Raw genomic sequence first — 71,208 nt, forward strand, 5'->3', positions numbered from 1 at the left:
CTTTTTATCAAAAACCCAGTGCTGTGATAACCAACCCATTCCTGCCATAATAGGCTTGTCTATTCATGAAGCTAATCACCTCCATAAAGTCCCACCTCATTATGACAATTAAATTTCTTTTTTTAAAAATTTATTTATTTATTTGAAAGTCAGAGTTACACAGAGAGAGGAGAGGCAGAGAGAGAGAGAGAGAGAGAGAGAGGAGGTCTTCCATCTGCTGGTTCACTCCCCAACTGGCCGCAACGGCCGGGACTGCGCTGATCCGAAGCCAGGAGCCAGGAGCTTTTTCCGGGTCTTCCACATGGGTGCAGGGGCCCAAGGACTTGGGCCATCTTGTACTGCTTTCCCAAGGCCATAGCAGAGAGCTGGATCGGAAGTGGGGCAGCCGGGTCTTGAACCAGCGCCCATATGGGATGCCGGCGCTTTAGGCCAGGGCGTTAATCCACTGCACCACAGCGCTGGCCCCATGACAATTAAATTTCAACATGAGTTTTGAGAAGGACATTCAGACCACAGCATCCACCATACTTTTTATTTAAACTGATAATATGTTTGCTTTGAAATACAGTCATACATGGCTTAACAACAGGAATATGGAGACATTTTGTGAGAAGTGTTTCATCAGATGATTTCATTGCAGCGTGGCCTATTACACACCTAGGCTATCTGGCATACATGTATTCATATATGTGGTATAGCCTATCTCGCTTAGAGCCATGATGAGCAAAAGAACACAAGATCAAGTCAAGAGAAAGTGGTGCAATCAAAGACATGTTAAACAGGAGACTTTTGAAGCTGTTGCCAGTGTAACACAGCATCCTGTTTTGCAGTAAATCCTTTCTATAAGTAGAAGCAATATGCTCTAAAGTGATGACAATAGTAGCTAAATCAGCCAGTAACACAACCATTCAGTATCCAAGTCAAGTATTGTGTTCTGTGCATCATTTTATATGCTAAGTTTCTATACTGTCAGTGCAGGTTTGTTTACAGTATCATCAAAACTGCATGTATAATGCCTTGTGAATAGCTAAGTGTGGAGAGCTATGGCATCACCAGGCAATGGAAAATTTTCAGCTCCATTATAATCTTATGAGACCACTACCACACAAGTGGACCATCACTGATCAAAACATTGTTATGGGGTTCATGACTACATATATTGCTCTTGAAATTTCTAACATTTTGTAATGGGAAGCAGTGCCGAATAGTCTCAGGAGGTGATCTCTTTCTGAATAGACTTGAAAACTATTTCAAGTTTTGCTCCCCAAAAGTATAGGAAACAGTGCTGCATTTATTTATCACAAGGAGTTATCTTTGTATTCTATCAGGATTTTATTTCAGCTCCTTGAAAGCACATTGCATTAGAGAGATGCTCTTGTTAAAAGAGGAATCTTTGAAAGATGCCAAGGGTTATCTTGGCAAGAAGCCACAGTAAACAGAGCTCTGGCTCTAAGAGAGCCAAATATGTGGCTTCCTGGATAGATGACCTGTAAGAGGAAGCACAATTCTACATCTGGCAGCACTGTGTGTGTGTGTGTGTGTGTGTTTGAATGCTTTTAATAGAAAAGTTTTATTTGTAAATTCATGTTAAATAAGGAACTAGAAAGTTAAGTGTAATGAGAACTTATATTCTTCCCATGAGGAAGATTTACCTAGGGGAAAAATAACTATAACATCTGCCTTTTCCTACAGAAAATGGTAAATTTAGCATTAAGGTTCTGTTCTATGGTGTATAAAGTTTAAGTTAAAAAAAAAAACACTAAACATTTCCTATATTTCTTGTGCAACAGTGCATGCTCCTCTTGAACTCACTTCCATTCCCATCATTCATTTTTATTTTCATTGGATTAGCTAGTGTTTGCTTTACAATGAGCCACCCCAACTATCAAGGATTTGGAAAAATAACCATTTATTTAGTTCAAGAGTTGGCTGGGCAGTCCTTCTGTCTGGAGTGGGGTTGGCTGTGCTCAGCTTGGCTCACTCATGTATCTGCAGTTAGTTGGTGATTTGGCTGAAGGTTGTCTGGGCTATTGGCTGAAGTGACAAGTGCAACTGGGCCAATTGGTCCATGTGTTTATCACTATCCAGCAAGCTATCCTGTGCTCCTTCATGTGGGGACTGAATTCCAACAACAGCAAGAGGGCAAACTTCAAAGCACAAATACAACTCAAAGAATGAACACATGAACAGTCACAAGGTGAGGAATATATTCAAGACAGAAATGAGAGAAGGAAAGAATTTGTAGCCATTTTGTAACATACCAAGTCATATTTTAGATAATTCTATTAATGTGATTTATCCATATATATTAGATAAGATTTCAGCACAAGATTGATGATATTAAGAAAATATCTTTGGTAAATTATAAAGATTATGTAATTAATTTCTTAACCTGAAATAATGTAAGATTGGGTAGGAAAAGTGAGTTCTGGACATAGTGCACAATTGTGCAGCACTGCGATTATGGACAAGAGTTTAGAATGGTGGTTAGATTTTTTTTAAATAGAGGGGTTAGATTGGATTATCTCTGATGCCCCTCTTTTTTTTTTTTTCTTTTTTTTTTTTTTTTTTTTTTTTTTTTGACAGGCAGAGGGGACAGTGAGAGAGAGAGACAGAGTGAAAGTCTTCCTTTTGCCGTTGGTGCACCCCACAATGGCCGCTGTGGCCGGCACTCCGTGCTGATCCGAAGCCAGGAGCCAGGTGCTTCTCCTGGTCTCCCATGTGGGTGCAGGGCCCAAGGACTTGGGCCATCCTCCACTGCACTCCCGGGCTATAGCAGAGAGCTGGACTGGAAGAGGAGCAACCAGGACAGAATCCGGCACCCCGACCGGGACTAGAACCTGGGGTGCTGGTGCCACAGGCGGAGGATTAGCTTATTGAGCCACAGGGCACCGTCCTCTGATGCCCCTCTTATCACTAGATTATTTGTAGAAAGAAATTTGACATAACATAGATAAAAGCAGACAGCTCTGTCTGGAAGAATTTGTCAGAAATATTCTTTGAACCCAGCAAAAGTACAGGAATTTCTATTCCAAGAATATGAGCTTTAAGTATTTTCAGGTTTTGCCTTTGGATATGTAATCTTCACAGAAGTTTTATCTTTTCTCAAGCTTTCTTCTTACTTGTCCATTCATTCTTTGGCCTGATGACCAACTTTACTACGGAGAGGTAAAACCAATGGATTTGGGCTTTACCTCCTTGCTTTGCCATCTTGTTCTCTCCTTTAGACTAACTTGATCTTGCTAATGCAGACTGTCTTACACTTTCTCTTTGTTCTTAGTAGTTAGTACAATGTGATATTTCAGTGGTCAGTACGCATTAGTAGAAAGAACTAAATAAAAGTGAGCTGATTTTTTTCAAGCTGAATAGCACAGGAATATGTTATTTTGAGGGCCAGCCCAGCCTAATGTTTTGGAAACAGGAAAACCGGGGAAGCAGAAATTATAGCTAGGGTTAGAAGTTTTCTACTTTCAGTGAGAAAGGAGAGAGCGTGAGAGCTCTGTAAGGTGGGGGAATGTCCACCAGAAAGCCCATTCTCTTTGAAACAGAGGAAGACAGAAAGGAAATGAAAGTTCAGCTACTGCCTGGGCATCAAAGGTCTGGAGAGCTCAAGGTATTTGAACCACAGCTGTCTAAACTCGAGTTAAGAACAGGCACCAGCTCTCCCAGCAGCTGTCAGGCAAGTCCACTGGTGCAGCCCTATTGGTTTACAGGTGCAGACCATATCCCTCTCTCTCTAGCATGTGAGCACCGGGAGACTGGGAGGAAAACAGCTCCATCAAAGTCAGTGTTTGAACAATCAGCAGGTCATCTGAGTTTTTGTCTGAATTTATCTCTAAAGATAAAATATGGAGAGAAGCCAATCCACATTGAACTATGGAGTTTCCTACCTTTAACCTAACAACTACAAAACATATGAAATAGCAAAGAAAAATGTCCTGATTATTTTCATTGATTTATGAACTACTAAATTTAATGCAAGCAATTTTATTGATTAACCCAGTGAATTAGATATTAGAAATTGGTCTTTCAGGGGAAAAAGATCTGATTTAGGAAAAGTTCCATTTAAGAGATTCAAGTTCATTTTAAACCTCAAAGTGTGACTAGTCATGAAAAACTGAGACCCTAGACTTCTGATTAAAATTGATTTAGAGTGGCTTTATCTAAAGCCAAGGAAATGCAGAAGAACTATTCATTATCACTCTCACATGGTTGTTCTGCAATTAATTAATTAACCCTTAATTGTTCCACATAATAGTCCTGTGGTAAAAGAACCTGGCGAAGCTATTGCTTCTTAATGAGAGCAGCTGAAGGCAATGGGACATGAAATGATCTCTCAAGTCACAGAGGAAGTCTTCGTTGGAACTCAGGACACCTTCCCTTTTGTGCAGAGGGGGGCTTCTCACAAATGGCCTGATGGCTACTCTTTGTGCGCCATCAAAATCGGCCTTTACATCCTTTTCCTTGACACACAGTAATTGTACATATTTGTGGGGTCCATTGTGACATTTCAATACATGTATACACTGTCCAGTTATCAAATCAAACATCCATCACCTCAAACACTTATCATTTCTTTGTATTGATAATATTCATTATTTTGAAATATAAAATTAGTAGTCAGCCATAGAATATAAGCTGTTAACCATCCTCAAAGTTACCCCGTTTCCCACAGATTTCTGAAGCACTGGTAACTACTATTCTATATTTCTGAGATTGGATAATGCAGTATTTGTCTTTCTGTGCCCGAAGTTAGCCTTTTTAACTTAAATCAGGAGAAAATTAGATTTTTGCATCAAATTACCTTAGGGTTTTCAAGACAAGCAACTCTAATTCCATGTTAGTATGACGGTACTTCAAAGACTTCATGGAGGGGTGGGTGTTTGGCCTATCAGTCTGTGGAAGAGTAGTGTTTGACCCATACCCCATATCAGAGTATCTGGGTTCACGTCCCAACTCCACTCCCAAATGTGACTCCTGCTAATGGGCACCCTGGGAGGCAGCAGTGGTGGCTCAAGTATTTGGGTCCCTTCCACTCATGTGGGAGACCTGGTTTGAGTTACTGGCTCCCAGGTTTCGTTGTGAACATTTGGGAGAGAACCAGCAGATTGGAGTTCTAGTTCTCTCTGTCTCTCAGAGTAATAAATAAACAAAGCTCAGAGGTCAATTAAAATATTTTTTAAAGTTCACAGCAAAATGGAATTTAAATATGCTTATTTTGGTGAAAAAATTGAAATCCATGCATTTTCACAACACACATTTCCATTAACTTTCTGAAAACTCCTAATACCTGGTTTTCCAAATATTGACTATTTTCCAAGGGTTTCAAAAGAATAAAACATGGCTATTTATAAACATACTATGGCTTTATCTTCTTAGGACTGGCCACAACCAAACTGTTTATTTCCCTGCTTAAAGGATCTAGAAACGTAAAGTTGGGAACACATTTTTGAAGCATGGTGCAGGCAATGTATTGTGATTGCTCAGCCACATTCATAAATATTCTTTGTGAACATTTTCAAAATGATTCTTCCAAGCCGTCTTGAGGGATTGAACTAAATGAATGTTTCGGTGGATATAATACTCTGCTGGGTCCTAAAGCTCTTTATTTCAAGATTAAGAAGACTAAGAGAAAATACAATCAGAATAAATTCTGAAAACTGGAAGGAGTAGGTGCTCTTAATAAGTTGGTAGATAGACCGTGAAATCCCATCCAAAGAGCAGGAAGAACACGGCTCTGCAGCGTTATCCTCATTCAAATTCATGGGAGAATAAATCAACAGTGTTTGAAGTGCCTCGGAGCCAGGATGAGCGTGACAAGCGCACAAGGAATCACGGAAGACATGAATTCAGCTTTGTGTGGCAGGGTTGCTGGAATCCAGTTTATTTACTTTTGAACCATTCAGAGGAGGAGAAAAGGAAAGAAAAATATAAGCAGCTATTTCCTTTTCAGTGTTTTTAACAAACACTGGACAATTGGACACAGTTGCTTCCATGGGCTCACACAAGCCAGCATTGTAGAGTTGGTGAGCTGTTAAATAACAAACGACATGGGCAGAATGCTTTGGTGTACTTCATGGTACTGCACGAGTATACAGAGTTCAGACCTTGACAGCTTCCCATTCTGTGAATACCAATGTCACTGGGGAAAAGAAATATTGCGGCCCTCAGTTAGAGGAACAAAATTAAAGTCCTACAATATTGAGAAAGGAATCAAACTGTCTTCCAAGCTGTTATGGACTGGATGATATCCCCCCAAGTCCATGAGTTGAGGCCCTAATCCCCCAGTATTTTGGAATGTGGCTATTTTTGGCTATAGGGTCTTTATGGAGGTAATTCTATTTTTAATATTTTTATTTATAAATGCAGAGTTACAGAAAGAGGAGAGAGAGAGAGAGAGAATCCTTCATCTGCTGGTTTACTCCCCAGATGGCTGTAACCACCAGGGCTAAGCCAGGCTGAACCAACCATGACATTCCCATATGGGATGCTGGCATTACAGGCAGAGGCTTAACCCACTGCACCACCACGCCAGCCCCAGGAAGTAATTAACTTATAGTGTGGGCTCTCAAGTGATTAGGACACACAGAGAGAAACCAGGGGTGAAGACACACAAAAGGAAAAGGCCAGATGAGAACACAGAGAGAAGGTGGCCTTCTTCAAGCCAAGGAGGGAGGCCTCAGAGGAAACAACAGCTGCCAATGCCTAGACCTTGGACGTTCAGCCTCCGGAAAGGCAAGAAATACATTTCTGTGGCTCAGTGCCTGTTTTGCAATATTTTGTTATGTCAGCCACAGCAAACCTGTGCAAGAACTTTTGATCCTGCCTGTTGCTCAGCATTCACCTGGAGTCGAGCAGGCCTCCAATGGCCAGGCATGCAAGAGGAGCTCAAGGATGTGTGTTGAATAAACAACTGGATATTGCTTTCCACCACAGTTTCCTTAATTTCTAAAATAGGCCTCATTATAGGACCACCATCATAGGGGTGTAGTTGGAAGGACAGCCAGTCCTTCATATCAGTGGATTCTGCATCTGTGGATTCAACCAACTGGAGATCAAAAATATTTGGAGGGACCACTGGTCTGACACAGTGGGTTAAGTGATGTGACATCACATATTGGAGCTCCAATTGAGTTCTTGTTGATCACCTCTCTGTGAACACACTTGGGAAGGCAGCAGTTGTTGGCCCATGTACTTGGGTCCCTGCCACCCATATGAGACCATGATAGAATTCCAGGCTTCATGGCCGGTACCGCGTCTCAATAGGCTAATCCTCCGCCTGCAGCACCGGCACCCTGGGTTCTAGTCCTGGTTGGGGCTCCGGATTCTGTCCCAGTTGGGGTGCCGGATTCTGTCCCGGTTGCTCCTCTTCCAGTCCAGCTCTCTGCTGTGGCCCAGGAGTGCAGTGGAGGATGGCCCAAGTCCTTGGGCCCTGCACCCACATGGGAGACCAGGAGAAGTACCTGGCTCCTGGCTTCAGATCAGTGCAGTGCGCCAGCCACAGCGGCCAATGGGGGGGAGGGGTGTGAACCAACGGCAAAGGAAGACCTTTCTCTCTGTCTCTCTCTCTCTCACTCTCCACTCTGCCTGTCAAAAAAAAAAAAAAAAAAAAAAAAAGAATTCTAGGCTTCTGGCTTTGACCTTGCCCAGCCTTGGCTGTTTCAGCCAATGGGACAGTGAACCAGTACATGGACGATCTTTCTCTTTCTCTCTCTTCTCTCTCTCTCTGCTTTTCAAATAAATCTTTAAAAAATGGAAAAAATTACATCTGTACTGAACATGTGCAGATTTTTTCCTTGCCATTATTCCTGAAATAATGATGATTCAAGTTCTGTTGGGTAATGTAAGTAACCTAAAGATGACTTAAAGTATACAGAAAGATGTGTGGGGGTTATACCCCAATATTATCCTATTTTATATATGTGAGCATTCCCAGATTCTGGCCTCTGGGTTGCAGAAGTTGGGGTTCCTGGAACCAATCCAAGGGATGAGGACTGTACCTATAAAGTACTTAGAGCACCAACTGGCATGTCGTAAGTACCATGAACATGTTTGCTCTCATGGTTTTTACAATTATGCTTTATATTAAGTTTCATGTTTCTGTGGTTTTACAGACAATAGTCTTTAAACTAGGCAGTGAGCAATGTTGTGAAGCACCCAGAGAATTTTACCTCATGCAGTTCTAATAGGGCCTGGATGAGCTGGTTGATCAATCTAGTTGATTCATTGAACCCAAAACAATAGAAATGAGAAGTGAATGAGATGTGTCTGATCATATTGGGTTCATCCTTTTAACAGTTTGATTAGCCTGTTTTATGACTGTTTGGTCTTTTATACCATATGTGAGATGAACTGGTAGTCTTCATTGTCCTCAATTCCCCACTTCTGGAGTCTTAGCTAAAAGAATTGTCTCTCTCTCTCTCACTGTCCACTCTGCCTGTCAAAAAAAAAAAAAAAAAAAAAAAAAGAATTCTAGAATTGGATTCAAAGTAGGCAGGGATTGGGACTGGATTGTGCTTTGGGTTGAAGTGGGGATAGAAGGTAAAAGGGAGATCGGCCAGATTCCTGCAACAGTGTTTTGAGTATAATGAGTGACAGAACTTCCATGACTTTTGTCTTATCTCTTCTACTACGGACTAGATTTTTATTCTCCATGCTCAACAATTTCCTTAGCTTCATTCAGTTACCCTTAGTTATCACCTGTCCCTGATAAATCATCTTCCAACATACAAGCCTCCAAGGAAAGAGCATAAAGCCAAGTTTGTGCTCTCTGTATTTCATGATTACGGAGCCAGCCTGCTGTATGCTCCATTAATCTCTCAAACCAGCCTCAGAATTTGGGCTGCACTGAAAGAGTTTCCAATTTTAACCTGTCTGCCTTGCGTGAGGCTTTGTTTATGAATCTCATGGTGTACCAGAGGGCCCCATGGTCTGCTGGAGTCATTTCCATTCCTTCATTGCATTACTATTAGTTTAAGGTTTCTCAGTGTTGATTACAAATCCGTTTGCTCACATCCTGCATCGCTTTGGATCCGGAGCTTCTGGGGTGCTCACCTGGTGAAACCTGTGAGCGATGTGTCCTGAAACCTGCACCAATGCAAGAGCAAAGAGTGCTTCCCAACAAAGTGATAGGACAGCAGTAACTGGTCACACAGCCACATCCATATCTGCATTTCTCTCTTTTCTGTATCTTCTCTCCTTGGGTATTCTTTCCTGAGCTGTGTAGTATAGCATGTCAAAATTGACAAGCATGCTGTTGAGAAGGGAAGCAGAGAGGGAGAATGTTCTCATTTGTAATTTCAAAATGTTGTGCACCACTGGAAACAGCCAGCAGGTCAGGTTTAGCCATTAGCAGGGTGGAGAACACACCACACAAACGATGCATGAGCTCACAGCAGCAGTCCTGGTAAGGAGAGCTAAGACAGATGCCAGTGAGGGAAGAGAAATCTGGGCACTTTTCCCAGCCAAATGTCAATCCTGAAACAAAGGATGCAGCAAAGAAAGCTCAGACAAGGGAAGGGAGAAAGGAGATGATGGAAGCAAAGCTGAGGCAGAAATCTAGAAAATGTGGCTTCATCACCAGTCTTTGTGTCTCCCACTCTGCAGGAAAGGATGCTCCACCATGGCACATGCTGGCAGCCCCTAGGACTAGAACATACAGGGGATTGTCACCTCCAGCATGGAGGGCTGGCTTGCCCCAGCTTGGAATTCCCTACAGTAGCCTCAAGTCAGAGAATTTTTCTTTTAATCTTTTTTCAATGGATTTTTAATGTTTGTTTAGAAAAAGGAGTGCTTCCTTCTGCTGGTTCACTCTCCAGATGCTCACAATGGTCAGGGCTGGGCCAGGACCAAAGTTGAGAGCTGGAAACTCAATGCAGGTCTCTCATGTGAGTAGCAGGAACCCAATTACTTGTGGCATCACCACTGCCTCACAGAGTCTTCTGTAGTTGGAAGCTGGAGCCAGGAGCCAGAGCTTGGACTTGAAAGCAGAAACTCAAATGTGAAACATGGCATCTTAACTGCTAGGACAATTGCTCACCCCTTAATGAGTTTTCAGTAGAATCTGAGGACCACAGGATATTACGACTACATGTGGGGCAGCCATTTAGTGTAGCAGTTACATGCTATTTGGGATGTCTGCATCCCATATCAGAGTGCTTGGGTTTGGGTCCAGGTACCACTTCCACTTCCAGCTTCCTGATAATGTGCACCCTGGGAGGCAGCCTTTGATGACTCAAGTACTTGAGTTTCCTGTCACCCACTGGAGAGACTCAAACTGAGTTCTGGTCTCCTAATTTCAGCCTAGCCTAGCCTAGCCTTGTCTATTGCAAGCATTTGGGGAGTCAACCAGCAGATGGACAATCTCTGTCTCTGTCTCTCTCTCCCCCTTTCAAATAAAAAAATTTTAAAATAAATATATAAAATAAAATAAAAAATAAATACATAAAAAGTAGCACTACATGCAAGTTAGGAGATTTTCTAGTGAATCTAACTCACTCATTTTACTTTATCCAAGAGCACTCAGGGCCATGAGCATGGGTAGATCACCCAATAGATAACAGGCATAGCTGACCATTTTTGTGTTCGTGAAGTATAATACACTTGGACAAAAACTCACCAATTATAAGTGTACAGTTCAGTTTGTGTTTCACAAAGCAAATAACCAATACCCGCTGACCAGCTTTCAGATGAAGAAATAGAACAATTCCAGCACTTCAGAGGCCCTGATTACACCTTTTTCCTCTCTCCAATGACAGTAGCTTCTACTCTGATTTCTGATAGGATCATGTGGTTTCACCTGTTTCTGAAATTTACCTACATGAAACCAGACAGCCAGGTCTAGATTATGTTTGTCTTCTTTCACTCATCATTATTTTTGTTCTAAGATTGATTGATTTTTATTTGAAAGGCAGTGTTATAGAGAGGGAGAGGAAGAGGAAGAGCAGAAGAAGGAGAGTGAAAGGGAGAGGAAGAAGAAGGGGGAGGAGGAGGATGAAAAGAAAGAGTAGGAGGAAGAAGAGGATGAGAAGAAGAAGAGGAAGAAGGAAGAGGAGGAGGAGGAGAAGAAAAAGAAGGGGGGGGGGGGAGGTAGAGAGAAAGAGATCTTCCATCCAAATGGCTGAAAGAGCTATAGCTGGGCCAGCCAGAATCCAGAGGCCTGGAACTCTGAGTCTCTGGTTGGCAGGGCCCAAGCACTAGGGCCATGATCTGCTGTCTTCCCAGGCATATCAGAAAGGAGCTGGATCAGAGGTAGAGCAGCTGGGACTGGAACTGGCACCCATAAGAGATGCTGGGCACAATGCTGGCCCATCAACATTACTTTTATGATATTCATCCACACCAATGCATGTAGAAACAGTTTGTTCATTTTTTTATCACAATATATTCTATCATTTAAATATATCACATTTTATTTAATCTTTTTATCCTTCATACTACTGTTGGGCACGTGAGTAGTTTTAGGGCTACCATGAATATTGCTCTGAATATTCTAGTGCATGCTTATTGTGGTGTTCATTTTTTTCATGCACATATGCATTGCTATTAAGTATGTAACTTGAAGTAGAATTTATGGTTCAAAGAATGTGCCTGGGTTCAGCTTTAGTAGATAAGTACAAACAGTTTTGCAAAGTGGTTGAACAAAGTTAAATAATCGGGGGCCAGCGCCGTGGTGCAGCAGGTTAAAGCCCTGGCCTGAAGCGCCGGCATTCCATATGGGCACTGGTTTGAGTCCTAGCTGCTCCACTTCTGATCCAGCTCTCTGCTATGGCATGGCAAAGCAGCAGAAGATGGTCCAAGTCCTTAGGCCCCTGCACCCACGTGGGTGACCCGGAAGAAGCTCCTGGCTCCTGGCTTCAGATCTGCGCAGTTCCGGCCATTGCAGCCATCTGGGGAGTGAACCAGCAGATGGAAGACCTCTCTCTGTCTCTACCTCTCTCTGCAACTCTGTCTTTAAAAAAAAGGTTAAATAATTGTTTTTCATTTTAACCATTCTGGAAAGTATGTTACAGTTTGAGAATAAAGAGGTGAGTAAACATTTTGTTTTTCTCTTGTTTCTGATGTGGAGTGCCAGAGCAGCCTACTGAACTCTATCAATCTGGAAATATTTAAAGGATACTCAGAGTATGAAGGATCTGACCTCAAAGAGCCCACACTTGACTTACAACAACATCTCTACACTAGCAGGCTACAGTTAAATACTGAAGTTTTGGAAAGTCACATTAAATGTTCGCCTGAAGATTGTTAAATGTTGGTCCTAACTGTCAAATGCAAACAGTAGGAACATTCTCCTGGTATAGAGAAGGGAGAAATGCCAGGTACAGGGGACAGCTTTGGTAAGGAAATGAGACTTCATCTGGGCCTTTAAGGGTAAGAGGCTTGCAGGTGGAGAAATGTAGAAGAATCTTTCGTGGCATTTTCTGTCATGCACATTTGTGTGTATGTAATGCTGAGCTAATATTTTAATATCAGCAACATTCTAAAGTGCTGGCTCTGTCATTCAGGATCAGAACCATGGAGAAGCTCATCCAGTGTTTCCGAGAGTTAATGCCATTCCTTGAAGTTTCAACTTGTCCTCTTATCTCCTGCATTAGCTATGACTTCAGTCACTTACAGCCAAAGAGCAAAATGGGCTTTGAAATTAGGGAAGTTTAAATCATGGTTTTTGCCTGTCATCTACTCTTTAGAGAAATGGATTCTACAAAATCTACTTTCCAACTCATATTTCAAAATATTGACATCAGTATCTCTTGTATCACTTAAAAATAAGAAAAGTTACAATTATATGTCACTAGAGAGGTCTTCATGATGCATTTAACTTACAGTAGTCTCACCTTACACACAGTTTCATTTTCTGCAGTTTAGATTACCTGAAGTCAACCACAGTTTGAAAGTACTAAATGAAAAATTCCAGAAATAAACATAAGTTTTAAATTGTGCACTGATCTGACAGGGCACGATGAATTCTCACATCATCCCACTCCATCCCACCTGGACTATGAATATCCTTGTCTAATGTATCCACACTGTATACATTACTTGTCTGTTAACTGCTTAATAGCTGTCTTGCTTACTGGATTGACAGAGTGTCAAAGTGTTTATGTCCAAGTAAGTCTTCTTTTACTTAATTGGCTTTATAAATTGGCTCCAAATTACAAGAGTAGTGATGCTGGCAACTCAAATATACCAAAGAAAAGCTGTGAAGTGCTTCTCTGAAGTTTATCATACATATTTGCATACAGTGTCTGTAGAGTTAATTATTATATGAGATTTCAGGCACCTGTTGGGAGTTGTGGAAAGTATTCCCCATGGATAAGAAGGAACACTGTAGTAGGCATCTCTTTTTATCTCTTAAATAAGACATTTGACAGAAAGAGTGACTTGCCTCCAAATATTGACTTTTTTTTTACTTTTTGTCTTTTCTGGGCAACATTTCCTGCTGAGAAACTGTATTTTCCAGTTTTGTTTGTAACTTAGTGAGCCCATGTAAATGAGTTCTGGCCGAGATCAAACAGATGGAAGTCGAGAATAAAGCCCACCAATGAACAGTAGGAAAGGCCTTTCTACTTCTTTCCTGCTGCCTGGAATATGGCTGGAACCCCAGCAGCTATCTTGGCCCATGAGGTGATCTTTTGAAGGAAAATTGAAAACTAGAGTAATACAATAAATCAGATAGATGCAAGGAAACTCGGTCCCTGAAGACTTTACAGAATTGCCTTCAACTGCTGATTTTAAATTGTCTTTTGTATACTAAATGTGTAAAGCTCAGCCACAGTGAATGAATTTCCATTGTTAGCAGCTGATTGTAACTTCCCACTGATGCAGATGGATAAAAATATATAATCCACCCTCTTCTAATCAACAGATTACGGCTTATTAGTGGATCCTTCCCCACAGGACTCCCAGTAGAGAGGGATATGCACCTGACTCTGCTTTTGGCTTCTGCAATATTCATGAACATCACTATCAGGCCAGTCTTGTTTAGTTCCTCTTCCTTCAGTTCTGGGTTAATCTCAGGACCACAGGGAGCATAAGAAGTCTCTCTCTTCACTCAAATATTGAATACTCTGTTATAACATCTATATCAGAGACATCCATGGCACAAAAAGCTTGAGGCACCTTGAGAAGTGTCTTGACTGATCATCCAACCAAGAAATGTGAGACAAAAAAACAAACAAACAAACAAACAAAAAAAACAAAAAACCTTCCTCTAGAAAGCTTGTGTGGCAGATTGTATTTTCCAAAATACAATGGGTAATGGGTCTCTCAACCCATATAAACTTCCAGAAAATTTCCACTTCCCCCATCAAGAGTGAAATCTTGGTTTTCTCCCTTGTAATTTTGGTACGTTTTTGTCACAGTTTCCATTTCTGGGAGGATGGCAGAAGAGAAACTATGTGACTTTCAAGACTGATCATAAAAAACAATTTGGCTTCCTCTTGGTGCTCTCTGTAGGGCCCCAGGTGTTTCTAGCTCTTAGCTAACATGTAAGACACCCACTGTGCTGAAGTTACCATGCTGGGAAGAGCACACAGAAGGAGAGAGAGATGCTGAGAAGCCCAGATGTTCCTGTCCTACCACTGTTTGAGTCTTCTTAGCCCAGATGCCAGATTCATGAATGAAGAATTCTTCAAGATGATCCCAGTCAACCCACAGAACTATGAGATAATAAAAAATTATTATTGTAATTTTAAGCCAGTGGTCTTAAAAGAAAATCCTAATAGACTGGATGTCAAGGCTGTGGAATGCCATTCATTCCTGCCCCTTATTCTGTGCTTAGACTCCTACATAAGTCTCTGGTAGGTGGCCCTTCCAATTTCATCTCAATTGTACTAGGACAGGGTCTCATTACTAGACAGGGTCTCTGAGACAGCCTGGATCATTTTCAAATTGATCTGAAAGCTGATATTCTGTTTCCATATGACTTCTACCTCTTTTTAAAAAATGTATTGTTTAATGTCTAATTTTGGATTAACGTGTAATAGCTGCACATTTTTAAGAGGTAGAATGCAACTTTTAAACACATATATGAAGCCTAAAACAACAATACCAAGTAACTAGTCTTTCCATTTCCTTGTCTTTTCTTTATATTTGGCACCTACCAGCTCCTATATCCCAGTTTTTTATGATTTTATATCATCATGAGCAATAGTCATCACACTGTGCTGCAAAACACCAGGACCTGTTATATTCAAGCTACTGTACTTTAGTACCCATTATCTCAGAACTCTTGACCAATTCAGAGCAAGCCTCCACCACATGCAATCTTTAAACTATGGAAGACATTTTTCTTGTTTTTTGTGAATTTTTACTTCACTAAACATTAAGTACTACTTCTATTATTTATGTCATTAATTCTTTCCTGAGTTTCCCCAAGGAACTAGAAGTAAAAAGAAATGATAGAAGGCCAAAAATGCTTCTGTAGAGACATATTCAGAAGGTAAAAAAGCAAGATGTAAAATTAGATCTTTATCAGAATCATAATTATGTAAACAAACTTAGGAAATAGCCTGAAAAAATACATCCCTGATAGAAAAATTACATTCAAAGGGTGATTTATCTGCCTGATTATAAAAAAATTTTCATGTTACTTTTAAATTATTTATATATAAAGCACTTGAGAACTTCCAAAGAGAGAAATGGTGTTTTGTGGCTAAAAAAAAAAAAAAAAGGTGGAGACACTGATGAGAGAAATGTAGGCATTCCAGAGAGATGGTGGGCCCACTTTGTGCCACACTTAAACTCTCAAGGACTTTCATCATATACACAAAGAAAAAAAATGATTGTATTTAATGCCCAGTCAACCTGCTTGGGATTAGACGGACCAGCTAAACTTCTAGCCACTGCCATCAAATCAGTTTGTCCAAAACAAGTAAACGAAGGTTCATCATTCATAGACCATCAAGGTTTTCTCTCCCCTTTCTCATAAACCTGCTAATTGCCTTGGTTCATTGACAGTCCATACGTCACGTCTCTTGCAAGAGTCAACTATGTGCAAAAAACTAATTAAAAATCTGAGTAACTTTTTTGACTTTTCAAAGAGTGACTCTTCAATGACTACACAGTTTCTATGACTCCACAGTTTCAAAGACAGACAGAAGCTGGTCACCACAATTTGCTCACATTTATTTTCCTCTCTAAGATTTGGGTGGTCTACTCATTGCCCCCTGAATGTGACCTACAAATATCTAGTCTCTATCCATTCTGAGTTGATTATTTGTGGTTTTCCTTAAGGGTTGTAGCTCAAATCCTCCATTTCCCAGCATGCCACAGAGTCTACATGAGTACTCCCTTGAGCATTTAATTGAGTTCTTCTTAGATCAGTTGCACTTTATGCCTTTTTTCCTCAACAGTCTTATAACACCTATGAGAACAGAAATGGTGTGTATGTTTTGCATCTTCCACAGAACACAGCATATGCTTGATACATATAAATATATATTTTGTTCATATGGAAAGAATACTTATGGATCAAACACTGCCTTGGAAAGAAATAGAAACCACTATTTTTAGGTCCTACTATGGGTCAAACAATGTACTAGGTTCTTTCCTTTATTACTGCATATTATCTAACCCATTCAATAACCATCTGCTTTGTCAGGATTAACCTTAGCCAAGAGGAATAGAAGAAACTGGCTTTGGGCCCTGTTTTAAGAGTCCAACTCTAATCCTTCTCTGGCCGTGACCCACTCCATCCATGGGACCAAACAGATGGAACAACTAGAACCTATATCCTTTCCCTTACTACATTACATTTTGATTCAGGGACCTCAGCGTCCTCTGTCTAAACAGCCACAGGTCCTACTTCAGGGCTTCTATGGCCTCTTCACTCCCAAGTGTTGATGTTATCCTATACATGGTTGACAGGTGACCTCTTAGGGAAGGGAAAATTGAGAAAAGGGTGAATAGAGCTTGGACTTGCCCATTGGATTAGCCATATGCTTTCTTGTGAAGTCTCTCAGGGTTGGGGATACAGCAGAAAGGGGCAATGACAAGATTGATGGGGGCAGTGATCCCTGTGTGCTTTTTTCCCAGGGCTGCATATGTGATAGGTGGTCTTGACTCTGGTTTTATTATCTTCATTTTATAGAGGAGGAAACTGAATCCTAGAGATATTAAGTATCCTATATAAACTCTCATATTTAGTAAGTGGGAAAGACAAGATTTTATTAATCTCACTACCTGGCAAGAGACAAGTAACTGACCATGGCATGTGACTGCTCAGGCTAGGTCCAAAAGGTGAAACTCCCACCTAATTTTCTTGAGGTTGTTTGTCTGTAGGAAGCTAATCCCTACATCAGAAACTCAATTGCCCTTAGATCACCAGGCTGGAGACACCACGTGTGGAGGTTCCCATTGACTGTCCCATATGAGCTCTGTGTTTTAGCCACTCCTTCCACCAGATCTGTGAACGAAGCTGTTCAGATCCTCTGAAACAGTCCATCCACTAGCTGAGTCCACACAATTCACAAATATGTATTTATTCATTTGGCATCTCAATGAGTTAGGAAACTCCATGGGAACAGGCACTATTATACCATTTGCTATGCTGCAGGTGCTCAAGAAAGCTAAGAGTGTCACAAAGTCTTAGGATGGCTTTAGGTTACTGAAAGCTTAATGCTACATAAGGTATTCTGGGATATTCTAAATTGAATGAAGAAAGGAATGGCTCTTCCAAATCCAGCCACTTGTAATGGAGTCTGACATTTGCAATTTCAGTCACAAGAAAATAACTTGTAAGTAATTTCTTTCAGGCTTCTAAACTGACCAGTCTTATTCAGAATTTTCCACTGAGATGACAAAATGTATTATAAGTAATATTAATATCTTTCAGATGCTGGAGTAATTTGGTAACATTAAATGTTAGAAAGTAGCTTCATATTAAAGCTGGAAAAATATTACTATTGAGTCTATCTAACATCAATAAGATACAAACACTGTTTATTTTTTCACCTTCAATTTTAGTAAACGCATTAACCCCTGTGATGATGTTTCTGTCAGTGGCTACTAGAGAAATTTACAGTAGTTGAACTGACCCACATTCACCTTAAACAAAATAGAATAGGAAATATCCATCTCATTTACATAATTATTTCAGATTCCCTAGACAGAAATAATTTCCAGGGTTGTCTGGTCCAACCATAATCTGAAATTCAAACTAAGGGCTTTGGAATTTTTTTCTTTCAACTACTTGGTGATAAGAATCCAATCTGTCTCTTGAGGTTAAATCTTGCCTGAAATGTTTTAGAATTGTCTTGGTCTTTTGTTGCAAGATGATTCTTACTAATCTAAACTCAGAGTGCGATCATGACATCTATTTCTTTGAATCCTTCTCTCAAGGTTTGTGAAATTGCTAGCAACCACTGATTTTAATCTCAGCTTGGCCCTGCTGTATTTTCTTCTCTGGTAGTCTTATGTAGGTACTCAGTGAATGTGGAATTTAAAAATCCTGGTTCTGGTCTTGTTGGTGTTCTCTCAAGGATCCTAAGCTGTGGTGTGCAGGCTCTCTAGGGCCTGGCCTTTGCTCTGAGTGTGGTCCCCAGTCAACCAGGACAGGTTTACTTTTGTCTATGCTGCTTAATTAAATAAGAAAACCATTGAGAAAGGGAGGCAGATCCCATAAGAAAGGCTGTTGAAAATCTTACAGTGGAAGATTTGAGATATATGCTGAGCAGCTGGACTTAATGTACCTTTTTTTTTTTTTTTTTGACAGGCAGAGTGGACAGTGAGAGAGAGAGAGAGACAGAGAGAAAGGTCTTCCTTTTCCGTTGGTTCACCACACAATGGCCGCTGCAGCCGGCGCACCGCGCTGATCCGAAGCAAGGAGCCAGGTGCTTCTCCTGGTCTCCCATACGAGTGCAGGGCCCAAAGACTTGGGCCATCCTCCACTGCACTCCTGGGCCACAGCAGAGCGCTGGACTGGAAGAGGAGCAACCGGGACAATCCGGCGCCCCGACCGGGACTAGAACCCAGTGTGCCAGCGCTGCAGGCAGAGCATTAGCCTATTGAGCCGTGGCACTGGCCCTTACTGTACTTAAGTCAGTACTGTTACATGCAGCAGAAATGATACTGAAACTGAGAACAAGGACAAAAAAAAAAAAACAAAACAAAAAAAAAACACACACACACACACACAAACAGGGGGCAGTGACCCAAGTCCTCAGCAAGGATAGGGAAGTAAAAAAGGAAAAGGAAGTGACCTGGTGCAAGGCGAGTATGTGACACTACTATGTAAGGGCCATCAGTAGAAGCTTCCTATTGGTACCTGCCTCATTGTGAACTACACACATTGTCTCCATCTTCTTCAGAACTGACAGTGAAATAAATGCCCATCAGAAGTGTGTATCTTGTTTTATTTTATGCAGTATACAGAAAATTATTTGTTTTGTCTTTTGGTGAATTTTTGGTGGAAGAAAGAATGCTTCAAAATGGACAATGGAATGTAGTAGAAATTACTTGAAATCCTGTATCTCTTTATCCTTTATGTAAATACCTAGTTCACATTTTAAGTTAATGAACAAAATTTTAAGCTGATTTAAAAATGTGGAATTAAATTACTTAATAGAAGTCACTCAGGATCAGATAGCTAAAATTTATTATTATTTCCCCATTTAGAAATATGAGCCCCCTCAGATATACGTACTCAGAAACAGCCCATAGTTGTAAAATAGCTTGTGTCTTTTGAGCTCTCAAAAAATTACTTCTCAGGGGTTGTTTCAATTCATGTATAAGGACAGAATGGATTAAGCTATGCTGCATTAACAAATATCTCCTAAATCTCAGTTAATTTCTTTTTGCTTATGTTTCATGGCCAGTTTGAACAGATGTGTGTGTGTGTGTGTGTGTGTCTGTGTATGTTTGGGGGCAGGTTCCCTAACTGTAGTAGTCAATCAGGGATCTCAGCTTGACAGAGGTTCCATGTTGGAATATGTTTTCAAGATCACAAAGATAGAAAATGGGGCAGCTGTCACACTTGGCACTGGCTTTTGATACTTCTTCCTGGAAGTGCTATATATCTCAGGTTCTCACACTTCATTGTTGAAGTGGCTACATGGCTATGCCAGTTTTCAAAGGGTTTAGAGTGATACAAGCTGTGAAGAGACCAGACAGCAATCAAAAATCAGAATATCAGTGCACAGCTCTAATCACTACAACAAACTGGAAAATGACCCATGGTCTCACAAATAATCCAGTGATTATTACAAAAGGAGAACAAAAATTCCAGATTTTCCTATTGTCCCTGAAGATTTATTTCCAAATGTTTAGGAGATGTTAGTTAAAAATTAAGGAAAGTTTTAGATAAGTAGTACTTTGAAAGAAATAGCAAAATACTGATTTGTGTTTGTGTAAGATGATGGAACTCTATCTGATAGCATCTCTGTTCAAGCTAACTATAGTGTTATATTGGGATAATCTGTCAACAATTCTTAAAGAGAAAATGTTTGGAGTCTTGCTACCCAAAATGTGTCTAGGATCCAGAAGTATCCACATCACCTGGGTTAAATGCAGCTTCTCAGGCCCTGTCTCAGCTCTACTGAATCAAAATTTCATTTTACCAAGATTCCTTGGTGATCCATGTGTATTTGACAGGCACTTGATTAGGCTATCTGGGGGTATACCTATGAAACTAATACTATATCTTGTTCGAAATTACACAATTGGGGCCCTATGCTTCATCAAGTTTTATTTATAAAATATGGATTTTCAAATTGTCAGAGGACTAAAGACTCAAAATGCTTATAGCAGTTATTAAAGAATTTTGATTGCATAATATTTTGCTTGTTAGGTAGGTCTTCTGGAACTGGCATCTTGTTTCTCTAATCTGGAAGGGAATGCAGTTGTGTGATGCTACTTTAGCTGTCAGAGGAAGACAAATAATACTACACTGGGCATGACCTACAGGTCCCATAATATTGAATTGTAAGAAGTACAGGTTCTCCACCACCCTTCTTTGGATTGCTCATTAGGTTCTCAAAGGCAAACTGGTTTTCCTAAACTTTATGGAAGGCATAAGTTATCATAGCCTATTTCAGACTCCACCCATTCTGGAGAGAGGGTATTATTCTGGTGTATTTAAATGACATTATATTATTAACATTAGCACAGTAGTGTACATCAGATTTTGTCCCTAAAATCAAGAATGTGTCCACAAATACTGAAGCAGTAAAGTTGGAGTGAAATGAAATGAAATGAATTCTATGAAATTAGTTCCTCCCGGAATAGGAGCAGGGTACTTTTTGAAGTTTTAGCTAACAAAATCCTGGTCACCTAGGAAAATGTAAATATGATTAGATACTCAACAATAAGGCCTAGATTTGTTTAATGCCTGTTGTGAAAAGAATTTGACTCTGTATCAGTTTCTTATTATAGTCACCACCTGGGGACAGAAAGAAGCTACAAACAAATTGCCATACATTTTGTGGCTCTATGTAACATAAATAAGACAAAATTTATCCACCTCAGTTTTATGATGTATTCTCCTTTATACATGGCCCTTTCACAAAACTACTGCTACAAGGTACCAAAAACATTTAATGAGAAACATAAAACACGTGCAGATAAGGTAGGAAAATATATATGTATTCAGAGTTACTAAGAGACGCCTCAGTTATCATCCTTATAATTTAGATGTCTTGACAGGGTTTTATTCCCAACTGTTTGTAGTAATATTGCTGCTACCCTGAAAATAAGCATTTTATCATTGGTAGATACATGAAGCTTGGATGGGGTAGTTATAGCATTGCCTCTGGGCTCCATTCAATTAAAATAAACCTGTTTCACAGGAAAGTATATCATGTTGCCTAAGTGAAATAGGAGTCTAAACTGAGCACAACTCAAAAGAAACACAGTTGATCTATTATTTGGGAAAAAAAGGGGGGGGTGTTTTTGACATCCTTATCTGACCTGTAGGAGGTCAGAGGTTACACAGGATTTCCTTATAGAAGAATGGTGGTTGCCTACAGGACATGTGACCAGAATTTAGAATATATATATATATATATTTTTTTTTTTTGGACAGGCAGAGTTAGACAGTGAGAGAGAGAGACAGAGAGAAAGATCTTCCTTTTTCCGTTGGTTCACCCCCCCAAATGGCTGCCACAGGCACGCTGTGCCGATCCGAAGCCAGGAGCCAAGTGTTTCCTCCTGGTCTCCCATGCGAGTGCAGGGCCAAATCACTTGGGCCATCCTCCACTGCCTTCCCCGGGCCACAGCAGAAAGCTGGAATGGAAGAGGAGCAACTGGGACAGAACCAGCACCCCAACCGGGACTAGAACCCAGAGTGCTGGCACCGCAGGCAGAGGATTAGCCTAGTGAGCCGTGGCGCCGGCGATATAATGTTCTTAATGCCATGTAAATTAATCAGGCCATACAAAGCTTCTCACAAGATCAGAAAAGCTCTTCTCTCCCCTCATTGCCTGTGAGCCATGCTTTCAATTACTGCTTTCTCAAAATCATTCACGAAACTACTGAAGACCATTAACAGGTTATTGGGAAGCCCAAAGTTACTGCCCAAGGACAGCAAAACATACTGGCTCTTTGTAAAACAGCCTGGAAAAGAACATGCAGAACATTGCCACTGGGTCGGTATTAAATGGTTTTCTTCTCAGAACGCAATGTGCAGTAGCTGTAATTTAGTTGTTAACAGAACATGCTATGCAGTCAGTCTTCAGGCCTCTGTGTTTCCTGTGGCATTTCTTCCCAGGGAGAGCCTTGGCACAGTCATGGTGTAGCCTCTTTCAAGTAATTAATTGCTCAGCTGCTCACCTTATTTTGCAAGGCAGCTTCTCTGCTGTCATTCAGAAATTATTTTATATTTGTTTTGTTTTATATTTTATATTTGTTTATCATTTAGTTTGCTAAGGTACACTCAAAATTTTAAAAAATATTTATCTATTTGAAAGATAGACAGATCTTCCATCCACTGATTTACTTCCAAAATGGCTACAGTCTCCAGGGCTGCACTAGGAGGAAGCCCAAGCATTGGAGCCATCATCTGCTTTCTTCCAGGGTGCATCAGCAGGAAGCTGGATGGGAAGAGGAGCAGCCATGACTCCAACCAGCACACTGATAGGGCATCCGGGTTTCCCAAGAAGTGGTTGAATCTGCTGCATCACAATACCTGCCCCCACAAATAAAGTGAGACAGGACACGTTTCTTCTAGAATTTCTATATATATCATAAGGGAATGCTTTCCAGTGATCATGTAACCTTATTTCCTACACCACTGTGCATCTTAATAAGATATCACACTTGTTTCAGTGTTGCCTTACTTTCCATGAGGCTTCATTCATTTATTCACGCAATGCATATTTACTGAATACAAGGGACTCTTTTAATTACTGAAGGTTTTTAAATGAACAAAACAGACAAAAATCCCCACCTTCAAAGTACTTACATTATTTTTAAGTTGTTGCAACTTTATGTTGACTCTTAAAATAAAACTCCTCAGGTGATAAAATCAAACTATTTGGCCCCTACCACCTTCATCCATACCTCCAAGTCATAGTTAGAGTCTAGAGGTAACATTTAGGAACCAGTGACTTTGTGTAATGTTCTAATCATTTTACAGAGCACCCATTTAGTCCCCAGAGTGATAAGAAGGTACTATTAAGATTCCTGTTACATAGGCAAGGAAAGAGAAAGAGAGATTTAGTTAAGAGGAAGACACAAGGTTAGATTTACTTTGGCTTCTTTAAAAAAATTTTTTTGACTTATTTATTTGCAAAGCAGAGAGAGACAGAGCTCTTTCATCCACTGATTCACTCACCAACTGGCCACAAGGCCGGGGGCTGGGCCAGGCTGAAGCTAGGAGTCTGGAACTCCATTCTGGTCTCCCAGGTGGCTTGCAGAGCCCCAAGTACCTGAGCCCTCAGCTGCTGCCTCCCAGGACAGGATGCATCCGCAGGAAGCCGGATCAGGAGCAGAGCAGCCTGGACACAAATACGGGACGCTGGAGCCCCACGCAACGTCCCAAGCCATGGGGCCCTTTGCTTTGACTCCTAAAGCCTTCCTATTCCAGGTGGCTCTTAGCACGTCTCAGATGACGGATGAACGAATGACCAAATGCACGGTTTTGAATTTCCATTCACTAACACCTTAAGTTATCTCCAGAAAAATCTAAGCATCTGCGGGGAGTGCAGTGAGAAGGGTGTCGGGAACTCAAGTGTTTTGTGGTGTTTTGAGTGAGTTTAGGTAGATGTTAAAGGCACACCCCACTCAGTCTCTGCTCCAGGGCCTCCGACTCCAGCTCTGCCTCTCAGAGTTAAGCTCATCAGCAGAGTGTTGAGGAGCTACCTCAGAACCCCTGGCAGCAGTATAGGCTGTCCTAAAGGTGAGGCTGACCCATAGAAGGGGTGAAACCAGCAGGAGGGGCTGCGCCCGCAAACCTCACATAGGATTCAGAAAGGTAGAGGGAACTGCTATGTGAGTTAAAACCTCCCTCAGTCTTAGTGGGGGTAAATGAACCACTCTTTTTTATTACCTCACAGCATGGCCCCAGGGTTCTATCCAGTTCTCTCAACCCTCTTCCGTTTTCCCGGGCCCTCTTTCAGCAGAGCACGTAGGCGCATGCGCAGAGAGTTCCCCAGCTTGGGGCCGCGGGAGACCGGGAGGCATCGATCGACTCGGCGCTGGGCTTCTCGACTTGTCGGCGCTCGATTGAGGAGTTTCATTGTCACTTCCGCCTTCGGCACCGTTTCCGGCTTCCGGTTGCTCGTGGGAACGGCGTAGTCCTCTGGTGAGTCGGATTCCCGTTTTCCTCGGTTTTGCGGTTCTTCACGCTGCTCAGCCCGAACAGTACGAGGCGCGAGGTGTGGTCGGGTGGCGTCTCGCCTTGGTTTTGTGGAGGGGTCGGTTTGAGACGAGGGAGCGGCCATGCAGGGGAGCTTAGCAGCGGCGCGCGTCTCTGGCGGGACTGGCGCGGTCCTTGGATCGCGGCGTGGCCCCGGGGCAGAGAGTCTGTGTCTGGAGAGGCAGGAAGCTGGCGCGTACAGAGTACGCCCGTTAATGCGAGGCGTGGGAGATTCCAGGTGGTTTCCTGCGGATCTGTTGTTTCTGTTTTGGCGGAGGGGAGAGGTGCGACACCAGGTGCCCTGCTCTGATTAGCCCAGCACCGAGCTTCTTGGTCTCTTGTTCTCCTCGCCTTCACTTTAATCTCTCTCGCTCCCTTCTCATGGTCAAAACTTGGCGACCCCCTGCTCCTCTTCCAGGTTTCGACTGGGGAAATGTCGAGTCTTTAAGAAACGTTTCTATTCATCTGCCACCTGCACAAGTACATCGGTCTATAGGCTCCTCCCTCGCTGTGTGTAAACACAGCAAGCAGTGTTTAGTACCTAATTATCTGTGGGCCATCCAGGGAAGTAAAGCAAGGTCACACTTGGCAACTTAAAAACCACGTGAAGTGTGGAAATCGTCCAGTGGGTTGCAAGGACGGAATTCCCAGGCCTTCTGATCAAGAGCTGTGTGACCTCAAGCGTGCTCCCTGACTTGTAACAGCCATGATATTAGCTCCTTTGGGGGCTTCTGATGCAAGAGCTGTGCTAGAACTTCGGGGGCTCTGGCCAGCCCCGCCCCCACCTCAGCCCCGTCTGACAGATGAAGACCTGAGAGATTAAGGTCTTTGCCAAGTCTGTTAGAGGTCATCCTGGAGTGAAGATGGCAGGTGGAAATTTATGCACAGTGATTGATAGATATGGAAGTGCTTTGTAAGTGCACCCAGGAACAAACTACATTGATGTTCTGTCTTAACGATTTGTTCTGGATTGTACACTTGGTAGTTTCTTTTTCATTTTTCTTTATGTCAAAATTTTTAAACCAGCTTACAAATACAAGTTACTTCATTAGGCAGATGGGAAGTAGCACAAGTGAAAGGAAAGTATAAAAATGTATTGAATACAATTTTATTAAACTCTGGCAAGCTGCTGTTGTTTCACTAAATTTTGAGCTTGAGAATTGTAAAAATGAGGGCTTGCGGTTTGCATCTGATGTAGCAGTTAAGATGTCTGCCCCATGTCAGAGTGCCTGGGCTTGAGTTCCGGCTCTCGCTCCTGACTCCGGCTTCCGCTAATGCAGACCTGAGAGACAGCAGTGGTGGCTCAAGTGATTGGGTTCTTGCACACACGTGGGACACCTGGATTGAGGAGCCTCTAGCTTCACTTGACCTCAGTCGAGCTGGGCCACAGCTGGGCATTTGGGACGTGAAGCAGAGCTTTGGAGCTCATTGTCTGCCTCTGGCTGTGTGTGCGTTTGCCTCTCAAACAGAAATACAGAGGAGGACTAGCTATTGCTGGAGAGAGAGTCTATGACCCAACTGACATTCTGACATAGCGATTGAAAGAAAACGGAAAAGCCAACAGCTTTCTGCTGTATTGATTTAATCACACCTGTTTGTAACAGTTTTTTTTTTTTTTTTTTATCCTCTCTTTAGGCTATTTGAACATTTTAACTCAGACATGGATATCAGACCAAATCATACAATTTATATTAATAATATGAATGACAAAATTAAAAAAGAAGGTAAGTGTTTTTAAAAATACTTATTGATAACTAAAATGTGTTTGTTTACTACCATCTTACAAAATTGTACTACACCCAAACTCATTTTTCTTACCTCCAGTAATAAATTTTTTTTTTTTTTTTTTTTTGACAGGCATAGTGGACAGTGAGAGAGAGAGAGACAGAGAGAAAGGTCTTCCTTTTGCCGTTGGTTCACCCTCCAATGGCCGCCGCGGCCGGCGCATCACGCTGATCCAATGGCAGGAGCCAGGAGCCAGGTGCTTTTCCTGGTCTCCCATGGGGTGCAGGGCCCAAGCACCTGGGCCATCCTCTACTGCACTCCCTGGCCACAGCAGAGGGCTGGCCTGGAAGAGGGGCAACCGGGACAGAATCTGGCTCCCTGACTGGGACTAGAACCCGGTGTGCCGGCGCCCCAAGGCGGAGGATTAGCCTAGTGAGCCGCGGTGCCGGCCTCCAGTAATAAATTTATAAAGTTTGTGTAAGGATTTCCAGGCTTTTTAAAAACAAAAATAGGTAGTGACTGACAACATGCTGAATCTGTTCTTACTCATAGCTACTCATATAATGGTTTCAAATAACTTTTTACGTTAGATAACCAATGGGAATAGCAATTTGTGTTTTTACTTACATATATAACTACTAACTGTATAAATAAATGGTGACAGAGCACTCAATGTACTGTCATTTAATGAAGAATTTTCTCATTCCTTCGTTCACAAGTTATTTCCCCTCTTATTTGGACAGAATTGAAGAGATCCCTGTATGCCCTATTTTCTCAGTTTGGCCATGTGGTAGATATTGTGGCTTTAAAGACCATGAAGATGAGAGGGCAGGCCTTTGTTATTTTTAAGGAACTGGGCTCATCCACAAATGCTTTGAGACAGTTACAAGGATTTCCATTTTATGGTAAACCAATGGTAAGCCAGTACTGTTACTTTTGCTTTAATCACTATGAATGTTTCGTAGATTTGTAAATATATGCTTGAAACTGTGGTTTTTGCTTTCACTTTTAATTAAGTGTGTTATAGGGAGTTCGAGTTCCTTTTATTTATGTATTTTTCATAGAAATACAGAAGTAGAGGTTAATTCATTCTTATGACAGTTCAAATAGGCAAAAACAGAATGCACTGAGATGTAGAATATTTTCAAAATAATGGCAGTATAGACAATGTTCTTGTCTTAAAAATACTGGAAATTAATAATAACCCAAAGATTTAAAATGATAACTAAACTTGTGAAGCAATATAAAACAAAAATTATGGATCAAAGAGGAAATCCAGTCTGAAGTTTCAGCGAATAGAGTAGTGAAAACCTTTCAGAAATTAGGCAGTCTAGGTAAAACATTGATCTTGGGGAAAGTCATAGGTTTAACACATAGGTTTTATGAAGGGCAGTGAGTGGAAATGGAATTTTTATACGTGGAGAGTGTTAAAACTTTGGAGTAACAGAAAGATTCACATCTGCTACTGGATGAAGATTGGACTGGGGAGTAAAGAGGGAGAGTACGGAATTCACTTGGTGTGAATCAGAGATGGTGGGGACTTGGATAAAGGTGGAGACAGTGTGAGGCAAGGCTTCTATGTGCCTGAATGAGTGCAGAGTACTTTGGGTGTGTGTTCCAGACTGTGTCTCTTCAGCAATTGGGATGAGAGGAGAAGGGATCTTAGCTCTGGGTCCCCATTCTGATTTTTCTGTTATCTCACTCAGAGTGTGCAGTGACTTCACTATCTCCGGAGTGCAGGCAGGCTGTGTATTCTTTGCTCTAATTCAAGCATCAACAAAAACTGTAAAGAATGAAATAATATTTTATATATTATGGGTCACACAGTTTCTGTTACCTGTTCTTTTGTGTTTGTTGCTTTTTTTTTTTTTTTTTTTTTTTTTTTTTTTTTTTTTTTTTTTTTGACAGGCAGAGTGGACAGAGAGAGAGACAGAGAGAAAGGTCTTCCTTTTGCCGTTGGTTCACCCTCCAATGGCCGCTGTGGCCGGCACACCATGCTGATCCGAAGCCAGGAACCAGGTGCTTCTCCTGGTCTCCCAGTGGGTGCAGGGCCCAAGGACTTGGGCCATCCTCCTCTGCACTCCCAGGCCACAGCAGAGAGCTGGCCTGGAAGAGGGGCAACTGGGAGAGAATCCAGCGCTCCGACCGGGACTAGAACCTAGGGTGCCGGCGCCGCAGGCAGAGGATTAGCCTGTTGAGCCGCGGTGCCGGCCTTGTCACTTTTTTTTTAAACAGCCATTTAAAATTGTATTTTAAAAAATTCTTAATTAGCAGGCCATACAGAAACAGGCTATGGACTGGCTTGATCCATAGGGTGTGGTGCAGACCACTGGTCTGATCCTTTGATTTTACAAATTGAGTCAGACACAAAATGGTTAATTATTCATTTAGGTTATTTTAATATGATGAGTAGCAGCATCAGGATGTGAAAACTAGTCTTGTAACACCTAGTAGGGTGGGTTGTTTTTTTCTTTCCAGTACTAGGAGTCAGCAAACTTCTATAAAGAGCCAGAGAGTAAAAACTTTTGGCTTTGCTAGCCATATGATCTTTGTTGCTAGGAGTCACTCAACTCTGCCTTTCTAGGAAGAAAAGCAGCCCTTAGGTGGTAAGTGAATGGGTGTGTGGTGTGGTTGTGTTCCAACAAGATCATAGGCAGTGTTGGCTTGTGGACTGTAGTTTGAGGACCCCTGTTCTGCACCATGCTGTCTGCCTCAGGACTGAGCAACCTGTTGTTTGTTGCAGGAGTAAGATTTCTCACCCTTTATCCAACTCTCTTATCCCATCCCTTCCCAGCTGACAAGGTACCATCTGTGTGGAAAGGTTATCCTGGGAAACTGAACTGGTTCCTGCATACACTAATTTTCAGCCAATTGGCTTTTTCTGAGACCAGCTAATATTTCTTAATATTGCGAGGAAATAAATAATTGAGATCTGAGATAGCAGGAGCAAAGGACTGGATTTTAGTTTAGGTCTAAAATGGTAATTTTCTGTCATGCATTTAAGGCTGTTTTATTGAGTAGTGGTGATAAACTTGAATGTGCTTACTACTCAGATACAGGGAAGGTGGGAGTTATTGCTGTGTTTGGCACTAGCCTTACCTTGGCAAATAGTTACTATTTAAAATCAGTGAGAAAAAGTCCATTAATCTGATTTTTTGTTGGAATTATATCAGGATGATGGCAGGTACTGTCAAATTTTCAGCATTCTGGAAGAGAGGGAATAAAGTTCTTTGAGCTGTCTTGTTTGTATTCACTGAAGTAGTTCAGTTGTTCTCATGTTTGCACTCCACCGTACCACATCAGAAATGAAAATAATGTGCTCTAGTTTGAAACTGGAATCAGAATTATTCTTTGTGATTCAAGGACATTTAATTATTTAATGCCAAAAAGACCATTTTTTTTGATGGTTTGTGTCATGAAAGATTTGTTATAAGTGTAAATCTTGCCCTTCTCTGTTTTTAGGTTGTGAGTAGACTTTCGGGTGTTTAGTCTAGACAGGGTTTCTCAGCACTGGAACTGTGGACATTTTAAAGCATTTAATACTTTGTTGTGAGGAACTGTCCTGTTCATTACAGGGTGTTTTCATAGTATCTGCCTCTGCCCCACTAGATGTGAGTAGCACGAGAACCAGCCATGCCTCCAGATACTGTCAGCTGTCCCTTGGCAGATAAAGGCACCTCTGATTGAAAAGCAGTGATTTAGAACAGCCAGCTAAGAGCCCTTGTTGAAATCAGATGTTTTCACTTGTGACTGCTTCATAAGGGCAGGCATGCCAGGTCACTCAGGGTCTACTCAGGTCAGGGACAAACAAGGTTGAAGACCCAGGGGCGTAGAGAGTGAGTCCTTGGGGCCAAGTCAGTAGTTAGTCTTAAGCAATCAGCCTGCCTCTTTTGGTTGGAAGATGATGGCAAGACTGGCAGAGCTGCCAGCAGGGGTAAGCACAGCAGCCAGACCAGCCAGAGAAGTCCCGGGGTTCTGTAGTGTGCTGCTAAGCTTGCTCACCTTGCTTCCCCAATGTGTACATCTCTAACTGAAGTAAAGGAAAACAAAGAATTCGCTCTTGGTTTTGACAGACTCCCTGCTGTCTAATCTACGCTGCTAAAATGTCTCTTGTTTTCCTCAGACTAAGATCAAATTCTTGCTCTGTGAAACATTTTTATTTTATTCTTTTATTAAAATTTATCTGAGAGACAGAGAGCTCCTATCCTCTGGTTTACTGCCTAAATGCCCACAAGGACTGGAGCTGGGCCGGAGTGGGAGCCAGGAGCTGGGAACTCAATCCAGGTCTCTTATGTGGGTGGCAGTGACCTAACTACTTGAGCTGTTCATTACTTTGTACTTCCTAGGATCTAAGCTGGAATCAGGAGCCAGAGCTGGGAATTGAACCCCGGTACTCTGATGTGAGACACAAGCATCCTATTTTTTTATTTGAAAGGGGGGCATTTTTTTAGATAGGAATTTGTAGGACTGATATGTTTTGATGTAATTAGGTAGTATTCTTTCACTCCAGGGAAGAAATGTTTGTTTAAGTTGTAATTTGCTGATAGTCACATCCTAGATAACAGTTTAAGTCTTGGCAAGACTATTTACAGTTCATCGCTTTTAAGTCCAGCTGTGTGGTAATAGTTCTTGCCAGGACCAAACCTCTCATTCCCAATAGCATTGCCACCCTGTTTTGTCTTGTTACTTGTACAGAATTGCAGGCCCTACCCACACTTGTTGCATCAGAATCTGCACTTTTCCAAGCTCTCTGGGCAGGCAGACTGCATATTCCATAGTTGATGAATTGCCATCCTACACCGTGCTTTGGAATGTGTCTCTCTTCTCACAGGTGGCTACCCTTCTTGCTTGTCTGGCAGAAGTGAGAATAAGCAGGTGGCCCCAGTCACACTAGCTGTGATACCATCCTTTTGTTTGCTTTCAAAGCCTTTTAAAATTAAGATAATGCCACCATTAAAGTCATTTCACTTAATTACTTTCCTTAAAAATAATACATTCAGAGGAAAGTCCTTCCAAGTCATCGGTGTACTTCAACCATTGGAAAGCGAATTCCTTATTTCACGTTCCATAGCTGATGGATGCGTATTGACCCTTCTATTGAGAGTAACTGGCAAGGAGTTGATGGCTTTCCAGTGCATTTTCTTTGTTACTGAATGGAAGCAAACAGTAGTGTAGATATTTCAGTCTTCCTTTTCCCAAATGAAAACTCAAGGTTTTTCTTGTAATAATCATAGTTGAATCTAACTTTGTCCGTGTTGTGAATCATAGGCTATAATTTATTTATATTTGCCACTCAGAATATTTTAACAGATTTCCTTAGGAATATGTTAAAAATTAGCTTGTAGTATATTTGTGTAATAACATTTAAAATATTAATAACTAGTCTTTACAGCCTTCAGCATAGTGAGACATAACCTGTTTTCATATACATAAAACAGCGAATCCAGTATGCAAAAACAGATTCTGATATAATATCCAAGATGCGTGGCACATTTGCTGACAAAGAAAAGAAAAAAGAAAAGAAGAAAGCCAAAACTGTGGAACAGGCTGCAGCAGCTGCTAACAAAAAGCCTGGTCAGGTAAGAGATTAGCATCCAAAAATAATTACTTCTGGATTGAAAGAAATGAGAAAAACAGTTTCACTAAATACAATGCTTGACTTTTGTCCAATTGTTTAAAAAAAAAAAGTAAGACTTATCCTTTTTATGCTCTTGCATATCTTTCCATAATCTTAAAGCTTAAATTTTATGAAACAGTTCTTTAAAATTAGAGCTAGACTTGTCAAAAATAGCTGACATGAATGTATGAGTCAGCGTTAAGAGGCTAAATCTTTACATAGAATTAGTACTCTTGAAATTTATGTTGTTTTTATACAGTACTTATGAATATGTGCTATTGTTTTGGAGGGATTGGAAATTTTAACTCTTTTCCCTATTACTTTTGTCTAGGTAATACCAAATGCAGCTAATAACCAAGCAAATTCAACACCAAATCCTCAGGTAGTATTTTTTTCCATGTAGTGCTTACTCTAGAATAAAATAAGAAAAAATTAATAATAATAATATAAAACAACTTGCATGTCTCCAAAAACAAGATGGTTCCATCTACAAGACATAGTGCTTTACATAGTATATCCTTTAAGAGTTCTCGGAATGATGTAATTTTCTTTAGGTGGAAAAAACAAAACCTCACTTGAGTCCTTGTTTCCCATTATCAGTCAGTGACAATCAAAATGACAGGTTTCAAAGTTGTGGGAGAACACTTTTGTCCCTGCAGTCTGTAGCCAGAGCTCTGCAGACCAGGACTCCAGGTAACTGGTGAGGTGCAGGCCCTGTGCGCTCCACTGACCCAAGCTCCACACCATCTTTTCTAATAAGTTCAGACACTCGTTGAGCAGCTGTTTCTCAGTTACACTTGCTCTCACTTTCTCAGCACAAATATATTTCAGCCTTATTTTTTTAAGCCTCTTGTATAAATGTTTTTAAAACTCCTTGTAAGATTTCCCCACTGAATGCCTCAAGCAGAAATCCTCAGTTATGGGCTATTGGTTTTGTTCTTGCTTCCTTCTCATGCCAGAGTTTGGCAGAATGCTTAAGTCCAAAGACTTCCCTGTATCACTGATTTTTTTTTTTCTTCTTCTTGTTTTAAGTTACTTTTCTTATAAGGTCTACTTCCCTTTTTTGAACTTTTGAGGCATTTGTAAGCCACTTCACAAATGGTAGCACAATTCTCTGGGCCTTGAATTGTTCACTAATTGTCCTTTACACTTGGTATTTTCCATGAAACTAGCCTGAAGACAGAAAGGTCCTTTTCTTACTTACTTTTACTTTTCTTACTTACTTCCCTTTGCCTCTAATTCTCCATGACCTCAATGTAGGGTTTCCAGTGAATAGCTTAATATCTAATAGCAGTGTTTGTTTCTATTTGTAGGCTGCTAGTTACTATGCATACTTCATTTACTTGCAATAAAAAATTATAAATTAAGTCACCAAGTAGTTGTACCCGGTGGTAATCTTTCTAGTTCTAAAGTTTCTTTTATGGTGGAAGGTAGGAAATGCTACTGCCAGGGGTATTGAGTATGATAGTGTTTATCTGAGTCAGGTAACCAGCTGAGGAGGGCTAACGTTGCTACCTTCTCTAGTTTTGTTAGGATCTTTCAGTTTTTAGAAAATCTGATTCCCAGATGCTAAAATATAAATATTGTCTTGAATGCTATTAATTAAATGGTTTCAACCTTTAATAAACTTTGTAATCCCCAAATTTGGGCTGTCTGGACTTAATGCTTCACTCAGTTACTGTTAGGTATGTATTCCCATGGTGTTACTGTTCTTCTAGCTTTGGTGTTTCATGTAGTGGGATTTCACAGTTCTATGTAAACCAGGATGTACTTCTCAAATTTGGGCTTTAATGTAAGAACTAAATGGCTTACAATATTGTTTATACTTACAAACTGTCTTTGCCTCTTCTTTTAATAGGTCCCTGATTACCCTCCAAACTATATTTTATTCCTTAATAACTTACCAGAAGAGACTAATGAGATGATGTTATCCATGCTGTTTAATCAGTAAGTTTTTTCATAAACAAGTCTGTTCCCCACAGCCTCCAGAGAGGACAAATAGCACTTCCATGGGTTGAATACATTTGTCATCACACAGCAGTAACTCCTTTCAGGTGCATTGGTCTGGGATTAATCATGAATTGAAGCCAATCTGCAGATTTAGCAGATAAAAGCTTTACTTTCCTCTAATGTTTGAATTAGTAGTTTTAATTGATGAATAAAAGCAAGAAGCAAACCTTTGATAGAATGACAAAAATTGAATTAGCTTACATTACTCCTGTGGTTCTTTATAGCATTAATAATATTTAGGCTCTTGCATACTACTCAGGTTTCTTGTTATCGGATAGCAGTACTTTACCTGGACCATATCAGGAAGCTGCTCAACAAATTTAAACACATGGCAGACATTTATGTATTTGTATATATTAATGAATTATCTTTCTTCACAGGTTCCCTGGTTTTAAGGAAGTACGTTTGGTACCTGGGAGGCATGACATTGCTTTCGTTGAATTTGAAAATGATGGGCAGGCTGGAGCCGCCAGGGATGCTTTACAAGGGTTTAAGATCACACCATCCCATGCCATGAAGATCACCTATGCCAAGAAATAATGTGTGGGATGGTCACCTCTTAAGGACATGGCTTTATTTATAGTGTTTGTGTTGGTAACATTATGGGAGGGAGTGAGATTTTTGTGAAGGACTTAAAAAATAATGTAGTCTTTCTTTAGCCTTAGTGAACTCTGAAATATGAATGCCTTAATTTTGTATAATAAACTTTTATTTGTATTCTGTATACATAATGCTTTGTTTATTGGCCCATTGACCTATCATCAAACACTTATTCCGGTCTAGATCACTTTTTACGGTCTATAAAACTCTGTAATAGCATGCTTTTCTGGTAGTATTTGGAACAGCTAATGTTATAGCAACATTGAACCATTTTAATAAAAGTTATGGAGAGTTAGATCAACAGAAGCTAGTAAACAGCTGGTGAAAATGATCATCTTGTGTATTAGAAGAAAATGAAATATGGTCAGGATATAAATTTGATTAATGTATGCTTCAAAGAAGTGAGCACAATATTTACCTAAAGCGGGCATTTCTCAAATGTGTTTATTCAGTAAAAAAAAAAAAAGGCCATTTAGGAGTCACTATAGTTCCTGTTTTCTAAGAAAGTAGAAGAAAAGGGAGCACAGCCTTCAAACTGCATTTTACACACTCGCCTCCTGGACAGGCCAGTGCCTAAGGGATATAACAAGGTTAATGTAACTTAGTTGAAATTCAGGAATGCTAAGGGGAAGATTTTCCAATCTGAAATCTTTTTTTTATAAAGCAAATAGGTAATTGACCAAGGGTTGCCAGTACTAATCTTGCTGCTACTTTTGTAATTATTATTTCAAACATTTACAAAGCTCATTTTCCTTGGCATTTTATTTAGACTTAAGGCTATTGACTGCCAACAAAACCATGAATTTCTTTAGAAGTGGATTTTTTTTGCAAATATATGTTAAAAATCTTAGCTATTTTTATGTGTTTGAGTAGGTCATTGAATAAAAGCTTACCTTGTCACTTAGCATATAAATGTGGAAAGACCACATTTAAAATTAATGTAAACATAAGGTTATTACCACATTGTACTTGGGCATGCATAGCAAGGAAAGAACAATGCTTTTTATATTCCTAAAACTGTCAGATCCATAGTCTGACTTCTGAATATTTTAACCTAGTTGTAGAGCTCATTTATTTTCATAAAATATAATGTGAAATACTAGAGAAAATAACCATACTTTAGGGTGTTAAGTAGTGTCAATTGCAATTAACTTTTTTTTAAAGATTTATTTATTTATTTGAAAGGCAGAGTTACACAGAGAGAGGAAAGGTAGCGAGAGAGAGGTCTTCTATCCAATGGTTCACTCCCCAGTTGGCCACAATGGCTGGAGCTGCGCCCATCCGGAGCCAGGAGCTTCCTCTGGGTCTGCCACATGGGTGCAGGGGTCCAAGGACTTGGGCCATCTTCTGCTATCCCAGGCCACAGCAAAGAGCTGGACTGGAAGAGGAGCAGCCAGGACTAAAACCAGCGCCCATACGGGATGCCGGTGCTTCAGGCCAGGGCTTTAACCCGCTGCGCCACAGTGCTGGCCCCAATTGCAATTAACTTTATAAACTGTGTGCTCTCAGTTACTGAGAACAGAAACTCACAGAGTGAGGGTCTGTGTTAGGCTGGGATGGCTGGAGTGGGAGTGAGAATGAGGGAGGTAGCAGCATAGAAGGGGATTGGGTGGGCCTTTTAAGGTCTTGCTTGTACTCGAGGGAAATTAGGAATGATTTTAGAGAATTTTGAAAGTTGAGATAATTTACCAACTGAAAGTCACCCCTTTTTGTGTTCCATTTGGTAAGTATGGGCAGTCACATGCATAGTTGTGTAATAATCATAATCAAGATACAGAACATCCCATTATCCCTAAAAGTTCCCTTGAGTTACATTGCAGTCAATCTGTTACCCCAACCCTCAGCCCTAGGGAGCCACTGAACTGCCTTCTGTCACTGTAGTTTTGTCCTGTGTGGAGTGGAGAGCTCTTGATACTCGTCTGTTGCAACTACAGTTTGCTTTACCAATGAATGGGCATTTAGGTTCTTTCATCTTGAGGCTGTTATGAACACAGTGACCATAAACTGGCGTAAGTCCATGTGGGCTTCTTACACATTTTGTTAGATTTTGAGCAGAGAAGTGATAACCTGGTTTAATATGTTTGATAAAATTTGAAATTTATATAAAAGTTACAGAAATAATGCACAGAACTTCATAAACCCTTCTTATTACCCAATCAATATTTCTGAACCCTTTGAGAGTACAAGGCTACCTCAGAAAGGTATCCTTGACCTAATGACCTTATTACCGTTTAATACTTTAGTGTGGTTTTCATTAAGTACAAGGCCAATCTCCCATGTAACAACATACTATCCAAATCAGAAAGTAGCAATAAGCTCATTCAAGTTCACTGATGTTCTGTTAATGACCCAGGAATGTTGCGTTCAGTTGTCAAGTCTTCAGTCTCCTGTCAGTTCCTTAACCTGTCTTTGTGACCTTAATTTTACATGGAGATTATCCATTTATTTTTGGATATATCTGCACTATTAAAAATTATAAGCTTACAATGATACACTCAGCTTTCCATATCTGTGGGTTCCACAACCTTGGATTCAATCAACAACAGATTGACAGTATTTGGAAAAACATTGTACTGAACATGTAGACTTTCTTACTACTCTCTATAAACAATTTAGTACAATAATTACTTAGCATTTATATTATGTATGGTAAGTAATTTGAAGTGCATGGGAACTTTGAGTGGGTTAAATGCAAATACACTGTTTTTACATAAGGGACTGGAGCATCTGCAGATTTTGCTATCCACTGGTTCACTCCCCAGTACCTACAACAGCTGTGACTGGGCCAGGCTGAAGCCAGGAGCCTGGAAACAAATTCCAGATCTCCCACATGGGTGGCAGGGACCTAAGAATTTGAGTCATCACCCACTGCCTCCAAGGATGTGCAGGAAGCTGGGTCAAAAGCAGAGCAGGCTGTGAGAGCCCAGTGGAAAGAAGGGGCCATCAAAGAAGGAGGTGCCTTTCTCTGAAGGGAGGAGAGAACTTCCACTTTGAATATGGCCTTGTCTAAATAAGGTCGGAGTTGGTGAACTCACGAGGCTTCCAAAGCCTTGGCAGTTCATGACAAGAGCCTTGGGTGATTACTGACGTCATAAATAAGAGTGTCATTGTTAAATCAACAATAGGAGTCACTGTGCACCTGCTCCCCATGTAGGATCTCTGTCCTTAATGTGTTGTACTATGTGAACGGTATAACTAGTACTCAAACAGTGCTTTATACTTTGTGTTTCTGTGTGGGTACAAACTGTTGAAATCTTAATATATACTAAATTGATCTTCTGTATATAAAGATAATTGAAAATGAATCTTGATGTGAATGGCAGGGGAGAGGGAGTAGGAGATGGGATGGTTGCAGGTGGGAGGGAGGTTATGGAGGGAAAAAGCCGCAATAATCCAAAAGTTGTACTTTGGACATTTATTAAATAAAAGTTAAAGAAAAAAAAAAAGCATAGCAGGAATGCAAACCCATGCATTCCCATATGGGAAATGGGCAACATCTTTACTGCGGGCCGCAGTGCTTGCCCCAGCTGCCGTGTTTCAGGCACAGCTGCTGGGAACAAATACTGGCTGCATCACTGCAAGTATAAACTCCACTTGTAAGCAAAATTTTGCTCCGCATCTGTCGCTCCCCCTCTTCGTGGAGGAACGACACAGGACCCTGCGCTGTTCTTTCGTCTGCTCGGCCCTCCCCGGGTTTGCTGCTGGTTCTTCCCGGGTTGGCTACTATCCCTTCCACCTCCGTGGAAGGGCAGTTCCCCCTGGCCGCATTCCCCACTCCCGCAGGGGAGCGGCACACCACCGGCCGGCTCTTCTCGGGGCTGCACAGGCGTTCCCTTAGATGTTCCCTGAGATGTTCCTGGTGCATGCCGTTTCTCTCCTCCTTTATAGTCCTCCTCCGCCAATCCCAACTCGGCTGCCCACACGCCGAGTACGCTGCTCTCCTCCAATCAGGAGCAAGTCCTACAGTTTATTAGTTGAACTGGAGGCAGCTGTGCGGAAGCTGTTTACTTCTCTCCCAGCGCCATATTGTGGGAGAGCAGATGCATAGAATAAGTCCTAATTCCAGCAACTCAGTCTAGTCCGGTTTGCTCCCCACAGATCCCCCTTTCTTTTTATTTTTTGGCGTTGATACGCGCCTGTCTTCGGTGTCCCGCGGCACACACTCTGCTCTACTTGCTAGAGTTGCCACAGGCTCTTACAAGTCCTATCAGGCAAACCGAATCCAGGTCCTCTCTTCGCCATGTTATGAGGAGGTTTTTAGGCGCTGATGCGTGCCTGTGTTCGGTGCCCTGCAGCGCATGCTCTGCTCTGCCTGCAGGGGCTTACAAAACCTAGCAATCAGGCAAACCGAATCCAAGCCTTCTCAGCACTGTGTTGTGGGGAGGCCTTATTGATGTTAATTCGTGCCTGTCTTCGGTGACCTGCGGCGCATAAGCTGCTAGCCGCCGCAGGTGCTCATCGTGCTCATCGCCTCACTTAATCAGGCAGACCGAATCCAAGCTCTCACATTGCAGTGTTGTAGGGAGGCCTTTCTATTTCTCTATTTCTCTATCTCCGGGCATTCCTATTTCTCCCATTTTACTTCTGTCTGCCAACATTCCCATTTCTCTCACTCCACTTCCAAACTTCTGTTTCTCTTATCCCCGCAGCTTCCCGCTGCCCGCCCCGAGGCTACTTCTCGGCGGCTTCCTGGCTGAGCCGCTTCAGCCCGCGCCTCTTTCATCTGCGCAGCTTCCCGGCTTTGCGCGGCTTGGCTTCGCGCACTCCGCGGTCTCCACGCCTTCGCGTCTGCACCACGGCCTCGCGCCAGCCCCGTTCCCTATCTATTCACGCCCCGTGCTCTCTCTGCACGCGGCGGCTTCCGCGAGTAACACAGCGTAGCTTACGTGTCCGCCACTAGCATTCAATCTAAGTTCCCCGGGCTAGCCTGGCGAATTCAACCCAGCATACGTCTCCGCCCCACGATTTGGCTTCCCGTCCTTTGCTCCCCGGGCTAATCAGACGGATCCCAATCTGGCTTACGTTTCAGCTTCTGGTTTCAACTTTTCGCCCCCTATTCCCGGGCTAACTTGAGAATCCCAAAGTGGCTTTCGTTTCCGCCTTGGCCTGCCCCCCGCGGCTTCAATTTCCCTAACATTTTTCTCTACCCGGTATGTTTCCCCAAACTTTCCTCCAACGATATTCCTCCCTCATTTCTCCTGGCCTCTCCCCACAGTCCGCATCCGAGTCTGTTTGTTCTAGCTTTCACTTTCGCTTTCGACCTTAGAGATTTCTCCCAGCTTCCCCCCGTAGTCCGTATCTGAGTCTATGCCTAGGCTTTCAATAGCTTCTTCCGGCACCTTTTTCGTCCGGCTTTTCCCTAGGCTGTTTGCTAGTCTCTCTCTCCGATATTTTCCCTAGGCTGTTTGCTAGTTTCTCTCTCCGATATTTTCCCTAGTTCTTCCCGTTTCTTCCCTCCTAAGTTTTTTATCCGTCCTAGGTTTCCTATCCAAGCTAGGTTTCCTATCCGAGTCACGGCACCATTATGTCGCTCCCCCTCTTCGTGGAGGAACGACACTGAACCCTGCCTAGGCTTCATATCCGAGTCACGGCACCATTATGTCGCTCCCCCTCTTCGTGGAGGAACGACACAGGACCCTGCGCTGTTCTTTCGTCTGCTCGGCCCTCCCCGGGTTTGCTGCTGGTTCTTCCCGGGTTGGCTACTATCCCTTCCACCTCCGTGGAAGGGCAGTTCCCCCTGGCCGCATTCCCCACTCCCGCAGGGGAGCGGCACACCACCGGCCGGCTCTTCTCGGGGCTGCACAGGCGTTCCCTTAGATGTTCCCTGAGATGTTCCTGGTGCATGCCGTTTCTCTCCTCCTTTATAGTCCTCCTCCGCCAATCCCAACTCGGCTGCCCACACGCCGAGTACGCTGCTCTCCTCCAATCAGGAGCAAGTCCTACAGTTTATTAGTTGAACTGGAGGCAGCTGTGCGGAAGCTGTTTACTTCTCTCCCAGCGCCATATTGTGGGAGAGCAGATGCATAGAATAAGTCCTAATTCCAGCAACTCAGTCTAGTCCGGTTTGCTCCCCACACGCATCCTCTAGTTTCTGCCCACCGCAGAATTCTAGAACATTCCAGGCCTGGCAAGAATGCACTCTTTCTTTCCACACAATCGAATCACCAAGCATAGCTTCTTGTTAGCATGAGCCTTATTCACTAAGTTGTGATAGCTTACTATCACAATAAAAATGGCTTTATTTGCTATTTTCCTCTGCCTTGCAGGAGCCTGTATATGGAGTGGCAGTCTGGGTTCGTGTAGTCCCTGTTTCTTGATGTGCCCCTTAAACAGCAATACTTGTTCAACTCTCCTGCGTTGAGGGCTAGATTGAGGCAGACAGAGTGAAGCAGCTGTCGCATCAGGACGGAGGAGACCTCACCTTTGCTTTTGCTTTCCCAGAGAATACGTTTTAGCCCCTGGATTACGGAAGGCAAAATGTGCAGGTGTTCTGCTTAGCATAAATGATTTCTAATGCATCCTTCCCTTTGCTTGCTGTGAAGCAGGAAATACAGGATGTAAAAGCCAGGCGCTGATTAGTCAGTGATGAAGGGAAACAGCACTGGCCCACCGTCCCTCCTGGTGACTTCAGGTAAGATCAGCAGCTAATGGCTCTAGTAGTTGGGTTACTGCTGTCCATGTGGGAGATCCAGATTGAATTCTGGGTTCCTGCCTTCAGCTGTTGCAAGCATTTGAAGAGTGAACCAGGAGGTGAAAGATCTCTGTCCCTCTGCCTTTCAAATAAAATGAAAATAAATAAAATTTTTTAAAAAGAATTAAAGGATGCTGTATTCTTTTGGCAGCCTTAGTTATCTCACTTACAATCCAGATATTGAATAAAACAAGCTTGCAAGTCAGTGCCAACTATCAAAGTTCCTAACCTGAAAATAAGACATATGCACAGGTGCACAAATACACACACAACAGAAATCCTTACATACAAATCATAAAACTCCTATACACACAAACATACATATGTACACCCCAAACAAAAAACCCTTTTTATTATACAGTAAGGATAGGTTGCTTTATTAATTTACTCTTTGGGACAAAGTTATTTTTGTTTAGCACAAAATTCTTCAGTATGCCGAATTTTTGCCCCTTGTTTGGGGAGGTAACCATATTTGGGGGTGCGGGAGGAGGTGCTACCCTGAAACCTCATTGTCAACCAAGCAAGAGGAGGCATCCTGATGGATGGAGGAGGAGAGAGGGCCACCTTGTGGGAGACATGCAAGCCCCACACACTAGAGAGATCAAGAACTGCAGGCTGTCTCTCAGTAGAAAGTAAGCTCTTGAACTGGGGCCCCTTTAAATTCACTGCTGTACTGTAGCGCCCAGAATGGGGCCTGCCACATAGTAGGTTCTTAGTAAATACTTGTTGGCTGAATGGTGCTAGGCCCTAGCACTCAACTCAGGGGACTCCTAGCTGTGCCCCTCTCTCCATGAGAAAAATGCCCAGCAGCAGGGGAAAGGGGGCAACATGAACCTCTAACTTCTGTGCCATCTGTACCCCACAAGCACTTGACACTGAATTGCAAAAGCCTTAGAGACAGGAGGAGGGGGGAAGATTGCCCTGTTTTCCTCCACCCACCTGCTTCTTCCTTTGCCTTTGGTAGGATCTGGATGTGACATGAACTAATGTGTGAGAATCCATCTCTGTCCAGGACAGACACGACTTCTAAGAATTCGGCCATGAAGGATTTGTCAATGTAAGAGTGCTTTATTTATCTATCATGTGAATCCAGCTGGAATTAAAAGATAAGGCACATTTCCCAGAGACTCTCTGAAGTACCCTTGGTAGATCTCATATTTCCTTTTCTTTTTTCTTCATTTTTAAGGATTTATTTGTTTATTTGAAAGACAAAGTGACTGAGAAAGAGAACTTCTATCTGCTGGCTTGCTCCCCAAATGGGTGCTAGGGCCAGTCAAAGCCAGGAGCTCCCACGTGGGTGGCAGGGGCCCAGGTGCTTGAGCCATCATTCCCCACCTTCCCAGGTACATTGGTAGGCAGCTGGATAGTTGAAAGAATGTGACATTGAACTAGAAAGTAAAAAACAGTTTAAATTGCTTATGCTTCTCTCAGTCCCGCTGTGCTGATGGATGCAATGAACCACAGTGAAAACAGCTTTAACAACAGTGGACCTGAACGGTGGTTCTGAATACCACTTTTGTGTGAAATACAGAGTTTGACTCTCTTTGGAACATCAGATGCTAATCAGCCTTTGGAGCCAGGTCACCTGTTAGGAAAGCGGAGGAGCCCTGGGCCCTTTCCATTGGCCCTGTGTATTTATCCAGAGGTCTGGCTTTCGCATAAAAGACAGAGCCACTGAAGGCAGTCCCCGCTTGCAGACCAAAAGCGCTGGCCAAAACAGCCAAAAGGGAAGATGGCAAGAACATTGGTCCTTTGGCTCCTGGGTCTCGTGGCTGTGTGTGCCGTGCACGGGATATTCATGGACAGACTGGCTTCTAAGAAGCTGTGTGCCGACGACGACTGTGTCTGTAAGGGCTCGCTTAATGCTCCTCCTGCTCTTTCTCTGCTGAATGACTGAAACCTATCCACTGACAGCATGAGATGGAATTGTACTGCGCAGTGAATCTTCTCCAACGTGCGTGTGATTAGCAGGGCTTCTCCAGGTCTGGACTTTCAGTCCTTTGCTGTCTGTCTGCAGAGAATGCACTTGGCTAAGATTTTGCTGCAGCTTTAATATCTTGGCAAGCTTAATCTTCTCGAATTGAATCCCGGCTGTGAAATGGGCAGCATCCGGCTCTCTGCCTTTCCACTTCTCTTACACTTGTATGCTTTGCCTTTTTTGACTGTTGGTAAAATTCGGGGGCCTAAAATGTAGTCACTTCAATTTTCCCTTTCCTTCTAGATGCTATTTCTCTGGCTCGAGCTCAAGAAGATTACAATGCCCCGGACTGCAGATTCATTAACATCAGCAAAGGGCAGCAAATCTACGTGTACTCAAAGCTAGTGAGAGAAAACGCAGCTGGAGAGTTCTGGGCTGGCAGTGTAAGAAGAGATTCTTAAAAACAGGAGGGGCTTCCAAAAGTTGGTGGAAAATAACATTAAAATAAGTTTATTTTGATGCAAAGATATATTACATGCATGCCTAGTTTTTCATAATGCATAATTTCCATGAACATTTTGAGAAAGTTCCCTTGTGTATACACATTGCTCTTAAATTTGCCCTCAATAACCTGTTGTCAACCTATTTCAATGCTTAGAAGTAGCTAAGACCAAGGTAGAGGTTTTTGAAACTACGGCAAAAATGTAGGTATAGTTGCTGTGATTTTAGTTCAAAGAAACAAAGATAATTTCATAAGAAAACCAAATACAGGTGATATTATGGCAAGGGGGGGAAAAGCCAAATGCACTGGGTTTTGGACATTCCAAGGACTTTGAATCTTACTCCAAAATGTGTTAGAGGACTGGCCAAGTAGAAGACACGAGTGCTGGAAGGCAGCCCAAGTTTCAGATTCTTTTAAGAAACTTTGGCACTCTCTTTAATTTAAAAGAATCTGTTTTCTTCAGTAAAAACGTACAAGAGTGATCGCTGGGGAGGGATGAAGTAGGCCGGGTTTTACTGTCCTTATCTGCAGCCCCAAAGATAGTTTTTAACATAATAAAGAACTAACTTTAAGTGCATTCAAGTATCTATGTGTGGGAATTGTTAAAAACTGAGAAACACACATCTTTAAAATAGAAGTGTAAATTCACTGTTCTAAAAAACTTGCTAACTTTATTTATTGAGGAGTTCCAAAAAGAAATCAGGCAACTTGCAAGGTCGCAGACAGAGTAATGCTGCACGCGTGTGGGTTCACTTAGTGCTGTGAGGGAACTCCAGGGTTGGCTGTGAGCCCCCTGGAGCCCACGGGGAAAGTGAAGGACTGGCAGTGATGTTATTCTCAGTATCAGCAAAGAGGATGCCTGTGCCTTCCTCGGAAGACCCTCCCACCAGCTTTCCCCTGATTGCTACTCTTCTGCCTCTCAGGTGTACAGTGACAGCCAGGATGAGATGGGTATCGTGGGCTATTTCCCCAGCAATTTGGTTAAGGAGCAGCACGTGTACCAAGAGGCCACCAAGGAAGTACCCACCACGGTAAGCACCTCGGAAGGGACCAGAGAAGGACTCAAAGGCTTGTGTCGAAACTGCACCGTGCAGCTTCCAAGGTGTGCCGAACAAAGCCCCCAGCTTCCGGCTTCCGCTGTCTTCCGAGACACTGAGTTTGGGAAGGGCTCTGTAACTACCATCCGTGTTGAAAGTTTGTGAATTTTCTCCATACAACCCTCTTGGTTTTGTTTCAGTTTATTTTCTAATGTTTTAATTTTTTTTAGCTTTCTTGGGGGCGTATAATTGGCAACAAGGATGTATATATACTTAGGACATACAGTTTGAAGTTTTAATATCACGTGCATCGTGAGATGATCATCACAATGAAGCTAGTTAACATTCTGTCCTGTGTGTGTGTGTTTCTGTGTCGAAAGCACTTAAAATCTACCCTCTTAGCAGATTTCAAGTGCACAAAATAGTACCGTTTTTTGTTTTAGATGAAAGTTATCCTGCAAAGGAGTCCATATCGCAAAGAAAGAAATCAAAATAGTGTTCACTGACTGATCATTTCCATTTATCTACTAATGACAGGCTGGGGGGAAATGAGCACCTGTTCTTTTGAGAAAATCAAAACATTCTAGAAAAACCTTTGAATGCTTTATTTTTGTGGTGGGTGCATTGTACTTTTCCATGAAATCAAGTCACGCTCTTAGTAATGCCCTGGGGTCCTGTAAACTCCTGGCAGAAATAAAAGATCCTTTGTGAGCCACTCTGCAAGTGGGTTTTTGAAGTCATTCTCCTGGAGCTAATTACTGTGCCTCCAGCAGCCCAGCCTACACACGTACACCCCGCATGTCATGGCTCCTTAGCACTAAGCTGGCATCCACCAAATAACCATAAATTAAAAGTGTATTAGATGACTTTCTTGTTAAGGAGTTTTTGACTTACAGTCATTATTATGTCATACTAGTCAACATTTACTTCCCTTTTTTTTTTTTTTTGACAGGCAGAGTGGACAGTGAGAGAGAGAGAGAAAGGTCTTCCTTTTTGCCGTTGGTTCACCCTCCAATGGCCACCATGGCTGGCGCGCTGCGCTGATCCAAAGGCAGGAGCCAGGTGCTTCTCCTGGTCTCCCATGGGGTGCAGGGCCCAAGCACTTGGGCCATCCTCCACTGCCTTCCCGGGCCACAGCAGAGAGCTGGCCATACATTTACTTCTTTTCAATTAAAATTTCTCTTTTTGACTAAGCTTGATTTTCGATAAAGAACCCACATCTGTTCTCTGGTGCGGCCGGTCCAGTTCCGTATTTTTGTTTTTGTTTTTTTTTCAGGCTGTTGACTTCTTCTGTGAATAAGAAATCAATCAAAATAGCAGAGAGAAACACCCAAAATAAAGACAAGATGGAATACACCAAAAAAATGCATATCTCTAATGTTGGACCTTGGTTTCAAGAATTTGTTACAGTACAGAGGGGCTGGGTTTGCTGCTGGAGGTGACAAGAAAATGGATTTTCAACTCTGTCTTGTCTTCTGCTGGCCTCATCATCCCACAAACTGGGACAGGGCAATGTTTGACCCAAAGGAGTGAACTGACACCGGAGAACTAAATTGCCATCAAGAGAATCTTCTCTTAGGTGGGGACGCATAAATAAGATGGTTTGTTTGTAATTATTTCTAAATAGTAATTCTGGCCAGCTCTTTGTCTTTTCTGTATATAAATTTGGGGAGTCTCAGGTCTTCCCTTAGGGTGTGGTGTTTTTCACTTCTCTCTCTCTCTGGCCTGTTGAAGCATTAATAATGTAACCAAAGAGGCTGTGTCATCTAGGAATATGCCAGTAATTTTCTTCTTTTTCATATTTGATGACTTTAGATATGGAGTTTTTGGAGGGGAAAATCGAGATTTTAGACCTAGCAATGTTTTCAGTTGAATGCCTTCGCTTACAAATGATCCATTTACCTCTCCCTAAGTGTTAAATACATATGGATGCATACTGTGTGTGAGGAGGTTGGCTTATGGAAATGTTTCTAATGGAATAATTTCCACTTCCTATGTAACTTCACTGGATAATGTTCAAGTTTCCAGTCACCAAAAGACACAGCATTAAAAAGTCTGTGGGGTTTTTCTCTGCTTTTTTATGTCAATTTTGAAGTTCTTTTTCCTGGGAAAATTCCCGCAGTCAGGTGTGATGAATCCTAAATCTGTTATGGGGCTGCAGGCTTCACAGTTTGATGGGTCTAACAGCTCTCTCCGTATCTAATTGACTACACAAATGCTTTTTGTGTTCCTAATGTAATTCTTTTGATGTAGCCAAGAACTTGTATTTGTTTACATGAAATGCCTTAATTATATTCAAAAATTTCACAATTTTGGAGGTTTTTTTTTTTAACATTTTTCACTGTGGGGGATAGAAAGTGTGGGGTCTTGAGAATGGGGTTTATCTCCCCAGTTTCCTGTGGTCTGGTCATCCCTCAAGTGTAAGGAAGAGACCATTTAGGGGGGTCAGAGGCTTGGGTCCCAGGGCCATTTTTAGGTGCATTTCCTGTGACTTTGGGTGAATATCATTTCCCAAAGCCTACAGAAACAAATTAAGTAAAATAGTGTCAATAAAACTAAACAAAAAGTCAAGGTTTGTTTGCTTCTGTCTCACTTTATTCCATTTCTACCAGCATCTCAGTCACTGGCGCCTCCATTCCAGACACCCAGCACCCCTGGAGACACCCAGCACCCATATGCCCCCACAGCACACTGTTTCACAGTAAACTAACAATCAAAAGTATAATATAGCAAATTTATAAACCAGGAACAGAGGTTTCTTGTCCTTATCAAGTATTCTCTGCTATCTATGACTGTATGTGCAGTAGGTTTGCTTACGCCAGCACCACTACCAACACATGAGAAATGCATTGGGCTGACATTACTATGGCTATAGTGTCATAGTATGGCTACTAGGGGATAGGCATTGTTCAGCTACATGATAATCTTATGGGACTACTGTTGTACACGTGACCCATCACTGACTGAGACATCAGTATAACGTTGTTGTGGCACAGTGGGTGAAGCTGCCACATCGGACTGGTTCGAGTCCCCAGTGCTTTGCACTTCCAATTCAACTCACTGCTAACACTTCTTGGATGCACTGAATGATGGCCCAAGTGCCTGGTCTCTGACCACCCATATGGGAGACCTGGGTGGAGCTCCTGGTTCCTGGCTGTGGCAGTCATTTGAGGAGTGAATCAGAAGATGGAGTCTCTCTCTCTTTCTCTCTTTCTCTCTCTCTCTAATCTCTGCTGCTTTCTCTGATGATTTCCCTTTCAAATAAATAAATGAGCCAGTCTTTGAAAAATAGAAGCTATTGTATTAAGTGAAAGATGACGTCAAGGTTAGGGGAATACATGTACGGGTCTAACAGCTTTTGGCATTATTTCACGTTGTGAGGGATGATGGCTCAGGCTTTCTATTTATTGTTTGTGTGACGAGGCTCACGCCATCTAGCCCCTTGCATCCGAACTCACTCATCTACAAAGTTGGAATGATAATGTCTTTGGGGGTAATAACATTATTACTGGGGGTGATTATGAGGATTCAATGAAATGAGACATCATACTTAAAATCATCCAGCATGGTGCACAATACACAGCAGGTGTTTAATAAATGGTAGTGAAGTTAGATTAAAAATGAGAGAGATTTAAAATGTTTTAAAAACCTTTAAGGAACTACTGTTTCCAAAAACGTGAATTAGGGCCCGGTGCTGTGGCGCAGAGTTGGTTAAAGCCCCAACCTGCAGCGCCGGCATCCCATAGGGGCGCCGGTTCGAGTTCTGGCTGCTTTAGTTCCAATCCAGCTCCCTGTTAATGTGCCTGGGAAAGCAGCAGAGGATGGCCCAGGTGCTTGGGCATCTGTACCCATGTGGGAGACCTGGAAGAAGCTCCTAGCTCCTGGCTTTGGATTGGCACAGCTCTGGCTGTTGCAGCCATTTGGGGAGTGAACCAGGGTGGAAGACCTCTCTCTCTGTCTCTACTTTTCCCTGTAAATCTGTCTTTCAAACAAAGTAAATATTTAAAAAATGAATTAAAAGTATATTCAAGTATCTTTTCTTCCCAGAGCACTCTGATTTTTCTCCATAGCTCTTGACAAAGGTGTCAGCAAGTCATGTTGCAAGTACTTAGCCTGAAGATTCAAACACACACACATACGAGCTTGACAAGTGTTATTTATTATTATTATTATTAATATCATTATTGTTGTTATTTTTATATTTCCTTGTTTGAAAGGCAGAGTTACAGAGAGAGGGAGAGACAGAGAGAGAAATGATCTTCCATCTACTGGTTCACTCCTCAAATGGCCACAATGGCTGGGGCTGGCCAGGCTGAAGCAGGAGCCTGGGACTCCATCCATGTGGATGGCAGGGCCCAAAGTACCTGGGCCATCATCTGCTGCTTTCCCAGGCACATTAGCAGGGAGCTGGATTGGAAGCCTAGAAGCTGGAACTCGAAGTGGTGCTCATATGAATGCTGGTGTCACAGGCCGGGGGCTTAACCCACTACGGCAAAACACTGGGCTGTACAAGTGTTAGTCTTAAAGTCTGGGGTAGTACATACTCCCTGCCTTTGTCATCAGGGAAGCATCTCAGATACTTTAAAAAAATTTTTTTAAAGAAACCTAAGCAAAAGAGAACAAACCAGGGAGGCATTGTGCTCTCTCTCTCTCTTTAAAGATTTATTTATTTGAGAGATAGAGAGAGAGAGAAGGAGAGAGTTCTTCCATTTGTTGATTCACTCCCCAAATGGCTACAATGGCAGGAGCTCAGCCAATCTGCAGCCAAGAGCCAGGAGCTTCCTTCAGGTCTTCCACACGGGTGCAGGGTCCCAAGACTTGGACCATCTTCAACTGCCCTCCCAGACGCATTAGCAGGGAGCTGGATCAGAAGTGCAGCAGCTGGGACATGAACCTGTGCCCCTGTGAGATGCTGGCGCCACAGGTGGAGGCTTAGCCTAATATACTACAGCACCAACACCAGCATTTCTCTCTCCTAAGCCCCAAAGTATTCCTTTTTTGTCCTTTCCTCCCTCACCTACTTGGGAACTTGAGTGATGCTGCAGATGGCAAGAAGCCACCCTGAGTCTCCCTGCTGTCCTGTGCCCAGCCAATAGCGACTTCCCTGGACTTCAGCTGTCCTTTTTGAGGGCTTGTCCTTGCGATGACTATAACTAACTGGCCAGGGGTCCTTGGGAATAAAGCCTCTATGATCCTATGGATACCATTGACATCGACCTAGCTCCTGGGTCCACAGACCTGCAGGACGCCTCGTCTTCCAGGTATGGCGTTTTGAATTTCCTTTCTTGGCTTCTTCCTGGGAATAAGCGTTCAGTAAGTGGCACGCAAGGGCAATGTCAGGGAGAGCTTTGGTTCTCTGCTGAAAGCCCTGTGAGCTCCTTCCTGAAGATTGGGCAGAACATTCCTGCCGTGACAGCAGCCTTCCTGTTAAAAATTAGGCTTTGCCCAAGGGGCAAGTGCTCGGGCAGCTGCTTCTGCTCTCTGCAAAGCAAGAAAACTTGAACTTGGAATTCCCATCGGATGTTAAGATCAGACACCTATCTTTCAAGTTTCTGATCATGAATCCATAAGGCCCGTTATGATCTAGCCCAAACAAGGGTTTTTCAGGCTTGACATGTGAAATGGAGACACTGAAGCCATTGTGAGAATCAGAAACATCCAGGGTTATTAGGTGGTTGGTGTGTGGCGCAGTTAGCCAAACTGCTACCTGCAACACCAGCATCTGGTATCAGGGCACTGGTTCAGGTCCCTACTGCTCTGCTTCGGATGCAGCTCCCTGCTAATGCACCTGGGAAAGCAGTAGAAGATGGCCCAAGCACCTGGATCCCTGCACCCAAGTGTGAGAGACCCGGAAAAAGCTCCTGGCTCCTGGCTCCTGGCTTCAGATCGGCTCATCTCTGGCCTTTGTGGCCATTTGGGGAGTGAACCAGCAGATGGAAGACCAATCTCTGTGTGTGTCTCTCCCCTTCTCTGTAACTCTGCCTGTCAAATAAATAAATAAATCTTAAAAAAATTAAAAAGAGGAATGAAAGAGGATAATGACTAAACTTCAGCCGCAGTTTCAGGGAGTCCCAGTGTATTTCACAGCCTCAGAAGAAAGACAAGCAAAAGAGCCTCAGTCTTCTTGGCACCACCCACGCCTGCCCTTAGGTAAACGCTGCAGTGTTGCTTCTCAAATGGTTGGGCTGCAAGGATGCGTGTGCTTCCACAGATCAGAGTCGATGCAGGGAAACATTCGGCTCCTTCAGGCAGCATTTAAACAAATCTCTGGAGGGGGCAAACATTTCGACTCCGAGTGGACAGAGGAAATAGGCGTAAGCTCTAGGAAGAAAATCTCATTTCTTTAACTATCGCTCTCATTTATCTGAAAATGGTGGGGGAAAAAAGTAAGAGGAAAGGAAATTACTCAAGTTTGGAATCCTCTTCGTTCGTCCCTGGAAATACAATTTCAGGCCATTGATGTCTTCCCAGCTGCATCAGCTACAAATACCATGGCCGATGAGTAATTTAATCAGGAAGATGATGTACTGGATCGTGTGTTTTATATGAGCTACCCTCCGAATAATCTGGCCCGTTGCTAATGAAGACAGAGAATGCTCCCCAAGTCCTGGTTTAAATATTTTTCTCAACGGAAATGACTTTCCCGTCACACGTGAACAATTGTTTTAATCATTTTTCTCAAACGTGTGCCAGGGTCCAAGTCAGCATGTTTGGGGTTCAAGTATCTACTTTCCCACTCTCTCTCCCTGTTTCCTGTTGGTTTCAATGTGTAAATTGATTCTGGTGGAAAGAATCAGTGGAGAAAGGAATTTTAATTTGAGCAGTGCTATATCAAGCGGGGGAGAGTGGCCATTTGGATCTCTACCAATGAAGGCAGGAAGCCTGAGTTATGGTGTTTGGGTGTCTGCTCAACTCTGCCGTGGCACCCTCCGTCATCCAGGGTTTATCAGTTCCCTGCTGGTTCCCTCTCCTCCTCTGCCCCGATGCTCCCCAAATGACGGGAGGGCCTTTCTGACCATGCCCCGATCTTTCCCTGGGTTTCCAGTTATGCAGTCAGTCCTTCGATAAACGGAGAAGCCAACAAAGCCCAAGCCTGGGTCGCAACAGATCTTGGGAATGATCTTTGGCAAGGCGGTTGGCTGAGCCTGTGGAAGCTCAGGAGTAGGCTGGCACAATGGACTGAACCACAGGTGACCTGAGGCAGCCAGGTAGGTGGAGATGGCAAAGGCACCCGTGTCTGTGAGCATCAACTGTGAACCAATGCCTTGGGTGGGCGTCCCCAAAGGCAGATGCTGAGAGGAGGATTAGTGGTATAGTGGTTTAGTAAAGAATGACTCCCACGGGAAATAGGAAAGAAAAAGAGAGAGATTGAGGGGTGGGAGATGGCGAGGGTGGGGGAGGTGCGCAGGCAGGCAAGGTCCTGCAGGCCACAGGACACTCTCAATGCCAAGTCGCCGCACCTCAGGGTCACTTGGTTTCAAGCCAGGAAAGCTGGGCTTTCTTCTTGCCTGTGGGTTCTTGCCGTGGTCCAATGTGGGCAAATTTTACACATTGGGGACTGAATGCTTGAAGTTATATGTCAGTGGTACTTAGAGGGGCAGGGCCTTTGTGGGGTGCCTGGGTCCTGAGGTCCCCACCCTACAGTGGACCAATCCTTTGGTGGATTCCTGGGTTACCGTGAGAGCAGTGCACTCCCGTGTTCTCCGCACGTGCTGCCCTCTGCCGGGCTAAGATGCTGGAAGAAGGCCCTCATCAGAGGCCAGATGCCACTGCCTTGCTCTTGGACTGCCCGGCTGTCAGACGCACCAGGCAAACACGCTTCTAAATCCCCCAACTTCAGCTCTTCTGTTATAGTGACAGTCACTGATTATGGTTGGGTGGGGAGCATCGTTCCCAAGAGGTCTCAAGTAGGCTGTGGGTGCTGGAGGCTGGGAGGAAGAAGGCGCAGAAGCTGGGAGGGGCCTGAAAACATACAAACACCCTTGCACGGCTTATTTGGAGGCTGTCCTGCCTTACCCGGCCACAGCCGGCTCTGCTCCGCTTGCTTTTCATTTCATTTCACCTTCGCACAATCACTGAGCATGCTCGAGTCCCTGTCACATTCTCTGTCCCCGAGTGGCTACTGTAGCTCCGATGTCCTCCTTCTGTGGACCCTGCAACTTTTGGATGTCAGTCAGCCCTAGGAAACTTCAGTGGCGCTAGGGTGCCCTCCAGTGGTCAGCCTGGGACCTGGCACACAGGGAGACTTTGCTGGAATCAGCACCCATAATGTGAGTGTCCTCAGCAGGATCACCACCCCCCGCCCCACCCCCCGGTGGTGGAATGCCTTCCCAGATGGACTGTCCACACCCCTCTCCCGCCCCCAACACACACCAGCTTCAGTCTGCCTTACCCCAGGCATGGAGAGGAGTAGTGATGTGCCTTTTATTAATCTGGATTTGAAAATTCACACATGGGGGAAAGCTGACATTTTACTTCCAGACCCGTTTTGCATGTTTCCTTTAGAGAGGAATCTCTGCAGAGTTTATAGATTGTTTTTCTTGTTATAATTGGTTTATAGCAACGTAGCAATAGCACCTTGAGCTCAGACAGTAAGCAGAAGCATCCCCAGAAAATACTCAACTCAACCTCCAGCACCCTCCACGGGCACTATGGCGTGGCTGGCTGGAAGGCCCAGGACTTGTGCTGCCAGTCACTTCCCCTGTTAAGTGCAAGTGCAGGGATCTGCAGGCAAACACTCCCAGTCCATAGCTGCCCACCACGCCCTGTAAGAATGCAACAAACGAGAAGCGAGTCCGGGTTTCTACTTCATAGAACAGAGAGGTTCTCTCACCTCTCTTTCTCTCCTTCCCAGAGATATTTGGCAGTGTCTGGGGACATTTTTGATGGTCACGACTGGAGGAGGGGGCCTCCAATGGGTGGGAGCCAGGGATGCTGCTCCCCCTCCTATGAAGCACAAAACAGCCCTCAGCAAAGAAGATTCTAGGCCTGCAGGCTGACAGCACCAAGGCTGAGAGCTCAGCTCTAACAGGTGATATCCATCAGCAGGTGAATTTGGAAAGAATGACAAATAGCCGGGAAGGCCTAAGCAATTATCCTGCTGCAGTTTGTTTTCCAAGTCCAATCTGCGGTGCATTTGTTTTGTAACGAGCCATTAGGTAGAGCTGGTACCTGAAAAATAGATTTGTGCAGGTTCCTTTCGGTGCACACGCCATACTGCCAACCTGAGCTCTTGGCCACAGAACGGGCAGGGCCTCCATCTGCAGCTGGCTTGTTAGGCAGTAGCACTGGCAATTCCCTCTCCCTGGGATTTGAGAGATGGGCCTTTTGCTGGCTGTGCACACGTTGCTCCTGATTTCACATTTCGCCGAGTACCTGTCATGCACTCCAGAGGGCTCACCCACGGTGGAGTTCCAAGTTCATTGCATTTCTTCCCGAGTGCTTTTGTAGTTTCCTCTTGGAGTCTGCTTAATTGCTTTTCAAACAGCTATCATGGCCTTCTCACTTTATGGCTTCTTCCTGAAGGCGACCACAACGTCCTATTATTTTTTTGAGAGAACATAGTGCCCCTTACCCCTCTGTCGTGCATGCGCTGTCGACTTGCATGGCGCCAGCTGTCTCTCCCCGGCGAGGATCTGTTTTCCTTTGTTTCCCCTCCTTGCTATTGTCATCCTCTTTAACCTTTCCCTAGAGAACCTCCTAGGCACAGGCTTGTCTTTGCAGAGTCTCTGTGCGATTAAAATTTAAACACTGTGCATTTAGCCTGATGTTGACACTGCTCACTTCTTCGCAGAATTGACTTAAACATTAATAACTCAGTGCATGATGGACTGGGCCGTGCGGACTTCAGTTCTGAGAAGGGAGGGAAGATCTCGTTGAGTTCTCATCTATTAGGATGGTGGGTGTGTTTACAATAGGTACATAATTGAAGGCCTAAAGCCTCATTGGAAATGTGTGACTTTATTTCATACCCAAAGTACTCATGAATATAGATGTTGAATGAAACCTACACTGTACCATTGCTCAAGTCTAACTTGTTATTGTTTGTGAGCTTGAATTGGAGTTGCCTAATTTACTTTTGAAATAGCTATTGCATTTAAATGTAAAGGAGGGGCTGGTGCTATGGTGCAGTAGGATATTCCTACGTTTGGAGGCACCGGCATCCCATATGGGTGCTGGTTTGAGTCCCAGATGCTCCACTTCTGATCTAGCTCTCTGCTAAGGCCTGGGAAAGCAGTAGAAGATGGTCCAAGTGCCTGGATCCCTGAACCCAAGTGGGAGACATGGAAGAAGTTCCTGGCTCCTGGCTTCGGATCAACCCAGCTCTGGCCATTGTGGCCATTTGGGGAGTGAACCAGCAGATGGAAGACCTTTCTCTCTGTCTCTCCCTCTCACTTTCTATAACTCTACCTCTCAAATGAATAAAATCTTTAAAAAATAAAATTAAAAAATTAAAAAAAAACATAAAGCAAATAAAACAGTCCCATCCTCTCCAAACCCTCCTGTCTGTGTGCGACACGGTACAGTCATCCCTGGGTACCCATGGAGGTTTGGTTCCAGGATATCAAAATCCATGGAATGCTCAAGTCCTTTATGTAAACATACAACCTATGCGCGTCCTCCTCCTTGATTTAAATCATCTCCAGACTGCTTGGAATACCGAAGCCAATGTACATGCGGCGTATGTAGTTATGCTACATTGTTTAGGAAATAAAGACAACAAAAGTGTGTGCATGTTCAGCGGTGAAGCAACATAAAAAAAATGTTTTTGATCTGCAGTTGATTGAACCCACAGATGCGTGGCTATGAATACAACGGGCTGGCTGTAATGTGTTTCTCAACATGTTCAGCCTGAGCAACAGAAGAGTAAAGAATGGCTAAAATACAGCCTGGAGGTTGAAGTCAGGTCTGCACCCTCCAAATCCTGCACTGTTGTGCCTTCTTTCCCTCTGAGATCTGATCAGAATGTGGCTCAGTCTGGGGAGTCTGTGTACAGCTTCCTTCTTCCTGCTTCCTGGTCCATGGAACAGGGTTCATTCAACTAGCCACACAGACCAAGGCTGATTCCTGCCACACAGATGGAGAAGTTATAGCAAGAGAGAAGAAGAGCAGTAGGTGCTATGGATACCTGATGGCATTAGAGAGTCATTGGAACTGGCTCTTGGTTTCCACTGCAGTCTGGAAATGCCAAGGAATTAACAGCCCCTGGGAGGAACCAACGGCTGATGAGCTCATGCAAGGCATAGCAGCACACCTCACCTGGGAGGGCCACATGCTGTGTGCAGCTCCCACTGTCTCCCAAAGGTCCCACACGGAATTGAGCTCCAGTGGCCTACAGTGGTGTTTTTTTTTCTAAGATTTATTTTATTTATTTGAAAGGCAGCATAACAGAGGGAGAGAGAGAGGGAGAGAGAGAGAGAGAGAGAGAGGGAGGGAGAGAGAGAGAGATCTTCCATCTGTTGGTTCACTCTCCAAATGGCTATAATGGCTAGGGCTGCATGAGGCTGAAGCCGGGAGCCTGGAACTCCATCTTGGTCTCCCACGTGGATGCAGGGGCCCAGGTACTTGGACCATTTCCTGCCACTTTCCCAGGCACATTAGCAGGGAGCTGGGTTGGAAGTGGAGCAGCCGGGACTTGAACCCTGTGCTCTGACATGGGATGCCAGCATTGTAGGTGGTGTCTTGATCTGCTGCACCCCAATGCCAGACACCCCGGTGTCTTTCTTGCTAACACACTGAGCTTGGTGACTTGCTTCTCTTCCCTGTCTCACTTTCTGACTGATGTCCCCTCGAATCACCTCCTAAAGAAATTCTGTCTACTCAAATCCTCCAGGGTCTGCTTCTCAGACATTTGAACCATTCCCAAAATGGGAATGAGTCTCTCCTTAACAGGCAGGACTTGAATGCAAAAAACAGGCCGCGGCAAGGAGGCCTGGCACTCAGAGGTGCAGGAGGTGAAAAAGCAGCAGTTGGATGTCTTTTAAGACCTATTAGTCTCCACCCACTGGTCGAGCCACTGTCTCTGACCCTGACCAATAAGATTGGCAATAGTGGGGCTGGTGCTGTGACTTGGTAGGCTAAGTATCCACCTGCGGCGCTGGCGTGCCATGTGGGCACTGGTTCCAGGCCTGGCTGCTCTTCTTCCAATCCAATGTACCAGGGGAAGCAGTGGAAGATGGCCCAAGTCCTTGGACTTCTGCACCTGCATGGGAGACCTGGAAGAGGATTCTGGCTCCTGGCTTCAGCCTTGGCCATTGCAACCATTTGGGGAGTGAATCAGTGGTTGGAAGACTTCTTTCTGTTTCCCTCTCTCTGTCTAAGTCTGCCTCTCAAATATATACATAAATATTTTTTAAAAAATAAAAAGAAGCAGCTGGGTGTTTTTAAGACCTATTAGCCCCACCCACTGGTAGAACGTATCCCAGGAGGTGGCTCAGACTCTGATCAATAAATTGACAACAGTAGAAGGCGCAGTAGCCAAAGGCTTGGGATTGTTCTCAGGTTTCCATTCTTTTCCTTCCAAATAAAAGATCAAAAGCCAAAACGGAACACTCCTCCTTCCAGAAGCTCAGGTTTATCCCAGGCTGCTCCCACTTCAGAGTGGCATCCACTCCCAGCCGCCTGTGGGCCGAGCTCCCCGCAGGAAGATGGAAATGTGTGAGTCTCTATCACCTGTTCAAAGCTTCGCACCACTGCCAGCCATGCGTGGCTTCCCGATTCGCCACGGCAGTGCTTACTGTTCAAACAAGACAGTCCTTTAATTCCTCTACTTCCTGGTAGGAACACGACTCAGAGCTCTGAAGAACCTGTAGTGCAGCCTTTTGGGTGTATTTTATTAAAAGGTGTGATTATGCTTGCAGCAAAGGTTAGGCAAACATTTGCTCAATGCCTTGGAACTCAACAGAGAGGGAACATTTTCACAGGTTGGGAAGCTGAAGAAAGTGGCTGGTGGGTTAAGAAAGATCTTTACTTAAAGGTCAAACCAAAATATAATGGGGAATATAAAAATACTTTGAAATGGGAATTTTTCCTTTTTTTTTTTTTAAAGGGAAGCTGGTTATCAGTGGTGATTTGCTGCTGCTTTCCAAGTTTCAAAAATTCTCATCCATTCTGAAACACAATTACTCTCAAAAACAAATGGGTGATTGAAGAGGTTCTCCTAAGTCAGCCCCCAATTAAACAGGGGGGCTATCAAGCATTCGGAGGTGCTGGCCTCCTGGTTCCCACAGGGCTCTAGCAGGTGCCCTACTCCTTTGTGGCACCTGGTTCTACCAGGCAGACCCCACACCTTGGGTTGCCCAGGTCTGGCTGCTGTTTCACTGTTTCCATTGGGATCCCATTTCCCAAGGACCCAGGGGGAATGGGGAACAGAGAATCCTGCATGTGGGTGCCTTGGCAGAGCCAGGCAAAATGGTTCTATGGGCCTTATAAGGCTCACCAGCTGGACATTCCCCACCCCTGTTGTGAAGGAAGTGCGGAGTCTGACAGAGAACTGGGATCGTAGGTAGGTTCGGGAAGCTTCTCCATTTCCCTAAAGTCTCCTGTGGATGACACTACCCATGCTATGTACTAGCAGGCTCTGTGTAACACACACTTGTTCCACCACCAATGAACAGGAAGCTGAGGTTGCCGTCTAGATCTCGCTCGAGTTCTTGACCGTGCGCTCTGAGTGCCAGCGCCGTTTGCTCATCTGCGCTTGATCTGATCAAATCCACTCAGAAACCTTTTGGAGCTCAGCACCTGGTCTAAAGATGACACTGACTGTGATGTGCCCGGATGTGGTGATGGGTGGTTTTAGTGGCAGGGAGTTCACTTCTCCAAGATACGTGGACACCTGTTGTAAAAATGTGAAAATGCTGCTTCACTACTTGGTAACTGATCACTGCTTTGAAACTCCTTAAGCATCGTTTCACTGCCACACCTGCCTCCCAAGCCCCTCTCTTGGGAACACCACAACCCCCAGCAGTTACAGTGCCCAGAACAGCCTCTGTCCTCCTGCGCCCTGGGCCCTTAGGATGGGCTGGTCGGCACTCTCTCTAATCCAGTGGGACTCAGCTCACTGCTCTTCTCCTCTCTGGCTCTTCAAGCCTGCAACACTTTGGTAGTTCTCCAATGGCTCAAACCTATCTTGTATATTTTGTCCAGCTTTTCTGGTTCTCCTTGGTGGGAAGGTTGGTATACAAGATGCTGGTCTGTTACTTCCGGAAGCAGGAGCTTTGTGTGCATAGTTGAGTCCCCATGTGTTAAAGCTACTGTGAGTTTGATTACTTGCAGCCAAATGAATTCCTAACTGGTGAACTAGCTGCCATGGGACCATGCAATCCGTGCTCAGTTAATAGGCACAAAAACCCGAACATGTGAGTCAGGAGAAAGGGATTGAGCTGCCTTGATTGGAGGAGAGAACGACAAACAGACGATTGTTGGAAAAAAATATAAGTACTTCAGGGCACTCAGAGGATGATAGTTTGGATTTTTCCTTTTGAAAAAAAAATAGGGGGTAATCTATAAACTGTACTAACAGAAAGAAAGGGTTATTAGAGAGAAAAGTTTGGAAACTGCTGAGTGGTAATATTTCTAACACAAGTTAATAACTTGCTGGAAACCCAAGAGGCAGGCATTTTGTCTTAGCTTTGCCATTAAGTGCAAAGTCGAAACTTTTGGCACATGATTTATAACCCTCGGAGCTCTGCAGATTTCATTAAAAAGTACTAAATAAAGCCTGACGTCTCCCAAGGTGTCCCACAGCCTGGCATGTGGGGAGATAAGGGGTCTTTTGCAAGGTTAGACTCTAAGCTGCAGGGGGCCCATAAGTGTGGGTAAGTTATAGGAGAAATGCACACACACCTAGGGAATGGGTGGGAGTAGCCTCTCTAAACCTCATGCCTTCTAGGACAGATTATATTTTCCAAACATGGCACCATCAGCATGACCCAAGCCCCCTGGTTTCCTTGCAGTGCCACAGCCTCTTCTCCATCTAGAGGTGAGTTTATTCTTCCCTTGGCACAGGGCGCATGCCTATGACTACAGCGGACCTTGCAAGGTTAAGTCAAAAGGACAATACTACTCATTCTGTCCGTCTTGGTACCCTTGATCTTGGGATCCTGCCAGCAGCCACGTGGGAAGATCCCAAGGTTGTTTTGGCCACAAGTCTAGCTGAGGTCCAAGTTGACTGCTGGTGTTGACCACCCATCATGAACACAGTCACGTGAGGGATGAAGGCTGCAGAACATCCCAGCCTGCAGCCTTGGATGGCCCCCGTGGAAGCCATAGGGAGACACGGTGAGCAGCCCTCACTGAGCAATTCCCAGTATGCAAGGTCACGGGCAAAAGAATAGTTGTCTTGTATGACTGAGATTAGGAATGGTTTCACGTGCGGCAGCCATCAACTTGTCTTACCCGCTTCTGAGTACAACGTTCCCATGAGTTGATCAGATAGCACTCGTGACAGAGAAGGTAACAGGGAAGGGACACAGAACCCGTGAGATGCAGTGGCTGATCCAAGTCAATGCAGACAGGTGTAAGCTCTGGCTTAAGAAAGCCTGCATCTGGCATGAGGATTGGCAGAAATATCCAGCACAGCACTGGCCCCAATTTTTAAATGGTATTGGTTTTAGGGCTCCTGTTGGTAGCTTTATGGAGAAACAAATGAAAGACAAAAGTCAAAGGACCACCACATTGATTCCCCAATCTGTTTCTCCTTCTACTTTTATTGATAAGGAGTTTAGATAGTCCACTTAGAGTAAGGCTTCCTGTCTCAAGTGTTTGTGATGCCCCAAGCCCCTTCCCTGAATGTGTCTATTCTCATCACAGCCATGGCGGGCACGGGAGTGCTGCGAGTGGACATGGGCCTCTCCTTTCTTCTCTTAAGCTGCAGGATGATGGAGTGGTCACCACACAGAGATGCGGGAGCAACTGCCTTGGGACAGCCCTTGGCCAGTGATGATGGAATGCAGTGGATAGATGCCACACTTTCCTCTTTCGCAGCTGGAATAATCCAAGCTGTATCCTAGAGCTCTTCAGAGGGTCTCTGTGGGCTGGAGCCCCAGGGGCTGTGAGCAGTAAACCTGCCTTTTCTCCTCTGCCTCTCTCATTTTCCCCATCTACTTCTGTACTTTGGGAGCACCTCGCAAGCAAAGTACTTGTGTCTAAGTCTTTGTTTCAAAGTATAGTGTTGATAGGGCCCAAACTATGACACCAATATTTCCCAGCTTCCTGTGTGCAGACAGGGGTGGTCGCAAAACTCTGTTCTGCCTGGGTACTGACTCAGTTTGGTCTCTCTTAATTAATGGTACTAGGGAGGGAGTGGCCTGTTGTCTGAGCTTTCTTGGTAGCTGTTCAGGTTGTGAACTCTTGGAGGCCTACAGTCAGACATCTAGGGTTCGAATCCTGGCCTGTCACTTATCAGCTGTGCGACCTTGGGAAGGGTGCTTAGCCTTGCTGTGTCCCAGCCTCCTCAGCTGTAAGAAAACAAGACTACGACGATGATGATGATGACAATGGGAATCTTGTAGGTGTTAGATGAGGAAATACATGTTAGAAAAATGCCTCTTAAGTGCCGGCACTGTGGCTCACTAGGCTAATCCTCTGCCTTGCGGCGCCAGCACACGGGGTTCTAGTCCTGGTCGGGGCACCGGATTCTGTCCCGGTTGCCCCTCTTCCAGGCCAGCTCTCTGCTGTGGCCCGGGAGTGCAGTGGAGGATGGCCCTGCACCCCATGGGAGACCAGGATAAGTACCTGGCTCCTGCCACCGGATCAGCGCGGTGCACCAGCTGCAGCGCGCCGGCCGCGGCGGCCATTGGAGGGTGAACCAATGGCAAAGGAAGACCTTTCTCTCTGTCTCTCTCTCTCTCACTGTCCACTCTGCCTGTAAAAAGAAATGCCTCTTAGATAATGTTAAATCACAAAATGACTTTATAGTTTCAAAAAATAATTTATTTTTATTTATTTGAAAGGCAGAAAGAGGCCTTCCATCCACTGGTTCACTTCTTCCCAAATGTTTGCAAATGCCAGGGCTGGGCCAGGTTGAAACCAGTTCTCAATCCAGGTACCCCGGGTTGGCAGTAGGACTCAATTATGTGAGCCATCATCTGTGGCCTCCCAGGATGTGCATTCTCTGGAAACTGAAATTAGGAAGAGAGCGCCAACTCAATCCTGGCCCTTCCATTATGGGATGCAGGTACCCCAAGCAGTGTTCTGGCTGCTCTGCCTGCCATGGTGGCTGGAATTCTGGTAGGAACTTAATGGAATCTGTAAATCAGTTTGAGGTGTATTTCCATGTAAGTCTTCCAGTCCATGATCATGAGGCCTTTTTTCCCATTTATTTAGGTCTTTATTTCTTCATAACAATATTTTGCAGTTTTCAATCCAAAGGTCTTACAATTAGTTTTTAAAATTTGTTCCTACATATTTTATTCCTTTTGATGCTATTATAAGTGCAATTATTATTGTAAATATAATTTTATTTTGTTCATTGCAAATATATAAAAATGAAATTGATATTTGAGTATAAATCTTGAATTCTTTACCTTTTTTTTTTTTTTTTGACAAGCAGAGTGGACAGTGAGAGAGAGAGACAGAGAGAAAGGTCTTCCTTTGCTGTTGGTTCACCCTCCAATGGCCGCTGTGGCCTGTGCACATCGCTGATCCAATGGCAGGAGCCAGGTACTTCTCCTGGTCTCCCATGGGGTGCAGGGCCCAAGCACCTGGGCCATCCTCCACTGCCCTCCCTGGCCACAGCAGAGAGCTGGCCTGGAAGAGGGGCAACCGGGACAGAATCCGGCGCCCCGACTGGGACTAGAACCCAGTGTTCCGGCGCCGCAAGGCAGAGGATTAGTCTAGTGAGCCGCGGCGCCGGCCGAATTTTTTACCTTTTACAAACTCATTTATTAGCTTTGATGATTTTCATGGATTTTTTATATATCAGATCATGGCATTTTTAAAAAAGATTTATTTTATTATTTATATGAAAGTCATAGTTACACAGAGAGAGGAGAGGCAGAGAGAGAGGTCTTCCATCCGCTGGTTCACTCCCCAATTGGCCGCAATGGCAGGAGCTGCGCCGATCCGAAGGCAGGAGCCAGGAGCTTCTTCTGGATCTCCTGCATGGGTGCAGGGGCCCAAGGACTTGGGCCATCTTCTACTGCTTTCCCAGGCAGAGAGCTGGATTGGAAGTGGAATGGCTGGGACTTGAACCGGCACCCATATGGAATGCCGGCACTGCATGGAGCGGCTTTACCTGCTACTCCACAGCGGCCCACCCCATAGCATCTTAAATATAGGAGATATAGTGTTACTTCTTTTCAATATGGATGTACCTTTTATTTCTGTTCTTATCTAATCTCACTGGCTAGAGCTTCCAGTACAATCTTGAGTAGAAGTGGTGAGAGTGAAGTTTCTAATCTCCCTGATCTAAGGGAAAAGCATTCAGTGCTTCCACCACTAGGGATAATGTTAGCTGTGGGTTTTTCATTGATATCCCTTATGAGGTTGAAGAGAGCCTTTTCTATTCTAGTTTGCTGAGAATTTTTATAGCAAAAGGTTGTTATATTTTGTCGAATGAGTTTGCTACATCTCTTCAACACGCCATTGTGGTGCTCCCATTAAAACATGAACCCTAAGTCCAAGATTTCCTCCTGGCTAGTTCCTCCACCATCTTCAAGTCTGTGTTCAGTTTCCACCTTCTCTCTGTGGCTTCCCAGACCACTTCATTTGACCACCCCCTGATAGTCTGCCTTGATCCTAAATCCTTCTATTCTGCCCCATTTAGGCAATAGATTCTAAATTCCGTGTGCAGCACAATGTGCTGCTTTACGGTGCTTCCTGTCCACTTGCCATGGCCTCCAATGGAATGCAAGTCCATCAGGACAGGTATTTTGGTCTTTTTTCTTACATTGTAGGCAGTCATGCATATACTTTTCTTACAGACTAAATGCATGCAACTTTAGCATTTAGAACAATGCCTGGGACATAGTAGGTGTCTATTTTTGGTCAAAAGTTCTTCAGTTCTCTCTCTCTCTCTCTCTCACTCTCTCTTACTCACTCAAAAAGAAAAAAACCAATAACCCTGATTTGTAGCATTAGTCAATTTTCATGGTGAAATCCTCCTGCCATGGCTGATTAACTAGATGTTATGGAGTAAAGGGTTAAGAAGAGTTGAGCACAGTTTGTTTTCCCAGCATGCTATTTATTGGTCCTGGCCAAGGCTAACACAGGATTTCATTTTGTGTAAAAACTCTGATGAGCCTGGAAGAACCTGGATAGCCACAGTGTTGAAAAGGATGTGACACTTGGCCTAGGAGCAGTAGAAAAAGTGAGTCAGTTCATTGGGAACATTGCATAGGCAGAGAAAGGCTGGCATTTGATTTGCGAAAATTTCTTTAGAAAAGAGAAAATGTGGAATTCTGAAATGTCTTCTTTTCCGTTTGCCCTTTTGGCCTTTTCTGACTTTTTTTTCCTTAAGAGCCCAACATTTTCAGCAGGCCATAGACTGGAACTTTTCCTAATGGGAGAACTGTGTTTTTTTTTTTTTTTTTTTCCAGGCAGAGTTAGACAGTGAGAGAAAGAGACAGAGAGAAAGATCTTCCTTCCGTTGGTTCACCCCTCAAATGGCCGCTACAGCCGGCGCTGCACCGATCCGAAGCCAAGAGCCAGGTGCTTCCTCCTGGTCTCCCATGTAGGTGCATGGCCCAAGGACTTGGGCCATCCTCCACTGCCTTCCCAGGCCACAGCAGAGAGCTGGACTGGAAGAGGAGCAACCAGGACAGAATCCAGCACCCCAACCAGGACTAGAACCCCAGGGTGCCAGTGCTGCAGGCAGAGGATTAGCCTAGTGAGCCGCAGCAGCGGCCGGGAGAACTGTTTTATCAACACAAAAAGTCATCTCCTCATCTCAAGGTGATTTCACCTTCTAGGCTGATGAAACACAATGAGGGTCCTGGTCAGTATGCAGGTTTAGAGGTGCAGGTGCATCTGCCAGACCGCAGTGAGTTAGGAGAGTCATTGAAAGTGCATGATCCTGTTTCCTTCTGGTTTGATGAGGAGAGGCTATTGTGGGTGGGAGGAACTACAATATTTAGCAAAGCATTTAGATGCTATTGTGGGTGGAACTGTGAGTTGAGAACAGAAGGCAAGGCCATGGCATACTTACCAATCATCTTAAACTCCTCCAGTGCAGCAGGGTGGTGATGGTGATGGTGGTGGTTGTGGTATACACTAACGCAAGCCCAAAAATAGTTAAGGAAGTCTAAAAATTTGCAAAGGGGGAGGATGGGATGCACAGATAGAGATAATCCACAGTTTTCATGTCATAGCCAGAAATTGGTAATTGACATCAGATTATTGTTGTGGAAATGTATTCCGGGGATGTGACTGCAAAATGAGTGGTGGCTTCCAGCGACAGGAGGAGGAAACAGGCTGTCACCAAATATTCTCCCTTTGCTTAGGACTGACTGTGAGGACCCTAAAATCCCTCTAAGAAGAGAACAAACAGATAAAGAAGCTATCAGCTGGCTTGACACACCATCAGTTATTTTTCTAATAAATTTTCTCTTTACTATTTCTTTTATGGTAGAAAAGTTATATAGTTATGCATTGCAAGCATGGGGATCTACCTCATCTCTCTTTCTCTCTCTTTTTCTTTCTACACTTCTCATTCTTTCTAACATAAGAAAAGAAGAGTATATTGTCATTTACATGGTATGACTCAATGGAGAAATATTTATAACTAAATAACAAATGATATGATACCCACCCGATTTTTGTACTCTATCAATTAACCTCTGCAAATAAGGGAAAACATGTGATATTTGTATTTCTGGGTCTGGCTTATTTCACTTAGTGTAATGATCTACCTTTTCTTTTTAACACCCAACATTGTCTTGTAAGTACATTCACCCCTGAGTATATCTTTGGGCACTTTTCAGATTAGAGTGGTCTGCCTCTTTCTTCGGCCTGAGCTTGCCCTCACAGATGGAGGGCAATTCTCAGTTCTGGCAGGGAGTTCTGCAAACAGCAACAAGTCAGAACAGTGGTAGGATTGCTTCACTTAAAGATGTTGGACTAAGAGGATACAAGATGAAAGATTATTGATTTTTTTTGAAAATTTCATTTATTAATTTGTGATGGAAACAGCACTCCCATCTTCTCCAAATTTCACTCCCCAAATGCCCACAATGGCTGGTGCAGGGCCAGGACTGAAGCTGGGAGACAATTTAATAGAATAAATAAAGAGGAGGAAAAAACAATATAAATTTACACCTCAAATTCATCCGGAAGGAAACAACATAATTGGTGAAAATATCCAGAACGTTTTTTGAAGAGAAAGTGAAGTGAGAATAATGTGTTCCTCTTAACATAAAAATAAACTGAATGACTACAAAGATTAACATAGTGCTGTACTGGTTAAAAACCTCACAAAAAGAACAATACATACAACAAAATAACAAGTTATGAAAGAGTTGTTAAATTTTTAAAATGCTCATAACTAGACAAAAAATAAAAGCATCATTCAAGGATGAAACAGCACAGGGTGGAAAAGTTAGACCCCTGATTCACATTCTGTAGGCAAAGAAAATCCAGCTAATAGGAATTGATGGAAACAAAACGAAGAAAAAGAAGCAATACTTATTTTTAAAGATTTATTTATTTATTTGAAAGGTAGAATTACAGAGAGGCAGAGAGAGAGAGAGAGAGAGAGAGAGAGAGAGAGAGAGAGGTCTTCCATCTGCTGGTTTACTCCCCAGATGGCTGCAATGTTCACTCCCCAAAGTGGGTAACTCAAACTGGCACCCACATGGGATGCCAGCACTTCAGGTGGCAGCTTTACCTGCTATGCCACAGCACCAGCCCCTTACATACAATCCCCCCTGCCAAAGATACCTTTTATTTAATGAATACAAATATCGTTAAGTACAACTTTAGGAATATAGTTATTCTTCCCACCATAACCACCATTCCCACCCCTCCTTTTCCTCCTTCTCCCCTTCCCAGTCCCATTCTCCATTAAGGTTCATTTTCAATTAACTTTGTACACAGAAAAGCAACTCTAAGTAAAGATTTCAACAATTTGCACATATACACACAAACACACACAGTTAACTCTCATAGTACAACTCATTAATGACAGAAGCCCTGCATGGGAAGTTAGTACACAGTGACTCCTATTGTTGATTTTTTTTTTTATTGTTGATTTAACAATTAACACTCTTGTGTATGACATGAATGACCACCCAAGGTTCTTGACATGAATTTCTTAGGCTATGGAAACCTTTTGAAGCCACAAACTCCATCAGTATTTGGACAAGGCAATAAGCAAAGTAGAAGTTCTCTCCTCCCTTTAGAGAAAAGTAAATCCTTCTTTGATGGCCACTTCTTTCCACTGGGGTCTCACAGAGATCCTTCATGTAGAACATTTTTTGCCACAGTATCTTGGATTTCCATGCCTGAAATGCTCACACAGGCATTTCAGCCAGACCAGGATGCATTAAGGGCTGATTCTGAGACCAGAGTGCTACTTAAAGCGATTGTCATTATATGAGTCTACTGTGTAGACTGCTTCCCATGTTGGAACATTCTCTACTTTTTAATTCTTTCTCTTATTATTACCAGACACTCGACCCTATTTATATGATCACTTTAACACTTAATCCTATCTATATGTTCACTTTAACACTTAATATGATCACTTTAACACTTAAGATATTTTTACCACCCAGCTTAATGGGATCTGGGGTCCCATGGCAAGTTTTTTTTTTTAACTTTTATTTAATGAATATAAATTTCCAAAGTACAGCTTATGGATTACAATGGCTTCCCGCCCCCATAACTTCCCTACCGCCTGCAACCCTCCCCTTTCCTGCTCCCTCTCCCCTTCCATTCACATCAAGATTCATTTTCAATTCTCTTTATATACAGAAGATCAGTTTAGTATATATTAAGTAAAGATTTCAACAGTTTGCACCCACATAGAAACACAAAGTGAAAAATACTGTTTGAGTACTCGTTATAGCATTAAATCACAATGCACAGCACATTAAGGACAGAGATCCTACATGAGGAGTAAGTGCACAGTGACTCCTGTTGTTGACTTAACAATTTGACACTCTTGTTTATGGCATCAGTAATCACCCTAGGCTCTTGTCATGAGTTGCCAAGGCTATGGAAGCCTTTTGAGTTCATCGACTCTGATCATATTTAGACAAGGTCGTAGTCAAAGTGGAAGTTCTCTCCTCCTTTCAGAGAAAGGTACCTCCTTCTTTAATGACCTGTTCTTTCCACTGGGCTCTCACTCATGGAGATCTTTCATTTAGGTAATTTTTTTTTGCCAGAATGTCTTGGCTTTCAATGCCTGAGATACTCTCATGGGCTTTTCAGCCAGATCCAAATGCCTTAAGGGCTGATTCTGAGGCCAGAGCCCTGGCAAGTTTTTAAACTGTACTCTTAGAAGTAAGTCTGTAGGAATGTATGCAGAACTATACAGCTATATAGTTACAAACTTCCTCCTCCCTCTCTTATTCCCACTCTTGCTTTTTAATGATATCAATCCTCAATTGATTTCACACACATATGATTAACTCTATATTAAGTAAAAACTTCAACAAATATTATGAAGGAAAAAAAAAAACCTGTTCCTTGACAGTCAAGACAAGGCAGCTCAAGTCATCCCCTCTTTAAGTGTCAACTTCACAGATTTTGTTTTAGGTGTTTATTTATCATAGGTCAGGGAGAACATAGGGCATTTGTCCCTTTGGGGCTGGCTTATTTCACTAAGTATGATGTTTTCCAGATTCATCCATTTTGTTGCAAATGACCAGATTCTATTTATTTTAACCACTGTGTAGTATTCTGTAGTATACATATCCTATAATTTCTTTATTCAGTCTTTGGTTGATAGGCATTTAGGTTGATTCCATGTCTTAACTATTGTGAATTGAGCTGCAATAAACATGGGGGTGCAGATATCACTTTTATTTACTAAATTCATTTCCCTTGGCTAAATTCCCAGTAGTGGGATGACTGGGTCATATGTTAGGTCTATATTCAGATTTCTGAGGTATCTCTGTACTGTCTTCCACAGTAGCTTTACCAGTTTCATTCCCACCAACAGTGGATTAAGGTACCTTTCCCCCCACATCCTCACCAGTATTTGTTATTTGTTGATTTCTGTATGAAAGCCATTCTAATTGGGATGAGGTGAAACCTCATTGTGGTTTTGATTTGTATTTCCCTGATGGCTAGTGATCCTGACCATTTTTCATGCGTCTGTTGGCCATTTGGATTTCCTCTATTGAAAAATGTCTGCTTAAGTCCTTTGCCCATTTCTTAACTGGGTTGTTTGTTTTGTTGTGGATTTTCTTAATCTCTTTGTAGATTCTGGTTATTAATCCTTTGTCAATTGCACAGTTTGCAAATAATTTCTCCCATTCTGTCAGTTGCCTTTTCACTTTCCTGAGTGTTTCTTTTGCAGTACAGAAACTTCTCAATTTGAAGTAATCCCATTTGTGAATCTTGGCTTTGGCTGCTTGTGCCTCTGGGGTCTTTTCCAAGAACTCTTTGCCTGTGCCAATGTCTTGCAGGGTTTCCCCAATGTTCTCTAATAATTTGATGAGATGTGTTATAGATTTAGATATTCAATCCATGTTGAGTGGATTTTTGTGTAAGGTAAAACGTAGGGGTCTTGCTTCATACTTCTGCATGTGAAAATACAGTTTTCTCAGCACCATTTGTTAAAGAGACTTTCCTTACTCCAGGGATTTGTTTTTAACTCCTTGGTCAAATATAAGTTGGTTGTAGATGCTTGAACTGATTTCTAGTGTTTCTATTCTGTTCCATTTGTCTATCCATTTGTTTTGTACCAATACCGGGATGTTTTGATTATAACTGCCCTGTAGTATGTCTTGAAATCTGGTATTGAAATGCCTCGGGCTTTGTTTTGTTGTATAAGATTGCTTTATCTATTCAGGATCTCCTCTGTTTCTATATGGATTTCAGCATCATTTTTCTATATCTGAATGTTCTTGGTATTTTGATTGGTATTGTATTGAATCTGTAAATTGCTTTAGGAAGTATGGACATTTCGATGATATTGATTCTTCCAATCCATGAACATGAAAGATTTTTCCATTTTTTGTATCTTCTTCTACTTTTTTCTTTAATGTTTTGTAATTCTCATTGTAGAGGTCTTTGACTTCCTTTGTTAATATATTCCAAGCTATTTGATTTTTTTTGTAGCTATTGTGAATGGAATTGATCTTAGAAGTTCCGTTCTCAGCCTTGGCGTTGTCTGTATATATAAAGGATGTTGTTTTTCTCTACTGGTTTTATATCCTTCTAATTTACCAAACCCTTCTATGAGTTCCAATCTTGGAACTCCAATCTTGGTGGAGTCTTTTGGATCCCCTATATGTATAATTATGTCATCTGCAAATAGGGGTAGTTTGACTTCCTCCTTCCCAATTTGTATTCTGTTGATTTCCTTTTCTTGCCTAATGGCTCTGGCTAAAACATCCAGGACTATACTGAATAGCAATGGTGACAGTGGGTATTGTTGTCTGGTTGTAGATCTCAATGGGAATGCTTCCAACTTTCCCCCACTCAATAGGATGCTGGCCACGGGTTTGTCACAAATTGCCTTGATTGTGTTGAGGAATGTTCCTTCTATACCTAATTTGCTTAAAGTTTTTCATCATGAAAGGGTATGGTATTTTATCAAATGCTTTCTCTGCATCTACTGAGATAATTATATGTTTTTTTTTTTCTGTGGTTTGTTAATGTGGTGTATCACATCGATTGATTTGAGGAAGTTGAACTATCCCTGCATACCAAGGATAAATTCCACTTGATCTGGGTGAATGATCTTTCCGAAGTGTTGTTGGAATCAATTGACTAGAATTTTGCTGAGGATTTTTGCATCTATGTTTATCAGGGAAATTGGTCAGTACTTCTCTTTCTCTGTTGCATCTTTTTCAGCTTTAGAAATTCGGGTGATGCTGGCTTCATAGAAAGAATTTGGGATGATTCCCTCTCTTTCAATTGTTTTGAATAATTTGAAAAGAATTGGAGTTAGTTCTTCTTTAAATGTCTGGTAGAATTCAGCCGTGAAGCCATCCAGTCTTGGGGTTTTTGTTGGGAGGGATTCAATTTCCACCTTGGTTATTGGTCTGTTTAGGTTTTCTATGTCTTCATGGCTTTATTTAGGTAGATTCTATGTATCCGGAATCTAACCATTTCTTTTAGGTTTCCCAGTTTGTTGGCATACAGCTCTTTGTAGTAATTTCTGATGATTCTGTGGTGTCTGTTGTTACATTACCTTTTTCATCTCT

General features: G+C 43.0%; 2 protein-coding genes and 1 long non-coding RNA gene across 4 annotated transcripts; 2 read left to right on the forward strand and 1 right to left on the reverse strand.

Moving 5' to 3' along the window:
* Positions 1–5,860: 5,860 nt before the first annotated feature.
* Positions 5,861–24,616, reverse strand: LOC127490994 (uncharacterized). The gene is made up of 3 exons (XR_007919415.2): positions 24,482–24,616; positions 23,768–23,930; positions 5,861–6,142 (listed from the first exon to the last, which is right to left on the reverse strand). It is a non-coding gene; the product is annotated as an uncharacterized lncRNA (long non-coding RNA).
* On the forward strand, positions 24,586–34,868 carry SNRPB2 (small nuclear ribonucleoprotein polypeptide B2). 2 transcript variants are annotated; one of them, XM_002710962.5, is made up of 7 exons: positions 24,586–24,736; positions 26,426–26,514; positions 27,259–27,431; positions 31,954–32,094; positions 32,464–32,514; positions 33,991–34,079; positions 34,523–34,868. In XM_002710962.5, the coding sequence occupies exons 2-7, from the start codon at positions 26,451–26,453 to the stop codon at positions 34,680–34,682; spliced, it is 678 nt and encodes a 225-aa protein (XP_002711008.2). In that variant the 5' UTR covers positions 24,586–24,736; positions 26,426–26,450; the 3' UTR covers positions 34,683–34,868. The 2 variants fall into 2 exon arrangements, with proteins under 2 accessions (XP_002711008.2, XP_008254579.2); XM_008256357.4 differs by having other exon boundaries at positions 24,682–24,809.
* An 8,223-nt stretch (positions 34,869–43,091) lies between these two features.
* Positions 43,092–47,451, forward strand: OTOR (otoraplin). The gene is made up of 4 exons (XM_070053168.1): positions 43,092–43,280; positions 43,655–43,794; positions 44,777–44,884; positions 46,167–47,451. The coding sequence occupies exons 1-4, from the start codon at positions 43,166–43,168 to the stop codon at positions 46,188–46,190; spliced, it is 387 nt and encodes a 128-aa protein (XP_069909269.1). The 5' UTR covers positions 43,092–43,165; the 3' UTR covers positions 46,191–47,451.
* The last annotated feature ends 23,757 nt before the right edge of the window (positions 47,452–71,208 follow it).

Source organism: Oryctolagus cuniculus, chromosome 11 (genome assembly GCF_964237555.1).
Source record: "Oryctolagus cuniculus chromosome 11, mOryCun1.1, whole genome shotgun sequence".
NCBI classification, from domain to species: domain Eukaryota; kingdom Metazoa; phylum Chordata; class Mammalia; order Lagomorpha; family Leporidae; genus Oryctolagus; species Oryctolagus cuniculus.

What these genes read in the sequence shown, in the direction of transcription:
- OTOR (XM_070053168.1), top strand. Translation starts at nt 43,166, where the DNA reads ATGGCAAGAACATTGGTCCTTTGGCTCCTGGGTCTCGTGGCTGTGTGT. An exon ending in GAGAGTTCTGGGCTGGCAGT is followed by an intron (nt 43,795 to 44,776) that starts GTAAGAAGAGAT and finishes TCTGCCTCTCAG; the next exon opens with GTGTACAGTGACAGCCAGGA. An exon ending in CCAAGGAAGTACCCACCACG is followed by an intron (nt 44,885 to 46,166) that starts GTAAGCACCTCG and finishes TTTTTTTTTCAG; the next exon opens with GCTGTTGACTTCTTCTGTGA.
- SNRPB2 (XM_002710962.5), top strand. Translation starts at nt 26,451, where the DNA reads ATGGATATCAGACCAAATCATACAATTTATATTAATAATATGAATGAC. An exon ending in TGACAAAATTAAAAAAGAAG is followed by an intron (nt 26,515 to 27,258) that starts GTAAGTGTTTTT and finishes TTATTTGGACAG; the next exon opens with AATTGAAGAGATCCCTGTAT. An exon ending in ATTCAACACCAAATCCTCAG is followed by an intron (nt 32,515 to 33,990) that starts GTAGTATTTTTT and finishes TTCTTTTAATAG; the next exon opens with GTCCCTGATTACCCTCCAAA.